The following is a 72,089-nucleotide window of genomic DNA, read 5'->3' on the forward strand; positions in this document are numbered from 1 at the left end:
GCTTGCTCGTTCTGGCAGATTCGGTGTTTTTCGTTCCGGATCTTTTGTGCAGTCTTTTATAAAAGTAAACCCCTCAAACCAAGGTCCTAAATGATGATCAATGAAAGCAAGATTTTTATGATAAAGAGGCAAGTATTAAGCATGATAGTAAGGCAAGGCATGCGAGAGAATTATGTCATGATTCGGGTAGCAAGACAATCTTTAAGGAAAGGGAAGAACTAGAGCCTCGGTATAGTTATCGAGAACTAGAATAGTTAGATAAAATAGAATGCTTTGCATTAGTAATATGCTTGATAGACGCGAGGTAATAAGAGTATTATCTTCGTATAGAAGCCAAGTGCCATACGAGTATGGTAAGATGTGAATTGATTGATATCTATTCACAAAGTAAGTTAAGCAAGCATATAGTTACCTCTAGATGGATCGTCAAGGGATCCGAGGTAAGAGAGAGAGAGAGAGAGCATGTTTAAGTTTATTTTTCATGCATAAGACTAAGACTTTTAAGAAATAAAGAGTGTTATGTCTCTTGTAATCCTTCCAAGGTTGGATTCAAGGGGTTCCCCAAGGGGGGAATGGTTAAGCCGCAAGGGAGCCGCATTTCACTAAGTTAAGGTGTCGTGTCTTTTGTATTCCTTCCAAGGTTGGGTACAAAAGGTTCTCCAAGGGGAATGGGGTAAGCCGTAAGGGACCCGCACGTTCACTAAGGGAGTCCGGTGCGCTATTGCAAAGCATTTTCACCGGTAGTAAGGGATTAACTTCCGGGGTTACTCCACTCGGGACTAATCCGTAAAATGAACTCAGATAAGTTGTTTGTTACACGCTAACATAATCAATGAAGCTGACTTTGCATAATTATTATACATGTATATGTTATGTCATAGAGCCTTGACATAGATTGTCAAGAACAAGTAGAGACTTGGCGTAGATCGTCAAGAAGTAGCAAGTTAGCAAGAGTCACTTTTGTGATAAGAGATGATATGTTGTTGATACAACATATTAAGCAAGTAGAGTAAGTATAGAAAGATATGCCGATGACGATCTTAGGTTTCCCCTAATCGTCCAGTTTAGAATCGTGTCATGATAGAAGTATAAGAGAGCCTTGATGCATATGGTGTATTCTTGGCATTGCGGTGTTAGGATCTCCTTGACCGCCATGACACGTATAGAAGAGAAGCCTATAACAAGTTAAGAGTATTATGACGGCCCTAGCAAGCACAGCCATCTAAGAAAGCAAGTCCCCACACACGTATAATCAACCGGCAGGTTGTATTGTAGACACGTGGTGACCGTAGGTTTCCCCCGTGGTTGCCTATAGCCTAGGGTTAGGTGGAACTCACTGAGACATTATGTCTCATCCCAATCCTTATTTGTTTCAGATATCAGGATGGTTTGCAAGCTAGTAGCCGAATGGATGCTGCGACAAGTGTTGGTTCGTACCCGATGCCGGATGTTGTGGATCTTCAAGGATGTATACATTATGTATTAGGAAAGTTTAAGATGTAATCTCTTGTACGAACGCATGTTGTTGTATAAACATTCATTTGAAGTTTTATTGTTGTAAATTTTCAATGTATCCAGTACTAAAGATAACGCACGTGCTAGACTTTCTAGATACGTCTAGTATGGGTGTTACAATTGGTATCAGAGCAGGTCGATTCAGACCGTGCCTTGGGTCATTAAGTTACGACAAAGGTAGTGGGACCATTGGGTTCCAGGTAAATGTTCTAGTTGTTGATGTTAGTTGAACCTGATCAACTCAATTTAACATTCGACGATTAGAACTGATGCCTGAGAGCTGAATAGGACCCAGGAGGAATGAAGTAAGAGATGAAGTTGCATCGAAAAGTAAGAACTCGGGATGAGTATTAGTAAGAGTTTGTCGTGCCAGAAAGTGGCCGGTGAACTAAGAAGTGGAAGTATAGATCCTCTGGGAAGGTAAAATTAAGAAGGAACGTTCCGACGATGTTGGGAAAGATGTGGAAGGTACTCGTATACCCGTAAGTAAGAGTTTGGAAATGATTAAGTATGATCTGAAGTTTCAGTAAGAGTTGTTTTTTTTGAACAGATTTATTACAGGAAGGAAATGTATTCCGGAACGTAAGCGCAAGGCTACAAGTTAGAAAGAAGTAGACGTTGTTGACGGAATTAGTAGGCTCTCAGGGATATCGTTATGTGAATGAGGTTATGGATTTGTAAGCTCAGAGTGGACAAGGTTCTAGTGTTCTGAAAGTGCGTTAAGTCGCAACGTAGCGAGGCAAGTTACTCGTAGAAGAAGAAGTTAAGGGTTTAAGTGAAAGTTTATGTCGTTAGGATTAAGGTGTCGATTTCCGACGAGTCGAGAACTGTATTGAAATAGGTTGATGGTTGCCGTGCATATATTGTAGAATATTTTACGATGATAGGAATGAATGATATGCATTGGACTACTTGAGAAATAAGAATTTTCATGCAAAGTATATTTATAAGGAAATTTAATTGAAGAAACTCGCCAACAGCGAACCTGAGGCGAAATTCCCAGCTTTTCGAAAACCGTTAGTTCGTCTCTAGGATTTGCAGTAATTATTGGAGAGTTATCTTCACAATCTTTAAAGCAATGAAAACCTTTTTTTTTTACATCAAGTAATGAATGCATATCACATCCTAAGATTTTCAAAGGAAAAGGCATGAGCAACTATTAACGAAAATCGATACGGTTAAGGTGGCTTTAGAGTTATTGTGTCAAGGGTCGAGAAGGAGTTCATACCAAGAGTTTAGAGGTTCTGGTAATGAGAATGGACGTCACGGAAGTGAAGACATGAGTAAGAATTCAAGTGGTGCGGAGTTATAAGAAATTAGAAGGTTCATGGATTTTATGAAAATATGACATATTCCCCGAACCTATGTTTTGCTTAATTAACTTCCTAAAGCTCGTTAGGATATTGAATCATAAAATTTACAAGATTTTAGAAAGACATAAGCATATGGGTGGTTGAAGTTGATATTTGGAAATTCAAAAGAATTTTTTTGCAGGTACCGATTGTTACGACTCGCGTAGAGTATACTAAGCTCACTAGGACTATGATTTGATGGCACGTATGTGTTGTCAACTTGTCCTGTGAATTTAGAGTAACAACTGGGGCTTAGGTTCAGTATATTTTATAAATGTATACAGTGGAAAGTCATCAACGTCAATAACCCATGTGCCAATTTACAAAGTTCCATTTGAAAGAAAAAAAAATCAACGAGCAAGCATAGGTCCGATTAAGCAAAATGTAGTAACAGAGAATACGAAGATACCGTGTTAGATGCATAAGGCAGATACGTTCAATGCGAGATGAGTTTGCCATGGGAAGTCGGAAGGACAAATCATGGAAATAGTAAGTATGTAGTAACAAAGATGTACTCTATGAGTTGAGATTTCTCGAGAATAAGTGTAAGTAGGGCATTTATATGTCAAGAGAAAAGTCTATCTTGAGATATCTTACGAGCAAAGGGTAGAGCAAGGTTGCAGTGTTGGTCGCAACATAGAAAGTTTTGAGAACAGTTCAAGAAGATAGTATTGAAATGATAGAAAGAGTGTGAAGTTCACTCGTCTCAACGGATTAGAGAACTAGTCAAAGCCAACCGGTGGGAATCAGAGTAGCGCCGCAGACATTAATCGGTAAAAGATTTGAACGGTGACCATGGAACATGGAACTTTGGTTGTAAGAATCTTCACGAAGAATGTTTGGGAAAGTAATACAAGTTTTAATAAGAAGTACTATGAGACGAACGGGGAATTCTCGATGTAGCAAGAAGGTGTTGATGTTTATGCGGTCAGTGATGATTAAAGTAAAAGAATGAGAAATGTATCTTCACTTAAGCAAGACAAAGAAGATTAGAGTTACCACAGATGAAGTAGTCAGGTTGTTTAATCGATGTTGTCGAATGTGTAGAAGAGCATATGCTATAATATTGGAATAAGGTACACAAGATTTATACGATGAAGTGCATACCCTCCTATACCAAACTTGTTAGATGATAACGACACTTCCTAGAATAGCGACAAGCTATGTTTGCAATTTTCTCAAAGTTAAGATTGGTATCAAGGAACTGGTGAACGAAATTGTTTTAAAAGTATGATATTAAACATTGAAGGAACCGATGAGGTGCACCGTAAGTGAGCAAGCTCACTTAAGATGTACGAGCTTCAGGGCCAACTTGTTATAGACAAGTTTGGGGCGAGTTGTAAAACCTTTTTAATAAAATTTAGAGACTCGTCCTGCGGATCTGAGTACCATTACAAACTCGGTTTCAAAATGAGATTTTCTTTATTCAAGAAAATGTTCGTTCCAAGAACCTATGTACCAAAGTTTAGAAATTTCTTGAAGTAAAGTACTAGTTTGGGTATCGTTATTAACTAACAAGAAGCGATATTCAGAAGTATGCAAGTATTATGGAGATAAAGTTTTAAAAGGAGATGGCAATATTTGTGTGATATTAATATCGTACGGGATGCACAGATTTTTTTTTTGCTAAGAGTATTCAAGTGCAAGTGTAAGCAGACATATTAGAAGTTTCAAGAGCAAGGGAACCATAAATTGGTTAATAGATTTTCTGGAGGATCGACGTAATGGATTTCGCTTCTTCGTGTCAAGTTAGAAAGGTTTTTGAAGAGCTTGAAAGAGTTAAGAGATTTATATAATTATCAAGATAAGTAACATGAGTAAGAGATATAAATCGCAAGATGCGGTAAGAAAGATTATGTATGCATAGTAAGATGTATGCATGATAAGATGTTTCAGATGCGAGAAAGAACTGCAGGGCAAACCTGGATTTCGGTAGGACCCCAGTATAAAGGCAAATCCTGAGTGTTTTAGTTAGTGAGAAGTTACTTAACTGAATAGTTATGTTAAGCGGTTGAGATATGGAATAGAGGCAACTAGTCCACATGTAGCAAAAGTGTGTTTCAAACACAATGTTCTATGATAGTTCTGGGACTTTAAGGAAAAGAAAAAGACTAAGGAGACTATATACGTTTATGCGAATTAAGATAGAGGATGAGTTATATACTTCGAACCCTTTGGAGTGAGTACGAACATATTTTGTTTAATTGGGAATCAAAGAAGACGAGTTTAGTTTCAGAGATTTGTAGATGGTTTCTAAATTTCGAGGACGAAATTTATTTAAGGGGGGTAGAATGTAACATCCCGCCTGTCAGTATCGGTATATTACCTGTTAAATGTGCCAGAGGAAATAATTCATGGTAAGTGGGTTAATATTTAATATTTTATAACATGTCAGCATAACACGGGAAAAGTATCGGTGTCGTATTTAACACGCTTAAGGCAAGGGCAATTTGGTAATTGCATGTGAAAGGATATTTATTTGGTTGTGGTCACAAATATCTCATAATCTTTTCCCTTTCTCTTTCCAAGAGTTGACCAAGTCTTCCTTCTCTCTTTTTCTTCTTCTCCCATCGCCCTTCCTCTCCTCTCCACCAAATATTGCAAAATCTTCTTCCCTCCATGGTAAGCTTCTAGACTTTGTTCCTTCATGATCCATTAAGCTTAAAGAAGTTTGGGTTTTGTTTGATTTCTCTTTTCTTCCTCTCAAGAGATGGATTCAAAGTTAGGGTTTTTGGGTGTTAAGTGAAGATTATGTTGGAATCTTGAACTTGTACATGATAAAGTTTCTTCAAGATCAAAGAAGCAATATTGGACTTGGATTGCAAGAAAAACAACTAGTTTGATATGGTATGATCAAAGGGAGCATGTAGATCAAGAGCTAGGGTTTTGATTGCTTGAGCTTAGGGCTTGAAGGATTGTCAAGTTTATGTTAAGGTGAGTTCCTTAGATAGCTATCCTCCCTTTGGGATCATGTGTTTATCTTGTAAGGATAATATGCATTTTAGGGTTTATAAGTTTAAGTTTAGTTGCCCTTTTCTTGCCATGCTTTCTAATCATGCTAATACTTGCCATATGAGTGTTTTACAAGTATCCTATGATCAAATATGTACCAATATGCTTAGAGACACTTGGTTTGAGGTTTTTGGGCTTAAAATACCATTTTTACAAGTTCTGGACTGTCATAACTCGCCACAGCAAGCTATTACTCGCCATGGCGAGCAAAATGGCAGTTCTGGAGGTTTGGTCGCAACCAACTCGCAGTGGCGAGTAAGTGGTGCCTTCTGGTACTGCTTGCTCGTTCTGGCAGATTCGGTGTTTTTCGTTCCGGATCTTTTGTGCAGTCTTTTATAAAAGTAAACCCCTCAAACCAAGGTCCTAAATGATGATCAATGAAAGCAAGATTTTTATGATAAAGAGGCAAGTATTAAGCATGATAGTAAGGCAAGGCATGCGAGAGAATTATGTCATGATTCGGGTAGCAAGACAATCTTTAAGGAAAGGGAAGAACTAGAGCCTCGGTATAGTTATCGAGAACTAGAATAGTTAGATAAAATAGAATGCTTTGCATTAGTAATATGCTTGATAGACGCGAGGTAATAAGAGTATTATCTTCGTATAGAAGCCAAGTGCCATACGAGTATGGTAAGATGTGAATTGATTGATATCTATTCACAAAGTAAGTTAAGCAAGCATATAGTTACCTCTAGATGGATCGTCAAGGGATCCGAGGTAAGAGAGAGAGAGAGAGAGCATGTTTAAGTTTATTTTTCATGCATAAGACTAAGACTTTTAAGAAATAAAGAGTGTTATGTCTCTTGTAATCCTTCCAAGGTTGGATTCAAGGGGTTCCCCAAGGGGGGAATGGTTAAGCCGCAAGGGAGCCGCATTTCACTAAGTTAAGGTGTCGTGTCTTTTGTATTCCTTCCAAGGTTGGGTACAAAAGGTTCTCCAAGGGGAATGGGGTAAGCCGTAAGGGACCCGCACGTTCACTAAGGGAGTCCGGTGCGCTATTGCAAAGCATTTTCACCGGTAGTAAGGGATTAACTTCCGGGGTTACTCCACTCGGGACTAATCCGTAAAATGAACTCAGATAAGTTGTTTGTTACACGCTAACATAATCAATGAAGCTGACTTTGCATAATTATTATACATGTATATGTTATGTCATAGAGCCTTGACATAGATTGTCAAGAACAAGTAGAGACTTGGCGTAGATCGTCAAGAAGTAGCAAGTTAGCAAGAGTCACTTTTGTGATAAGAGATGATATGTTGTTGATACAACATATTAAGCAAGTAGAGTAAGTATAGAAAGATATGCCGATGACGATCTTAGGTTTCCCCTAATCGTCCAGTTTAGAATCGTGTCATGATAGAAGTATAAGAGAGCCTTGATGCATATGGTGTATTCTTGGCATTGCGGTGTTAGGATCTCCTTGACCGCCATGACACGTATAGAAGAGAAGCCTATAACAAGTTAAGAGTATTATGACGGCCCTAGCAAGCACAACCATCTAAGAAAGCAAGTCCCCACACACGTATAATCAACCGGCAGGTTGTATTGTAGACACGTGGTGACCGTAGGTTTCCCCCGTGGTTGCCTATAGCCTAGGGTTAGGTGGAACTCACTGAGACATTATGTCTCATCCCAATCCTTATTTGTTTCAGATATCAGGATGGTTTGCAAGCTAGTAGCCGAATGGATGCTGCGACAAGTGTTGGTTCGTACCCGATGCCGGATGTTGTGGATCTTCAAGGATGTATACATTATGTATTAGGAAAGTTTAAGATGTAATCTCTTGTACGAACGCATGTTGTTGTATAAACATTCATTTGAAGTTTTATTGTTGTAAATTTTCAATGTATCCAGTACTAAAGATAACGCACGTGCTAGACTTTCTAGATACGTCTAGTATGGGTGTTACAATTGGTATCAGAGCAGGTCGATTCAGACCGTGCCTTGGGTCATTAAGTTACGACAAAGGTAGTGGGACCATTGGGTTCCGGGTAAATGTTCTAGTTGTTGATGTTAGTTGAACCTGATCAACTCAATTTAACATTCGACGATTAGAACTGATGCCTGAGAGCTGAATAGGACCCAGGAGGAATGAAGTAAGAGATGAAGTTGCATCGAAAAGTAAGAACTCGGGATGAGTATTAGTAAGAGTTTGTCGTGCCAGAAAGTGGCCGGTGAACTAAGAAGTGGAAGTATAGATCCTCTGGGAAGGTAAAATTAAGAAGGAACGTTCCGACGATGTTGGGAAAGATGTGGAAGGTACTCGTATACCCGTAAGTAAGAGTTTGGAAATGATTAAGTATGATCTGAAGTTTCAGTAAGAGTTGTTTTTTTTGAACAGATTTATTACAGGAAGGAAATGTATTCCGGAACGTAAGCGCAAGGCTACAAGTTAGAAAGAAGTAGACGTTGTTGACGGAATTAGTAGGCTCTCAGGGATATCGTTATGTGAATGAGGTTATGGATTTGTAAGCTCAGAGTGGACAAGGTTCTAGTGTTCTGAAAGTGCGTTAAGTCGCAACGTAGCGAGGCAAGTTACTCGTAGAAGAAGAAGTTAAGGGTTTAAGTGAAAGTTTATGTCGTTAGGATTAAGGTGTCGATTTCCGACGAGTCGAGAACTGTATTGAAATAGGTTGATGGTTGCCGTGCATATATTGTAGAATATTTTACGATGATAGGAATGAATGATATGCATTGGACTACTTGAGAAATAAGAATTTTCATGCAAAGTATATTTATAAGGAAATTTAATTGAAGAAACTCGCCAACAGCGAACCTGAGGCGAAATTCCCAGCTTTTCGAAAACCGTTAGTTCGTCTCTAGGATTTGCAGTAATTATTGGAGAGTTATCTTCACAATCTTTAAAGCAATGAAAACCTTTTTTTTTTACATCAAGTAATGAATGCATATCACATCCTAAGATTTTCAAAGGAAAAGGCATGAGCAACTATTAACGAAAATCGATACGGTTAAGGTGGCTTTAGAGTTATTGTGTCAAGGGTCGAGAAGGAGTTCATACCAAGAGTTTAGAGGTTCTGGTAATGAGAATGGGCGTCACGGAAGTGAAGACATGAGTAAGAATTCAAGTGGTGCGGAGTTATAAGAAATTAGAAGGTTCATGGATTTTATGAAAATATGACATATTCCCCGAACCTATGTTTTGCTTAATTAACTTCCTAAAGCTCGTTAGGATATTGAATCATAAAATTTACAAGATTTTAGAAAGACATAAGCATATGGGTGGTTGAAGTTGATATTTGGAAATTCAAAAGAATTTTTTTGCAGGTACCGATTGTTACGACTCGCGTAGAGTATACTAAGCTCACTAGGACTATGATTTGATGGCACGTATGTGTTGTCAACTTGTCCTGTGAATTTAGAGTAACAACTGGGGCTTAGGTTCAGTATATTTTATAAATGTATACAGTGGAAAGTCATCAACGTCAATAACCCATGTGCCAATTTACAAAGTTCCATTTGAAAGAAAAAAAAATCAACGAGCAAGCATAGGTCCGATTAAGCAAAATGTAGTAACAGAGAATACGAAGATACCGTGTTAGATGCATAAGGCAGATACGTTCAATGCGAGATGAGTTTGCCATGGGAAGTCGGAAGGACAAATCATGGAAATAGTAAGTATGTAGTAACAAAGATGTAATCTATGAGTTGAGATTTCTCGAGAATAAGTGTAAGTAGGGCATTTATATGTCAAGAGAAAAGTCTATCTTGAGATATCTTACGAGCAAAGGGTAGAGCAAGGTTGCAGTGTTGGTCGCAACATAGAAAGTTTTGAGAACAGTTCAAGAAGATAGTATTGAAATGATAGAAAGAGTGTGAAGTTCACTCGTCTCAACGGATTAGAGAACTAGTCAAAGCCAACCGGTGGGAATCAGAGTAGCGCCGCAGACATTAATCGGTAAAAGATTTGAACGGTGACCATGGAACATGGAACTTTGGTTGTAAGAATCTTCACGAAGAATGTTTGGGAAAGTAATACAAGTTTTAATAAGAAGTACTATGAGACGAACGGGGAATTCTCGATGTAGCAAGAAGGTGTTGATGTTTATGCGGTCAGTGATGATTAAAGTAAAAGAATGAGAAATGTATCTTCACTTAAGCAAGACAAAGAAGATTAGAGTTACCACAGATGAAGTAGTCAGGTTGTTTAATCGATGTTGTCGAATGTGTAGAAGAGCATATGCTATAATATTGGAATAAGGTACACAAGATTTATACGATGAAGTGCATACCCTCCTATACCAAACTTGTTAGATGATAACGACACTTCCTAGAATAGCGACAAGCTATGTTTGCAATTTTCTCAAAGTTAAGATTGGTATCAAGGAACTGGTGAACGAAATTGTTTTAAAAGTATGATATTAAACATTGAAGGAACCGATGAGGTGCACCGTAAGTGAGCAAGCTCACTTAAGATGTACGAGCTTCAGGGCCAACTTGTTATAGACAAGTTTGGGGCGAGTTGTAAAACCTTTTTAATAAAATTTAGAGACTCGTCCTGCGGATCTGAGTACCATTACAAACTCGGTTTCAAAATGAGATTTTCTTTATTCAAGAAAATGTTCGTTCCAAGAACCTATGTACCAAAGTTTAGAAATTTCTTGAAGTAAAGTACTAGTTTGGGTATCGTTATTAACTAACAAGAAGCGATATTCAGAAGTATGCAAGTATTATGGAGATAAAGTTTTAAAAGGAGATGGCAATATTTGTGTGATATTAATATCGTACGGGATGCACAGATTTTTTTTTTGCTAAGAGTATTCAAGTGCAAGTGTAAGCAGACATATTAGAAGTTTCAAGAGCAAGGGAACCATAAATTGGTTAATAGATTTTCTGGAGGATCGGCGTAATGGATTTCGCTTCTTCGTGTCAAGTTAGAAAGGTTTTTGAAGAGCTTGAAAGAGTTAAGAGATTTATATAATTATCAAGATAAGTAACATGAGTAAGAGATATAAATCGCAAGATGCGGTAAGAAAGATTATGTATGCATAGTAAGATGTATGCATGATAAGATGTTTCAGATGCGAGAAAGAACTGCAGGGCAAACCTGGATTTCGGTAGGACCCCAGTATAAAGGCAAATCCTGAGTGTTTTAGTTAGTGAGAAGTTACTTAACTGAATAGTTATGTTAAGCGGTTGAGATATGGAATAGAGGCAACTAGTCCACATGTAGCAAAAGTGTGTTTCAAACACAATGTTCTATGATAGTTCTGGGACTTTAAGGAAAAGAAAAAGACTAAGGAGACTATATACGTTTATGCGAATTAAGATAGAGGATGAGTTATATACTTCGAACCCTTTAGAGTGAGTACGAACATATTTTGTTTAATTGGGAATCAAAGAAGACGAGTTTAGTTTCAGAGATTTGTAGATGGTTTCTAAATTTCGAGGACGAAATTTATTTAAGGGGGGTAGAATGTAACATCCCGCCTGTCAGTATCGGTATATTACCTGTTAAATGTGCCAGAGGAAATAATTCATGGTAAGTGGGTTAATATTTAATATTTTATAACATGTCAGCATAACACGGGAAAAGTATCGGTGTCGTATTTAACACGCTTAAGGCAAGGGCAATTTGGTAATTGCATGTGAAAGGATATTTATTTGGTTGTGGTCACAAATATCTCATAATCTTTTCCCTTTCTCTTTCCAAGAGTTGACCAAGTCTTCCTTCTCTCTTTTTCTTCTTCTCCCATCGCCCTTCCTCTCCTCTCCACCAAATCTTGCAAAATCTTCTTCCCACCATGGTAAGCTTCTAGACTTTGTTCCTTCATGATCCATTAAGCTTAAAGAAGTTTGGGTTTTGTTTGATTTCTCTTTTCTTCCTCTCAAGAGATGGATTCAAAGTTAGGGTTTTTGGGTGTTAAGTGAAAATTATGTTGGAAGCTTGAACTTGTACATGATAAAGTTTCTTCAAGATCAAAGAAGCAATATTGGACTTGGATTGCAAGAAAAACAACTAGTTTGATATGGTATGATCAAAGGGAGCATGTAGATCAAGAGCTAGGGTTTTGATTGCTTGAGCTTAGGGCTTGAAGGATTGTCAAGTTTATGTTAAGGTGAGTTCCTTAGATAGCTATCCTCCCTTTGGGATCATGTGTTAATCTTGTAAGGATAATATGCATTTTAGGGTTTATAAGTTTAAGTTTAGTTGCCCTTTTCTTGCCATGCTTTCTAATCATGCTAATACTTGCCATATGAGTGTTTTACAAGTATCCTATGATCAAATATGTACCAATATGCTTAGAGACACTTGGTTTGAGGTTTTTGGGCTTAAAATACCATTTTTACAAGTTCTGGACTGTCATAACTCGCCACAGCAAGCTATTACTCGCCATGGCGAGCAAAATGGCAGTTCTGGAGGTTTGCTCGCAACCAACTCGCAGTGGCGAGTAATGTACTCGCAAGGGTGAGTAAGGCAACTCGCAGTGGCGAGTAAGTGGTGCCTTCTGGTACTGCTTGCTCGTTCTGGCAGATTCGGTGTTTTTCGTTCCGGATCTTTTGTGCAGTCTTTTATAAAAGTAAACCCCTCAAACCAAGGTCCTAAATGATGATCAATGAAAGCAAGATTTTTATGATAAAGAGGCAAGTATTAAGCATGATAGTAAGGCAAGGCATGCGAGAGAATTATGTCATGATTCGGGTAGCAAGACAATCTTTAAGGAAAGGGAAGAACTAGAGCCTCGGTATAGTTATCGAGAACTAGAATAGTTAGATAAAATAGAATGCTTTGCATTAGTAATATGCTTGATAGACGCGAGGTAATAAGAGTATTATCTTCGTATAGAAGCCAAGTGCCATACGAGTATGGTAAGATGTGAATTGATTGATATCTATTCACAAAGTAAGTTAAGCAAGCATATAGTTACCTCTAGATGGATCGTCAAGGGATCCGAGGTAAGAGAGAGAGAGAGAGAGCATGTTTAAGTTTATTTTTCATGCATAAGACTAAGACTTTTAAGAAATAAAGAGTGTTATGTCTCTTGTAATCCTTCCAAGGTTGGATTCAAGGGGTTCCCCAAGGGAGGAATGGTTAAGCCGCAAGGGAGCCGCATTTCACTAAGTTAAGGTGTCGTGTCTTTTGTATTCCTTCCAAGGTTGGGTACAAAAGGTTCTCCAAGGGGAATGGGGTAAGCCGTAAGGGACCCGCACGTTCACTAAGGGAGTCCGATGCGCTATTGCAAAGCATTTTCACCGGTAGTAAGGGATTAACTTCCGGGGTTACTCCACTCGGGACTAATCCGTAAAATGAACTCAGATAAGTTGTTTGTTACACGCTAACATAATCAATGAAGCTGACTTTGCATAATTATTATACATGTATATGTTATGTCATAGAGCCTTGACATAGATTGTCAAGAACAAGTAGAGACTTGGCGTAGATCGTCAAGAAGTAGCAAGTTAGCAAGAGTCACTTTTGTGATAAGAGATGATATGTTGTTGATACAACATATTAAGCAAGTAGAGTAAGTATAGAAAGATATGCCGATGACGATCTTAGGTTTCCCCTAATCGTCCAGTTTAGAATCGTGTCATGATAGAAGTATAAGAGAGCCTTGATGCATATGGTGTATTCTTGGCATTGCGGTGTTAGGATCTCCTTGACCGCCATGACACGTATAGAAGAGAAGCCTATAACAAGTTAAGAGTATTATGACGGCCCTAGCAAGCACAGCCATCTAAGAAAGCAAGTCCCCACACACGTATAATCAACCGGCAGGTTGTATTGTAGACACGTGGTGACCGTAGGTTTCCCCCGTGGTTGCCTATAGCCTAGGGTTAGGTGGAACTCACTGAGACATTATGTCTCATCCCAATCCTTATTTGTTTCAGATATCAGGATGGTTTGCAAGCTAGTAGCCGAATGGATGCTGCGACAAGTGTTGGTTCGTACCCGATGCCGGATGTTGTGGATCTTCAAGGATGTATACATTATGTATTAGGAAAGTTTAAGATGTAATCTCTTGTACGAACGCATGTTGTTGTATAAACATTCATTTGAAGTTTTAATGTTGTAAATTTTCAATGTATCCAGTACTAAAGATAACGCACGTGCTAGACTTTCTAGATACGTCTAGTATGGGTGTTACAATAAACTCTTGGAAGAAAATAAATTATTGTAAATGTATGTGATTGAAAATAATAATAAAAATTGTAAAAATAAAATTTATTAGTAAAATAATATTAAAATTTATAAAAAAGACGATTGATCAAAATACTTTTAAATCTTTTATTAATTATATAATTTATAGGATTAAGAAAGTCAAATAACATATATATTAAAAATAAAAAAGTAGATTAAAGTATTCAAACATTCAACTTAAATTTTATTAACATATTATTATGCAAGTTTATTTATAATAATATTAATATATAAAATAATTAATTTCAATCTTGCCTCTTTTCAAAATCTCATTACTTTTTGATTTGACTAAATTTATAATATAATATTAAAATTATTCTAAGCACTAAGCCTATAAATTCACTCTTTTGAACACTTCCAAGATATCAATATTACTCCATCACCTCTCTATAGGCTATTTTGTCTTGCATTTAGCCATGGCCAAAGTCATAGTCTTGGTGTTAGCTTTACTTCAAGTGAGCTCTTTGGCAGTTTTTGCTATTGAGGCCAGTACTCACCACCACCATCATCCTCATCACCCACCTACCTCAACCCCTGCTCCTGTTCAACCACCATCATCTTATGACTTTCATTCTCTTCGTCTAGATCATCACAAGAAACATCCTCCCCATCACCCATCTACCCCAAGAAAGGCCCCTGTTCAGCCACCGTCTCCATCCCCCATTCCATCAAATAGTTTAGATAATCCACAAATTGAACGCCACAAACCTCATCCTCACCACCCACCAACCCATGCTCCTGTTCAACCACCATCTTCTTATGGTATTCATTCTCTTCATCTAGATCATCACAAGAAACATCCTCCCCATCACCCATCTACCCCAAGAAAGGCCCCTATTCAGCCACCGTCTCCGTCCCCCATTCCATCAAATAATCTAGATAATCTACAAATTGAACGCCACATACCTCATCCTCACCACCCACCAACCCCAACCCATGCTCCTGTTCAACCACCATCTTCCTATGGTATTCATTCTCTTCGTCTAGATCATCACAAAAAACATCCTCCCCATCACCCATCTACCCCAAGAAAGGCCCTTGTTCGGCCACCGTCTCCATCCCCCATTCCATACAATAGTCTAGATCAACCACACATTGAACGCCACATACCTCATCCTCATCACCCACCAACCCCAACCCATGCTCCTGTTCAACCGCCATCTTCCTCCTTTTCTAAGTAAAAACTTTGTTGTGTTTTAAATAATGAGTGATATTAATAAATAAATGATTCTTGTAATATAAAAATTTAAATAATATTGTGCTTCTTGGTTTTACTATTATTTTGTTGTCATTAATAGCCTTGGTATTTTTTGTTTTGATTTATTTAAAGTTTTTTTTTTTTGATAAGCAAGGAGAGAGGACAGGCATCAAGCGGCATCATCGACATCCCAACTAGGTTGGCACCCCGAGACACCGCCATCCTATGCCGCCAAACTCTAAAATTTTATTAAAAAAAAGGGGGAAAAATAATTACAAAAGGAGGGGGGACTAGGCCAAAACCCTCCAAAGAAACCAAAAAGACAAAACAAAACAGAAACAAAAACAGCCAAAAAAAACAGACTAAGGAAATCTGTAGTTTGGCAAACCACATCTGTCTCTAAAGAAATCAAACCGTAAAGCACTCGGAAGAGTATCAAGCCAATTCGAGTCCACCAAAGAATGTCCCATATTTGCCAAAGAGTACGCACAACAATTTCCTTCACGGAAAATATGAGAAGAGATCACTTGAATACCCAGATGACGAACATTATGCCACCTATTACGTAACAAAATAGGCACTAACAGAGGATTTGAAAAAATCAACAAAGCACTGGTGGAGTCACTCTCCAACCAAATATTCCTCCAACCCTTCTTGGCAGCAAATTCAAGTGCAAAAATAATAGCCATAACCTCCGCATAGAAAACAGACTGTAACCCAATATTACAAGCAAAAGCACCACGAAATGTTCCAAGATGATCGCGGAACAGCCCCCCACAAGCAGCTAAACCACCAACAACAGACCCATCCGTATTCACCTTCAACCACGGGGCCGTTGGAGGCTTCCACAACACTAACATAATATCCTTAATCATACGGCGATGCGGAGAGACCGCAAAAGAATCAAGAAAAATCGAGTCAGAGGGTAAACATTTACCCTTAGAAACATTGCCAGACATTGCAATCATGGAATGTATACAGACTTTAGCCGAGTGTAAAGAAGGAGTACCTGAAGAATACCACAAAGAGTTCCTTGCCCACCAAATAGTATGCAGAGTATGTAAAATTGATGCTAAAAATATATCTGATACTTGAGATGAGCATCTAGCCGGCCGACAGGAGAGGAGAGAGGTGGCTGTAGAAAGATCAATAGTGCAACCGAGCTTAGAACCAATCCAGCCCCAAAGATTCATGGCAAAATGACACCGGAGAAAAAGATGATCAGAAGACTCCTCCGATGGGCATTTTCGCATGTTGCAACCTCCAAAAGATACAAGAATGAGAAGGAGGAATAGATGTGCTCCAGATAAAATCAGCCCAAGGCAAATTCGATGACCTCGGTCGAAGGAACTCAAAGGCTTGTTTCGACGTAAGCTGCCCATCCGAAGTATGACTCCATACCAACTTGTCTGGAAGAGGACTAGAAGGTATAATAATTCCATTAATACGATTTTGGATATCCCCAAAATCTGTTAGGACCGCTGGCAGCCTCCATGAACCGTTCTCAATCACTTCCGACATCGTTCCTTTCATATGAACATGATAAATAAAATTAAGATGAATAATATCCACGAGAGGTTCACCAAGCCAATTATCTATCCAAAATTGAATCTTTTCCCCCGTTCCAACTAGCCAAACCGAATTGGCCATCACCGTACCAATGTGCGCCTTAATTCCCGACCAAACGGAAGATTTACAATACCGCATGATTGGCTGCCCTTGTCGAAGATAACGCTTCTGGAACATTACCGACCATTGGGTGTCCTTATCTCTAAAATCCCAAGCCAACTTCAGAATTAACGCTTCATTAATCAAACGTGTAGGCTTAATGTCCAACCCTCCTTCAGCCCACGAACGACACATAATGCGCCAAGAAACCGTACAAATTTTCCTCGTAAGAACATCCCCACTCCAAATAAATTTTTTTATCCAGGAGTCCAGCAAACGCAGCAATCTTTTAGGCCACAAATACACGTGGAAAGAATAGACAAGCATCCCATGAATAATAGATTTTACCAACTGAACCCTGCCCATTAAAGATAGGACGGTTCCCTTCCAAGTAGCCAACTTCGATTTGACTTTATCCGTAATCGTTCTGAAATGAATAACCTTCGGCTTCCCTTGGAAAATAGGACTGCCAAGATACATGAAAGGAACAACACCAACATTGAAGCCTAACATATTAGCAATCATGTTCGACCTAGCAACAGACATAGATCCAATAAAGAAGCGGCTTTTTGCATTGTTAACCATTTGGCCAGACACCTCCGAATATTTTTTAAAAATATTAAGAAGTTCCCGTATATTACTCTTTAGACCTGTGCAAAAAATCATTATGTCATCAGCATATAACACATGAGTAGGGAAATAAGTACCACGACAGTAAGTCATAGGAATGAGTCGCCCTCTGTCTCTAGAAGCCGTAAGCGCCTTGCTGAGAACTTCTTCCGCCAAACAAAATAAAAGTGGGGAAAGTGGGTCACCCTGACGAACCCCACGGGAACAAGGAAAGAAACCAACAGCCTTGCCATTCACCAAAATAGATAACCTCACCGACTGAAGGATAGCAAGGATCCAATTAATAAATGTTGCGGAGAAACCAAAATTATTAAGCACCATAATTAAAAAATTCCAATCCAACGTATCGAAGGCCTTGGAAATGTCGACCTTAAGGGCAATATTCCCCCCATATTGTCGTTGATCAATTGCATTAATAGCCTCGGAAGCAAGAATGACACAATCAGAAATGTTATGGTCACGAACAAACCCACGTTGCTCAATAGAAATAATACGTGAAGTGATGCAAGCCAACCCATCCGCAAGAATTTTGGTAACAATTTTAAATTGAAAGTTTGCAAGCGCGATAGGACGGAAGTCTCCCATCGAACCAGCACCTTGAATCTTTGGAATAAGCACAATCAAATTAGAATTAAAGTTAGAGGGCAGCGAGCCACCTAGAAAAAATTCCTGAACATATTGCACAACATCCGTGCCAATAATATCCCAAAAAGTTTGGTAAAAGTGACCACCAAAACCATCCGGACCTGGTGCCCCATCACCATTAAGGGCGAAAACCGCTTCTTTAATCTCCGCAGCCAAAGGAAGGCACACAAGATTTTGATTATCCACATCCGAAACTAACAAAGGAATATTTTCATCAACCAAAGTGTTTTGAGAACAATTATTCTCCATGCTGAAAATTGCCTGAAAATACGAAACAATATGCTGCTCAATCTCTGTTGGATCGGTCAAAGTATTGTCCCCATCTTGTAAAAAAGAAATAGTCTTCGTTGCTGCCCGAATTTTGGAAACCTTGTGGAAATATGAAGTATTGCGGTCACCACTGATAAAACTCTGATCTCTAGCCTTTTCTTTCCAAAATTGCTCCTGAAAATTCAAAGCTTTGGTTAGTAACAATTGTGCTTCAAGGTCCTGCGCATATAACTGATCCGAAAACCCTTCTGAATCAATCAAAAGCTGAATACGGTTTACTTCATCCATAGCAAGTTTTACTTGCGCATCAACATCACCAAAGACTGAACGATTCCACCGCTTAAAAGCATTTTTCAGATTACGAAGCTTAGCTTGAAACCTAGACATCCCATGGCCGCGAACTTGCTTAGCCCAATTATCAATCACTACTTGACGGCAATCTTCATGATCCGTCCAAACCTTAAAAAATTTAAAAGGAGTAGCATGCTTCACAGTTGAAAAAATAAGAGAAAGTAACAGTGGCTTATGGTCCGATTGATGTCGCACCAAAGCCGTGCAAGATGAGACTCGCCAAAAATTCAACCAATCATCATTACAAACTGCCCTATCAAGACGGAGAGCCACATTTTCATTTCCAAATCTGCCGTTAGTCCAAGTGAAAAAGGAACCCAAGGTAGGCAAGTGTTGTAAAATATTAGCATTCGACCAATTCAAAAAATCCTCGCAAGACAATGAGGGAGGAGGGCGCTTTCCTCTTTTCTCATGAGCACCAAGAATAGCATTAAAATCACCTATAAACAGCCATGGCCCTTGAAAACATCCTTGAAGATGAGTAAGCTCCGCCCAAAGTTGGCGACGTTTCATATAATAATTACTAGCATAGATTGCAGCAATATAAACAGTAGACTGAAAGCATGAAATTTCCAAAGCCATACACTGATATTTCATTGATATTAAGTTTATGTGTGTGGTATTTAACATTCCCTCTCAAGTCTACAATTACTTTTTCAAATATATATTTGATCTTATAGTAATGTTTAATTTCAGTTATTATAATTATACTCCTTACACGTTTTTAAAAAATAATTCCTCCTTACAATCCATTAAATGAAGTAAAAATTAGAGATTTCAATACAACAACTTTTTTTCACAGTAGTTTTTCACTAAACAAATATTTTTAAACATAATACATAGAACAAGTCATTAAATAATACAGATTATTCATTTTTTTTATAAGCCAAGAGCAAAGTGACATAAAAAAGAATAGTGTCCAACTAAGATGGTATGCTACTCTAATCTATTGCCAATTTCTCATATATATTATTAAAAAAAGGAAAAAATTACATAGAAACTGGGGGACATAAAACTTGACCCAGTCAACAACCCAAACAAGCAAAACATAAAAAATAAAAAAATAAAAAATCTACAAAGTGGATCCAACCTTAAACAATCCTAACAAACGATTAATACCAAGCGGGTCTAAAATTTGAGGAATGAAACGAACAAAGCCACTGATAGATGCTTGAAAGTGGAGTGGATTCGACCGACAACACGTTAATTAGCGAATCCACGCTCACCAACCATTAACTGCGATGACCAACAACAATTTAATCAACCATTTCTGGCCGACAACAAGCGATCATACAAACGATTATTAACTTGGAAATAACTTCAATTCAGAATAACTCACATAAAATTTAAATTATAATAATTAAATATTTGTAATATCCATTATTGATTTAAGTTATTTTATTATAAATTTATCTTTTGCAACAAAAAAAAAACAAATATATTCACATAGAATAAAGATTGCATCTTGGCAAACAAAGTTTTACCTTAAGGACGAAATTTGTATCTCCATAACCATGAGCTCAATCTATTCTACTCGTACCCAATGGAAATACTTTAGATATTCTTCATAAGGTCTTGCTCCTTTTGTCCGGTAAACTAAGAGAACGGACATGCATTAGGTGGAAATTCAGACATCCCAACTAGGTTGGCACCTCCGAGAGACCCCCATATACCTCCACACTCATAAATAATATATAGAAGGGAGGGGGGGACCAAATCGAAACATTCGAACGAGCATAGGAAAGCTTAAAAAGATTAGTATCTAAGGGTAGCAAATACTCAGAAAACGATAACGTCCTAAAAAAACTACACTAGTAATAGAGGGCATAGCATGGAATCAAACTTATCCTGAAAAGAATTACTCGTATTGGCAATTTGTCGGCATAGCCATTAATTTCAAGATAGACGTAGGATGATACAAGTTGTAGGCCTAAATGATGGCAATTGTTCCATCAGTTCTGAAGGTTGATAGGGACAATAACAAGATTCTAGAATGTCAATAAAGCACTACATGAGCCACTCTCACAATAAACTCCACCAACCATGTCGACTTGTACTCCATAGCCCAAATGTACCCGTTTATTTCAGAATATAAAATAGATAGGCTGCCCAATTTCTAAGCAAATCAACCCAAAAAAAGTACCCAAATGATCTCAAAAAAGTCACTTACAAGAAGCATGCGTGCTAATGACCGAGCCTTATGAATTAATCTTGACCCAAGGTGCCGTAGGGGGTTTCCCAATTAATCGTGATAGTATTCTTGTAGCTCCTATGATGGAGAGACATCGAGAAAGAATCCAGAAAGAAAGAACCAGAAGGTAAACAATTTTCTATTGATTTGTTGGCACTCATGGTCATGAAATAATCATTTGGTACTAAGTTGTTGATCCTTAATACCAATGGAATTCATTATAATTTTGTAAAGCTAATTTATCATTTGAAAAGTTATTTTAGTTATATGGGTAACAAAATTTTATATGGTTTTGTTTTTCGTTTGACATGAGAATTTAAACTTTATTCATGTTATGCTTTGAAAAAAATGTTGGAATTTTATAACTATGTCACCTGCACGTGCTACAAGGCTCTTTTTTGGGATAAACAAATGTGATTTTTCTTTATGGAAAATATGAAGCACCTCTCGTATGCTCGGAAGAGCTTATGTTATTCTATATCTTTCGTCTTAAAATTGGAAAGACATGGACAATTAGAACAAAATGATATAAGACTAGTTTGATACCATATTTGATTTATAACTACAATAATGAAGTTTGACTTTAGTAATACTTTATTTTAAAACATAGTTTTATTTTAATTTGCAAGATGTGTTATCTTAGTGGTAAGAGTTTGACGTTGTAATCACAAGGGATATGTTTAAAATCCCACTTGTGACAATCTAAAAATAGTCAAACTTTACCTTTTTTTTTAACACAATAAACTATTTTGATTAAAAACTAAAAACTAACCACATTTTAATTTGTTGGATCTTGAATTCCTAATTCAATTTATCTGGATAATATATGTTATTTTTGTATAAAAAGAAAGGTTATTTTAGACACACCATATATTATATGCACTAATAGACCTCGGAAAAAACAAACTTTTGACGCATAGTTGAATAGGATATACTTGCCACAACTAATAATAATTTTATGTTCTTTATTGAAAAAAATATTATCCTCAATTAATAATACAAAAATAAAATAATACTTATATATTATACATAGACATAAAAATATTGCTTTAATATGCATATACTATTTAACTATATTACAATTAATTTTTTTTTTCTTCGGCAAAACGTTTTATTAATCATCATAAACTCTTGGAAGAAAATAAATTATTGTAAATGTATGTGATTGAAAATAATAATAAAAATTGTAAAAATAAAATTTATTAGTAAAATAATATTAAAATTTATAAAAAAGACGATTGATCAAAATACTTTTAAATCTTTTATTAATTATATAATTTATAGGATTAAGAAAGTTAAATAACATATATATTAAAAAAAAAAAGTAGATTAAAGTATTCAAACATTCAACTTAAATTTTATTAACATATTATTATGCAAGTTTATTTATAATAATATTAATATATAAAATAATTAATTTCAATCTTGCCTCTTTTAAAAATCTCATTACTTTTTGATTTGACTAAATTTATAATAAAATATTAAAATTATTCTAAGCACCAAGCCTATAAATTCACTCTTTTGAACACTTCCAAGATATCAACATTACTCCATCACCTCTTTTTAGGCTATTTTGTCTTGCATTTAGACATGGCCAAAGTCATAGTCTTGGTGTTAGCTTTACTTCAAGTGAGTTCTTTGGCAGTTTTTGCTATTGAGGCCAGTACTGACCACCACCATCATCCTCATCACACACCTATCTCAACCCCTGCTCCTGTTCAACCACCATCTTCTTATGACTTTCATTCTCTTCGTCTAGATCATCACAAGAAACATCCTCCCCATCACCCATCTACCCCAAGAAAGGCCCCTGTTCAGCCACCGTCTCCATCCCCCATTCCATCAAATAGTTTAGATAATCCACAAATTGAACGCCACAAACCTCATCCTCACCACCCACCACCCCATGCTCCTGTTCAACCACCATCTTCTTATGGTATTCATTCTCTTCATCTAGATCATCACAAAAAACATCCTCCTCATCACCCTTCTACCCCAAGAAAGGCCCCTATTCAGCCACCGTATCCGTCCCCCATTCCATCAAATAGTCTAGATAATCTACAAATTGAACGCCACATACCTCATCCTCACCACCCACCAACCCCAACCCATGCTCCTGTTCAACCACCATCTTCCTATGGTATTCGTTCTCTTCGTCTAGATGATCACAAAAAACATCCTCCCCATCACCCATCTACCCCAAGAAAGGCCCCTTTCCAGCCACCGTCTCCATCCCCCATTCCATATAATAGTCTAGATCAACCACACATTGAACGCCACATACCTCATCCTCATCACCCACCAACCCCAACCCATGCTCCTGTTCAACCGCCATCTTCCTCATTTTCCTAGTAAAAACTTTGTTGTGTTTTAAATAATGAGTGATATTAATAAATAAATGGTTCTTGTAATATAAAAATTAAAATAATATTGTGCTTCTTGGTTTTACTATTATTTTATTGTCATTAATAGCCTTGGTATTTTTTGTTTTGATTTATTTAAAGTTCTATTTCATTGATATTAAGTTTATGTGTGTGGTATTATAATTACACTCCTCCTTACACGTTTTTAAAAAATAATTCCTCCTTACAATCCATTAAATGAAGTAAAAATTAGAGATTTCAATACAAAAACTTTTTTTGACAGTAGTTTTCACTAAAAAAATATTTTTAAACATAATACATAGAACAAGTCATTAAATAATACAGATTATTCATTTTTTTTATAAGCCAAGAGCAAAGTGACATAAAAAAGAATAGTGTCCAACTAAGTGGGTATGCTACTCTAATCTATTGCCAATTGCTCATATATATTATTAAAAAAAGGAAAAAATTACTTAAAAACTGGGGGACATAAAACTTGACCCAATCAACAACCCAAACACGCAAAACATAAAAAATAAAAAAATAAAAAATCTACAAAGTGGATCCAACCTTAAACAATCCTAACAAACGATTAATACCAAGCGGGTCTAAAGTTTGAGGAATGAAACGAACAAAGCCACTGATAGATGCTTGAAAGTGGAGTGGATTCGACCGACAACACGTTAATTAGCGAATCCACGCTCACCAACCATTAACTGCGATGACCAACAACAATTTAATCAATCATTTCTGGCCGACAACAAGCGATCATACAAACGATTATTAACTTGGAAATAATTTCAATTCAGAATAACTCACATAAAATTTAAATTATAATAATTAAATATTTGTAATATCCATTATTGATTTAAGTTATTTTATTATAAATTTATCTTTTGCAACAAAAAAAAAACAAATATATTCACATAGAATAAAGATTGCATCTTGGCAAACAAAGTTTTACCTTAAGGACGAAATTTGTATCTCCATAACCATGAGCTCAATCTATTCTACTCGTACCCAATGGAAATACTTTAGATATTCTTCATAAGGTCTTGCTCCTTTTGTCCGGTAAACTAAGAGAACGGACATGCATTAGGTGGAAATTCAGACATCCCAACTAGGTTGGCACCTCCGAGAAACCCCCATATACCTCAACACTCATAAATAATATATAGAAGGGAGGGGGGACCAAATCGAAACATTCGAACGAGCATAGGAAAGCTTAAAAAGATTAGTATCTAAGGGTAGCAAATACTCAGAAAACGATAACGTCCTAAAAAAACAACACTAGTAATAGAGGGCATAGCATGGAATCAAACTTATCCTGAAAAGAATTACTCGTATTGGTAATTTGTCGGCATAGCCATTAATTTCAAGCTAGACGTATGATGATACAAGTTGTAGGCCTAAATGATGGCAATTGTTCCATCAGTTCTGAAGGTTGATAGGGACGATAACAAGATTCTAGAATGTCAATAAAGCACTACATGAGCCACTCTCACAATAAACTCCACCAACCATGTCGACTTGTACTCCATAGCCCAAATGTACCCGTTTATTTCAGAATATAAAATAGATAGGCTGCCCAATTTCTAAGCAAATCAACCCAAAAAAAGTACCCAAATGATCTCAAAAAAGTCACTTACAAGAAGCATGCGTGCTAATGACCGAGCCTTATGAATTAATCTTGACCCAAGGTGCCGTAGGGGGTTTCCCAATTAACCGTGATAGTATTCTTGTAGCTCCTATGATGGAGAGACATCGAGAAAGAATCCAGAAAGAAAGAACCAGAAGGTAAACAATTTTCTATCGATTTGTTGGCACTCATGGTCATGAAATAATCATTTGGTACTAAGTTGTTGATCCTTAATACCAATTGAATTCATTATAATTTTGTAAAGCTAATTTATCATTTTAAAAGTTATTTTAGTTATATGGGTAACAAAATTTTATATGGTTTTGTTTTTCGTTTGAGATGAGAATTTAAACTTTATTCATGTTATGCTTTGAAAAAAATGTTGGAATTTTATAACTATGTCACCTGCACGTGCTACTAGGCTCTTTTTTGGGATAAACAAATGTGATTTTTCTTTATGGAAAATATGAAGCACCTCTCGTATGCTCGGAAGAGCTTATGTTATTCTATATCTTTCGTCTTAAAATTGGAAAGACATGGACAATAGGAACAAAATGATATAAGACTAGTTTGATACCATATTTGATTTATAACTACAATAATGAAGTTTGACTTTAGTAATACTTTATTTTAAAACATAGTTTTATTTTATTTTGCAAGATGTGTTATCTTAATGGTAAGAGTTTGACATTGTAATCACAAGGGACATGTTTAAAATCCCACTTGTGACAGTCTAAAAATAGTCAAACTTTACCTTTTTTTTAACACAATAAACTATTTTGATTAAAAACTAAAAACTAACCACATTTTAATTTGTTGGATCTTGAATTCCTAATTCAATTTATCTGGATAATACATGTTATTTTTGTATAAAAAGAAAGGTTATTTTAGACACACCATATATTATATGCACTAATAGACCTCGGAAAAAACAAACTTTTGACGCATAGTTGAATAGGATATACTTGCCACAACTAATAATAATTTTATGTCCTTTATTGAAAAAAATATTATCCTCAATTAATAATACAAAAATAAAATAATACTTATATATTATACATAGACATAAAAATATTGCTTTAATATGCATATACTATTTAACTATATTACAATTAATTATTTTTTTTCTTCGGCAAAACGTTTTATTAATCATCATAAACTCTTGGAAGAAAATAAATTATTGTAAATGTATGTGATTGAAAATAATAATAAAAATTGTAAAAATAAAATTTATTAGTAAAATAATATTAAAATTTATAAAAAAGACGATTGATCAAAATACTTTTAAATCTTTTATTAATTATATAATTTATAGGATTAAGAAAGTTAAATAACATATATATTAAAAAAAAAAGTAGATTAAAGTATTCAAACATTCAACTTAAATTTTATTAACATATTATTATGCAAGTTTATTTATAATAATATTAATATATAAAATAATTAATTTCAATCTTGCCTCTTTTAAAAATCTCATTACTTTTTGATTTGACTAAATTTATAATAAAATATTAAAATTATTCTAAGCACCAAGCCTATAAATTCACTCTTTTGAACACTTCCAAGATATCAACATTACTCCATCACCTCTTTTTAGGCTATTTTGTCTTGCATTTAGACATGGCCAAAGTCATAGTCTTGGTGTTAGCTTTACTTCAAGTGAGTTCTTTGGCAGTTTTTGCTATTGAGGCCAGTAATGCCCACCACCATCATCCTCATCACACACCTACCTCAACCCCTGCTCTTGTTCAACCACCATCTTCTTATGACTTTCATTCTCTTCGTCTAGATCATCACAAGAAACATCCTCCCCATCACCCATCTACCCCAAGAAAGGCCCCTGTTCAGCCACAGTCTCCATCCCCATTCCATCAAATAGTTTAGATAATCCACAAATTGAACGCCACAAACCTCATCCTCATCACCCACCACCCCATGCTCCTGTTCAACCACCATCTTCTTATGGTATTCATTCTCTTCATCTAGATCATCACAAAAAACATCCTCATCATCACCCTTCTACCCCAAGAAAGGCCCCTATTCAGCCACCGTCTCCGTCCCCCATTCCATCAAATAGTCTAGATAATCTACAAATTGAACGCCACATACCTCATCCTCACCACCCACCAACCCCAACCCATGCTCCTGTTCAACCACCATCTTCCTATGGTATTCGTTCTCTTCGTCTAGATGATCACAAAAAACATCCTCCCCATCATCCATCTACCCCAAGAAAGGCCCCTTTCCAGCCACCGTCTCCATCCCCCATTCCATATAATAGTCTAGATCAACCACACATTGAACGCCACATACCTCATCCTCTTCACCCACCAACCCCAACCCATGCTCCTGTTCAACCGCCATCTTCCTCATTTTCCTAGTAAAAACTTTGTTGTGTTTTAAATAATGAGTGATATTAATAAATAAATGGTTCTTGTAATATAAAAATTAAAATAATATTGTGCTTCTTGGTTTTACTATTATTTTATTGTCATTAATAGCCTTGGTATTTTTTGTTTTGATTTATTTAAAGTTCTATTTCATTGATATTAAGTTTATGTGTGTGGTATTATAATTACACTCCTCCTTACACGTTTTTAAAAAATAATTCCTCCTTACAATCCATTAAATGAAGTAAAAATTAGAGATTTCAATACAAAAACTTTTTTTGACAGTAGTTTTCACTAAAAAAATATTTTTAAACATAATACATAGAACAAGTCATTAAATAATACAGATTATTCATTTTTTTTATAAGCCAAGAGCAAAGTGACATAAAAAAGAATAGTGTCCAACTAAGTGGGTATGCTACTCTAATCTATTGCCAATTGCTCATATATATTATTAAAAAAAGGAAAAAATTACTTAAAAACTGGGGGACATAAAACTTGACCCAATCAACAACCCAAACACGCAAAACATAAAAAATAAAAAAATAAAAAATCTACAATGTGGATCCAACCTTAAACAATCCTAACAAACGATTAATACCAAGCGGGTCTAAAGTTTGAGGAATGAAACGAACAAAGCCACTGATAGATGCTTGAAAGTGGAGTGGATTCGACCGACAACACGTTAATTAGCGAATCCACGCTCACCAACCATTAACTGCGATGACCAACAACAATTTAATCAACCATTTATGGCCGACAACAAGCGATCATACAAACGATTATTAACTTGGAAATAACTCCAATTCAGAATAACTCACATAAAATTTAAATTATAATAATTAAATATTTGTAATATCCATTATTGATTTAAGTTATTTTATTATAAATTTATCTTTTGCAACAAAAAAAAAAACAAATATATTCACATAGAATAAAGATTGCATCTTGGCAAACAAAGTTTTACCTTAAGGACGAAATTTGTATCTCCATAACCATGAGCTCAATCTATTCTACTCGTACCCAATGGAAATACTTTAGATATTCTTCATAAGGTCTTGCTCCTTTTGTCCGGTAAACTAAGAGAACGGACATGCATTAGGTGGAAATTCAGACATCCCAACTAGGTTGGCACCTCCGAGAAACCCCCATATACCTCAACACTCATAAATAATATATAGAAGGGAGGGGGGACCAAATCGAAACATTCGAACGAGCATAGGAAAGCTTAAAAAGATTAGTATCTAAGGGTAGCAAATACTCAGAAAACGATAACGTCCTAAAAAAACAACACTAGTAATAGAGGGCATAGCATGGAATCAAACTTATCCTGAAAAGAATTACTCGTATTGGTAATTTGTCGGCATAGCCATTAATTTCAAGATAGACGTAGGATGATACAAGTTGTAGGCCTAAATGATGGCAATTGTTCCATCAGTTCTGAAGGTTGATAGGGACGATAACAAGATTCTAGAATGTCAATAAAGCACTACATGAGCCACTCTCACAATAAACTCCACCAACCATGTCGACTTGTACTCCATAGCCCAAATGTACCCGTTTATTTCAGAATATAAAATAGATAGGCTGCCCAATTTCTAAGCAAATCAACCCAAAAAAAGTACCCAAATGATCTCAAAAAAGTCACTTACAAGAAGCATGCGTGCTAATGACCGAGCCTTATGAATTAATCTTGACCCAAGGTGCCGTAGGGGGTTTCCCAATTAACCGTGATAGTATTCTTGTAGCTCTTATGATGGAGAGACATCGAGAAAGAATCCAGAAAGAAAGAACCAGAAGGTAAACAATTTTCTATCGATTTGTTGGCACTCATGGTCATGAAATAATCATTTGGTACTAAGTTGTTGATCCTTAAAACCAATTGAATTCATTATAATTTTGTAAAGCTAATTTATCATTTTAAAAGTTATTTTAGTTATATGGGTAACAAAATTTTATATGGTTTTGTTTTTCGTTTGAGATGAGAATTTAAACTTTATTCATGTTATGCTTTGAAAAAAATGTTGGAATTTTATAACTATGTCACCTGCACGTGCTACTAGGCTCTTTTTTGGGATAAACAAATGCGATTTTTCTTTATGGAAAATATGAAGCACCTCTCGTATGCTCGGAAGAGCTTATGTTATTCTATATCTTTCGTCTTAAAATTGGAAAGACATGGACAATAGGAACAAAATGATATAAGACTAGTTTGATACCATATTTGATTTATAACTACAATAATGAAGTTTGACTTTAGTAATACTTTATTTTAAAACATAGTTTTATTTTATTTTGCAAGATGTGTTATCTTAGTGGTAAGAGTTTGACATTGTAATCACAAGGGACATGTTTAAAATCCCACTTGTGACAGTCTAAAAATAGTCAAACTTTACCTTTTTTTTTAACACAATAAACTATTTTGATTAAAAACTAAAAACTAACCACATTTTAATTTGTGGGATCTTGAATTCCTAATTCAATTTATCTGGATAATACATGTTATTTTTGTATAAAAAGAAAGGTTATTTTAGACACACCATATATTATATGCACTAATAGACCTCGGAAAAAACAAACTTTTGACGCATAGTTGAATAGGATATACTTGCCACAACTAATAATAATTTTATGTTCTTTATTGAAAAAAATATTATCCTCAATTAATAATACAAAAATAAAATAATACTTATATATTATACATAGACATAAAAATATTGCTTTAATATGCATATACTATTTAACTATATTACAATTAATTATTTTTTTTCTTCGGCAAAACGTTTTATTAATCATCATAAACTCTTGGAAGAAAATAAATTATTGTAAATGTATGTGATTGAAAATAATAATAAAAATTGTAAAAATAAAATTTATTAGTAAAATAATATTAAAATTTATAAAAAAGACGATTGATCAAAATACTTTTAAATCTTTTATTAATTATATAATTTATAGGATTAAGAAAGTTAAATAACATATATATTAAAAAAAAAGTAGATTAAAGTATTCAAACATTCAACTTAAATTTTATTAACATATTATTATGCAAGTTTATTTATAATAATATTAATATATAAAATAATTAATTTCTATCTTGCCTCTTTTAAAAATCTCATTACTTTTTGATTTGACTAAATTTATAATAAAATATTAAAATTATTCTAAGCACCAAGCCTATAAATTCACTCTTTTGAACACTTCCAAGATATCAACATTACTCCATCACCTCTTTTTAGGCTATTTTGTCTTGCATTTAGACATGGCCAAAGTCATAGTCTTGGTGTTAGCTTTACTTCAAGTGAGTTCTTTGGCAGTTTTTGCTATTGAGACCAGTACTGACCACCACCATCATCCTCATCACACACCTACCTCAACCCCTGCTCCTGTTCAACCACCATCTTCTTATGACTTTCATTCTCTTCGTCTAGATCATCACAAGAAACATCCTCCCCATCACCCATCTACCCCAAGAAAGGCCCCTGTTCAGCCACCGTCTCCATCCCCCATTCCATCAAATAGTTTAGATAATCCACAAATTGAACACCACAAACCTCATCCTCACCACCCACCACCCCATGCTCCTGTTCAACCACCATCTTCTTATGGTATTCATTCTCTTCATCTAGATCATCACAAAAAACATCCTCCTCATCACCCTTCTACCCCAAGAAAGGCCCCTATTCAGCCACCGTCTCCGTCCCCCATTCCATCAAATAGTCTAGATAATCTACAAATTGAACGCTACATACCTCATCCTCACCACCCACCAACCCCAACCCATGCTCCTGTTCAACCACCATCTTCCTATGGTATTCATTCTCTTCGTCTAGATGATCACAAAAAACATCCTCCCCATCATCCATCTACCCCAAGATAGGCCCCTTTCCAGCCACCGTCTCCATCCCCCATTCCATATAATAGTCTAGATCAACCACACATTGAACGCCACATACCTCATCCTCTTCACCCACCAACCCCAACCCATGCTCCTGTTCAACCGCCATCTTCCTCATTTTCCTAGTAAAAACTTTGTTGTGTTTTAAATAATGAGTGATATTAATAAATAAATGATTCTTGTAATATAAAAATTAAAATAATATTGTGCTTCTTGGTTTTACTATTATTTTATTGTCATTAATAGCCTTGGTATTTTTTGTTTTGATTTATTTAAAGTTCTATTTCATTGATATTAAGTTTATGTGTGTGGTATTATAATTACACTCCTCCTTACACGTTTTTAAAAAATAATTCCTCCTTACAATCCATTAAATGAAGTAAAAATTAGAGATTTCAATACAAAAACTTTTTTTGACAGTAGTTTTCACTAAAAAAATATTTTTAAACATAATACATAGAACAAGTCATTAAATAATACATATTACTCATTTTTTTTATAAGCCAAGAGCAAAGTGACATAAAAAAGAATAGTATCCAACTAAGTGGGTATGCTACTCTAATCTATTGCCAATTGCTCATATATATTATTAAAAAAAGGAAAAAATTACATAAAAACTGGGGGACATAAAACTTGACCCAATCAACAACCCAAACACGCAAAACATAAAAAATAAAAAATCTACAAAGTGGATCCAACCTTAAACAATCCTAACAAACGATTAATACCAAGCGGGTCTAAAGTTTGAGGAATGAAACGAACAAAGCCACTGATAGATGCTTGAAATTGGAGTGGATTTGACCGACAACACGTTAATTAGCGAATCCACGCGCACCAACCATTAACTGCGATGACCAACAACAATTTAATCAACCATTTCTGGCCGACAACAAGCGATCATACGAACAATTATTAACTTGAAAATAACTTCAATTCAGAATAACTTACATAAAATTTAAATTATAATAATTAAATATTTGTAATATCCATTATTGATTTAAGTTATTTTATTATAAACTTATCTTTTGCAACAAAAAAAAAACAAATATATTCACATAGAATAAAGATTGCATCTTGGCAAACAAAGTTTTACCTAAAGGACGAAATTTGTATCTCCATAACCATGAGCTCAATCTGTTCTACTCGTACCCAATGGAAATACTTTAGATATTCTTCATAAGGTCTTGCTCCATTTGTACGGTAAACTAAGAGAACGGACATGCATTAGGTGAAAATTCAGACATCCCAACTAGGTTGGTGTAATGCCTTGTTTCTTATTTTAATTATTTTATTAAATTAGAGTTGAGTTATATATTTAAATTGATATATATGATTATGTGTGATATGTGATATTTACTTAAGTGGCTTTATTTTGTTTATTTAGTAAATATGACAAAAATGTAGTAAGAGGTCTTGAGGGGCTGAAACTGAAATTAGAAAAGTTTAGTGGGCATAAGTAGAAATAATAGAAGTGGTTAGAAATAAAAAAAGAGAGAAACAAGTCAGAATACGTTTTCACGTAGAAACAAGATTTGGAGAAACCTAGAGGGAGGAGAAGAACCAGAGAAGGAGAAACCTGAGCCTTGCTATCCGTCGAATTAAGGTAAGGGTGTGTAACACCCATAATAGACGTATCTAGAAAGTCTAGCATGTGTATTAGTTTAGTACTGGATACATCAAAATTTACAACGATAAAACTTCGAGTGAATAATTTATACAACAACATGCGTTCGTACAATGATAATACAACTCGTCTTTTCTAAAGTATAACAAATACGTCCTTGAAATCCATGATATCCTGCTGCGGGTATGAACGATCACTTGTTGAAACATCCATTCGGCTACTAGCTCGCCATCCAACCTGTTTATCTGAAACAAATAATGATTGGGATGAGACATAATGTCTCAGTGAATTCCCCTAAATCCTAGTCTATAGGCAACCTCAAGGGAAACCTACGGTCACCACGTGTCTACAATACAACCTGACGGTTGATTATACGTGTGTGGTCATGCTTCCCTAGATGGTAGTGCATGCTAGACCCGTCATAGGTTCACCTTAACTTGTTATAGGCTTCGCTTCCTATACGCGTCATGGCGGTCAAGGGTAATCTAAAACCGCATTACCAAGGATACGCTCTACGTATCGAGGCCTAGCATAACATAATCATGACACGATTCTAAACCGGACGATTAGGGGAAACCTAAGATCGTCATCGGTATTACATTCTTTACTTTCTCTATACATAGCTTACTTGCCTACTAGCATCTTGTGCTCTTGTTCTTAACATAGTCGTACACGAGTTAATTCGTGATCATAATCATAGTCGTGCGTGGAATCATAATCATAACATACATGGTCGTGCATAAGTTCATTCATTATGTTAGCGTTGAACAAACAGTCATTATCTTGATTCATTTTATGGAGAGCCCCGGGTGGAGTAACCCCGAGAACAATCCCATACATGACCGATGAAACCTAGCAAGGGTACATCGGACTCCCTCGGTGTCGTGCGGGTCCCTTACGTCGTTCCCCTTGGGTCGAGAACCTCTCGTATCCCCCTGACGTGGATAATAAGAGACACGAACACCTTGTATCGTTCATCTTGATTATTCAGTGACATGCGGGTCCCTTGCGGCTTGAATCGTTCCCATCATGAGAACCCCTTGTATCCCCCTGGCATGGATAGCAAGAGACATGCAACCTACATTATAATAGTCATGGTCTTGTCGTTCATGAAGGTTAAACCTATTCATGCGTGCTTGTTTATCTCGGAACCTTGATCGATCCGATTAGCGGTAAACTCATACTTGTACATACTTAATCTTAGTGGAGAGATTAACTAATCAATCCATGACTTAACATGCTTGCTATATCATTCTAAATCATATGCAAAGAGAATATACTTCGCGTCTTATCCTTCATAGGATTCTTGCTTAACTTTCTAGTTCTCGACAAGCTATGTCGAGGCTCTATAATCTTCCCCATGCTTAATGAATAACTTGCTACCCCAAATCGTATCGTATCATGTCATTCTCTCATGTACCAAGCATCACTAAGCATATTAAATACTTGCTTCATTCATAAGAAATCTCCTTTAAAAAAATTCATCATATAGGACCTTAGTTTGAGGGGTTTACTTTTTATAAAAGATCATACAAAGAAAACCGCTCGAAAAATGCCAATGCCTGCCTGAAGCGAGCAAACCATGTGTGACCACACAGTCTGCTCGCCATGGCGAGCAACTTTACTGGGGAGGCGAGTAAACACTCGCTGTGGCAAGTTGGGGGCGAGCAGGACCCCCTGTTCTAACTTCTAGCTCGCCTCGCAAGCTGCCAGCTCGCTGTGGCGAGTTAGGACAGTCCAGCACTTGTAAAAATGGTGTTTTTGGCTCAAAAACCTCAAAACCAAGTGTCCCTAAGCATATTTGATCATAGAATACTTGTAAAACACTCATATAGCAAGTATTAATATGTTTAGTAAGTATGACAAGAAAAGGGGCAATTAACTCATACATAAACCCTAGAATTTCCATAGTTTTCATATTTCCATATAAGACATAAACATGATCCCAAAGGGTAGGAAAACTATCTATGGAACTCAACTAATCATGATTTTCACTTGAATCCTTAGCCTTCAAGCATCAACATCACTTCACAACCTCAAGCTCTAATTCTTTATCTTGTTTACCAACTCCGTGATACATGCTTCAACATAAGCTTCCATGCTCAACAACCAAGCCCTAGCCTCTTAATCAATAACCAAACCCTAGCTTCCATGTTCACATCTCTTAAGAAATAAAATGATAAGAGAGTTTATTCCAAACCCTAGAGCATGTGATTCCTTTCAAAGAGTATCCAATCTTGGTAGAGGTTGGAGCTAATCCCTTCTTGAAGAAACTTTATGCATAATCCTTCAATTGATCCACTACCAATCCAAAACCTAACCCTTGATTCTATTCTTTAGGGAGAAGTAGAGATATCAACAAAATCCAAGCTTCTAAAAGTTTAAGAGATCAAGAGGGAACAAGATTGATTCACTTGCCATGGAAGGAAGAAGAATTTGGAAGATTTGGTGGAGAGGGAAAGAGATGGGGCGTGTGGGAGAAGAGAGAAAGAAGAGAGAATTGCTTTCTTCAACTTGGAGAGAGAAAGAAGATTGAATAATGAGATATTTTGGTGTCTTAACCAAATAAATATCCCTTCCCGTGCAATTACCAAATTGCCCTTGCCTTAAACGTGTTTAATACGACACTGATACTTTTTCCGTATTAAGCTGACATCTCATGATAAATATTTTCGTCAAACTTTCTTTCCATAACATATCCTCTGGCACGATCGACTGGTAATATTCCGATACTGACAGGCGGGATATTACATTCTACCCCCTTAAAGAAATTTTGTCCTCGAAATTTAGAAATCATCTACCAATCACCGCGACTAAAATCCGTCTCCTTTGGTTCCATACATAAAGTCTGATCATGCCCACTCCGAAGAGTTAGAAGCATACTTCTTATCAAAATGTGTAATTCCTCCTCTTTCTTTAAAATCCTAGAACTATCTTAGAACATCGTGTTTGAAACAGACCTTTGCTACATGTGGACTGGTTGTCTCGGATCCATAATTCACCCGCTTGACATTTGCCATTCATATAAGTAACCTTTCCTTAACTAAACACTCAGGATTTTCCTTTCTACTGGAGTCTTAATGGAATCCAGGTTTGCCCTGCAGTGTTTACTTGCATCTTAACATCTTATCATGTAAACACATAGTTCATACATCATCTTACTTACTATACCTTGAGACACATGCCTCTTACTTACATTACTCATCTAGACGATTCCACGAATTTCTTATCTCTTTTCAAAGCCTTAGGAAATCTTCCGATCTCATTGCGATTTCATTGCACCCGAATTAATGGGTAACTCATATAGCTTGACATGGAGAAGTGAAATTAAAAATTGTCGATTCATCTGACAATCTAATAACCAGTGTCATGGTTCTCATGCTCTTGAAACTTTCTACTAAGCTCATTTGCACTAGTATTGCAAAATCTTAACATAAATTCGTGCATCCCGTATGATATTGGTATCATACGGACATTGTCGTTTTCCCTTAAAACCTTATCTTCCATTGTATTCACATACTTGCAAGTACCACTTCTTGTTAGTTAATAACGATACTCGTTCTAGCATTTTGCTTCGAGAAATTTCTGAACATTGGTGCATAGATTCTTGGAATGAGTAGATACATGTTTAAAACAAGGAAACATTTTAATATCGAGGTTGTAATGGTACTGCAGAACCACAGGACGAGTCTCTATATTTTGAAAAAGGTTTTACAACTCACCTCAAACTTGCTCAAACTTGTCTATAACAAGTTGGTCCTGTAGTATGTACGTCTTAAGTGAACTTACTTACTTACGACGTATCTCCTCAGTTTCAACAATGAAAAATTTCATGTTTTTAAAATAAACATCGTTTCCAAGTTCCTTAATACCAATTTTAGCTTTGAAAGTTATAAAATCATGGCTTGACATTATTCTAGCAAGTATCGTTATCATGTAACAAGTATGGCATACGAGGGTATGAATCTCATTGCACAAAACTCAAGAGTTGCATCTACTTTCGTGATAACATGCTTAAACTTCGAAGGTGGATTTCTTCCCTTCTTAACTGATATACATACTTTAGACACACAAAAATACATAGCATAATCCATAAAATATCCTTGCCCCACTTGACGTTAACTTGTTCCTCTTCTCTAGGAACACTAAACTTGAATCTTCAAGATATCTTACTCGAATATTGCTCGAGTGTTACTACTTTTTTCAAAAACCGGTCATCATACTTGATGCTTCGATCATTACTTTGAGTCATAAGAAGAATCCTTCTGAATCTTACATGCATTCATTATCACCAATTTAAGTAACCTAATTACTTCATAAGTGGCGACTCTAATCTTTCTCATCTTACCTAAGTAAAGATACATCCTTTATACTTTTACCTTAACCAACACTGACTATATAAGCATCAATACTTACTTATCACATCGAGGACTCCTCGTTCGTCTTATGATGCTTCTTGCTAAATTCGTGTTACCAACTGAACATTCTTCACGAAGATTCATACATACCAAAAATTCCATGTTCCGTGATTACCGATTAACTTCCGTGGCGCTACTCTGATTCCCACCGGTTGGCTTAAACTAATACTCTAAACCGTTGAGACGAGTGAAACTTCACATTCTTGTCCCCCACTTATTTACTACCTTCTTGAAATATTCTCAAGATCTTCCATGTTGCAACCAATGTCACAACCTTACACTTATCACTACTTGTAAGATTAAAACTCACGATAAACCTATCGTATACTCATATTACTTTACTTGGGGATAGACCTTACATTCTTGCTGGTTGGGTTTACCTGCTGAGGTATACATATCATACTTAAACTTGTTTTCGAGCAATCTCGAATTCTTATAAAAGACTCTTCTTGCACTTGGACATACCTTCGCATCCTCGCATACTAGGTTTTGCTTAACCATTCCTATGCTTGCTCGTTAATTTTTCTTTCTAAGAAAATTTCGTAAATTAGCACACGGGTCATTGACGTTGATGATTTCACACTATAAATATATATATATATATATATATATATATTTATATATATATACTGAATCTAGGCCCCAGTCGTTACTCTAAAGGCATAGAAAGAGTTGATAACACATTAGTGTCTTCAATTCTTGGTTCTAGTGAGTTTAGTCCACTCTACGCGAATTGTAACAAACCGGTACCTACAAAATTTCTTTTTAATTCCAAAAAAAAATGTCAACTTCAATCACCCATATGCGTACATCTTTCTAAACTCGGGTAAACTTTATGATTCAACATCATAACGAGCCTTAGTAAGTCAATCAAGCAAAACATAGGTTCGAGAGATACTCATAATTCCTCAAAATCCAAAAACCTTGTGATCTCATATAACTCTGCACCGCTTAACTTCTTACTTCATGTCTTCACATCTATGACTTCCACTTAAATACCGGAACTTCTAAACTCTAGGTCTGAGCTCCTTCTTGACTCTTGACATATTAACTTCCAAAGTTACCTTAAATCGTATCGATTTCATTAGTGCTTGTCCATGCCTTTTCCTTTGGAAACCTTAGGATGTGATATGCATTCTTTAAGACCCATAATTTAGTTGCGACTAAATTTAGGGCTTTGTATTTTGTTTTGATGTTTTCTTTGTTAATAAATGACATTTTGTCGAAAAATTATTTTGATTCCAAAACTATTATTTTGAATGGAAACTTGAAGAGCAAGTTAGTTATGTGAGATCTAGGAATGACTCACATATATTGTTTTTCTATTCTGGGTGATTGAGTATGATTTTCATGATGTTTGTTAAGAATGACTATGTTTTTGTGACTTGAGTTAAGGGGAATGCATGAGTATGTGTTTTCTTAATCTTGTTGAGCATTTTTGCGAGTTTGGGGATTCGGGTAGAATCAAATATGAATTCGCCTGCAAATGAAATATTAATGGACCTTGAGAGTCATTATATTCATCTAGGGAATTTACTATTCGTTTTGGGAATTTAGCAACATCATATCTGCTGGTTGAGAAAAATTTCAAAAAGAAAATATTAGAGAATGAATAGTGGTTTTTGAGTAAGGAGACAATTCTAAGATGTTTGAGACTGGTTAGAAGTTCATCAGAGTTAGGATAGAACTTTGTCAGTTACGTGTACCTTGAACCGCGAGAACCGGGTCTGGTTTATTTCCAAAACCAAAACTCTATAAATAGAGCTTCATGCCACTTTTTATCAAAAAAATCAAGACTTTCTCTCTCTTCTCTCTCTCATTTCCGCAACTTTTCTTTCCTCCACCGTTCCGGGGCCGTAACTTCTTCGTTCCTTGTCCGAATCGCGCAAACGAGATATCAAAACGAAGCCCTTGACGATTCCTATCTTCTCACGCGTAATTAACAGTCAATAGATGAGGTATTCCTCCCTGTTTTCCTCTTTTAAATCTAGGTTTTGAGCATTTGTGGGTGTAAGGTGTCGAGTTTCGATTTTCTTGCGTGATGTTATGTATTAATGTTGTTGGGTAAGTTCGTATGAGTATAGATCTGAAATAAAATTTACGATCCGTTCATTTTAAAATTTTAGTGTTCTTGGAAAAGTGTTGAAATGTAAATTTTATTTGATATATATGCTTTAGACGAGAAAACAAGTTGATTCAACCGATTAGTTTTTGAAAGATGTTGTCTGGACGAAAGGGCAGAACCGTGTAAGGGTATTTTCGTCATTTTAAAACTGTTAAATTGTGAAAATGAGTTTAGAAGTGGGTTCCCGTCGTCGAGACGGTCGAAATGGACCTATGGTTTGCAACGTTCCGACGACGAATGAATTTATTATGATTTTCTGAAAATAATGTGTCTGAGCTGACGCTGGAAGTGATTGCTGACACTATCAGAGTTCGAATATTTTTATGTTTGAACTGTTGAGTGGTGAAAATATTTTGTCTGTGAATTTGTGTTAGTTTGACTGAGCCAGAGGCTCTGGTATGCGATGTAAACACAAAGGAGACTCTGTCGAAAATTCGTCAAATTCATTTTATCTTATTTTTTAGTGGTTTTGAAAAGAGGTTTCAAAACGGATAATATTTTGGGATTCACCTAAACATGAAAAGTATTTGTCAAATTGTGCGGAAATCTTTAAGGTCTCTCAGAAGACTTTGAGTATTTGAGAAAATATTTTCTTGGGTGATTTCAAGGAAGGATACTATTTAAATTAGTCTCGTCGAAGTGTTTGAGAATATTTTAGAAACACTGTTATTTTGAGATTTTTTTTTAGAGAATAAAAGTTTTGAGTAGTCAAAGGTTTGAAAGAAAAGTTTTGATGAGAAAAAGTTCTTTAGACTCACTTTTGACAAGTTTATGGTCGTTAAGTGTTTTGAAGGATTTTGAGACGAATGACGTGTTGGAAAATATTTTATTCAAGTTTTTGAAAGTATCGATGTTGATCGTATTTGTTAGTGTTGAAATTTCACATAGAATGGGTAGAAAGCTTTAGAGCCGATATTTACCTAAATTATTGTATCTGTTAGGATACTTAGCTAGAGGGTTTAGAGACGTTCCTGAAGTAGATGCTTACGAGTTGTAGAGCTGTACATTATAAGGAATGCTTTGCTCAGGTAAGGGGCACTTTCTTAAACACCATAGTTACTTAAATGCCTTGATGGTTTATGTGCTATTGTGTGAATATGTGATTATGATATGTTGATATGTTAAAAGTTGTAATCGTCATTGTTTAGCCTGTGTGGCATTTTCTAGCCTTTGTGGTGTACATGCCTTCGTGGTGTAGCCTTTGTGGCGTTATTCAGCCTGTATGGCTTGATCTATTCTGGAGTCATTTGAATGTAACACCTCTATGGTGGCCTTTGTGGTGATAACACCTTAGTGGTGGCCTTTGTGGTGATATTCAAAGTTCAGAGTCATTTGAATGTAACACCTCTATGGTGGCCTTTGTGGTGATAACACCTTAGTGGTGGCCTTTGTGGTGATATTCAAAGTCCAGAGTCATTTGAATGAAACACCTCTACGGTGGCCTTTGTGGTGATAACACCTTAGTGGTGGCCTTTGTGGTGATATTCAAAGTCCAGAGTCATTTGAATGAAACACCTTTATGGTGGCCTTTGTGGTGATAACACCTTAGTGGTGGCCTTTGTGGTGATATTCAAAGTCTAGAGTCATTTGAATGTAACACTCACGTGGTGGCCTATGTGGCGATATTCAATTCCGGAATCAGTTTCATGTGACGACCCCTGATAGGTGTCACACTCATATTGAGTCTGCATTTGCTAAGCTAATTGTGCATCATTATATTTTAATTGAGGAATGTTTATGTTGATGCTATTTACCATGCTAGTATGTTATGCCTTTAGTATTTTTGTAATTATGTTGTTTTTAGATCGTGACCCTTTACATTAATCCGTGGATCGGGCTTTGCCCCATATCCAAATAGGGAGTGTGCTTTGCGGGAATAGCAAAGGCTTTGGAGGTGTAGCAGTTTGACAGTCAGGCTTGATGCCATTGGTGGGATCTTGTACCATGTCATCCCAGTTCAGAGTTAAGGATCAGCTTAGATGTTTTACTGGTGGTGTCTTATGTTTATGTAATTTTACTTCTTTTGTTTGGGCACCGTTGTAAATGATACTACCATGAGAAATGAATACTCGAACAATATTTTATGTAGTGCATGATTTGATAGTAAAAGCTCATTGCATAATATTGTTTTATAAAATGTGACATTTGATTCAGATTGTATTGTTGGCAATGCTTTCAAAATGTTTTACTTACTCTGATTTTAAATTAAAGACAATCCTGAAACCTTTAGTGCATGGCAATTAGTTGTTTTAAAAAAAAAATGCATTCCTGTTTTGAAAATCGGGCTGTTACACATTCATTACTTGATATCATAAAAGGTTTTCGTCTCATAAAAGATTATTGTGAAGACAACTCCCAATAGTCACTGCAGACCCTTGAGACGAACTGACAGTTTTCTGAAAAACAGAAAATTTTGCCCCAGGTTCGCTATTGGTGAGCTTCTTCAATTCAATTTTCCAGAAAACATTCTTTGCATGAAATTTTTTATTCTCAAGTATCCAATGCACATCATTCATTCCTATCATCGTGAATTATTCTATAACGTATGCATGGAAAACATCAACCTATTCGATACGACCCTCGACACATCAGAAATTAATGCTTTAATCCTGATAACATAAAAATTTCACTTGAATAATTAACTCCTACCACTATGAATAGCTTATCTCATTACGTTGCCGTTTAACACAACTTCTCGAACACTAGAACCTTGACCACTCTGATCGTACAAGTTCTTAGCTTCAATCACATAACACCTTTCCTGAGAGTCCACTAATTCTGTCAACATATGTCGACTTCTCACTATCTTGTAGCCTTGTACTAACGTTCCAGAATACCATTCCTTTCCTAACATTACCTTACATACCTGGAGGATCCACACTTCTACTTGCTTAGTTCACCGGCCACCATCTGGCACGATCAACTTCTTTCTAATACTCATTCTGAGTTCTTACTTCTGAGTTCACACTTTCCAGTGCATCTTCATCATATACTTCGTTCCTCCAAGGTCCTATTCAGCTCTCAGGCATCCGTTCTAATCGTCGAATGCTAAATTGAGTTGATCAGGCTCAACTAACAACAACAACTAGAACATTTACCCGGAACCCAATGGCCCCACTACCTTAGTTGTTACTTAATGACCCAAGGCACGATCTGAATCGACCTGCTCTGATACCAAATGTAACACCCATACTAGATGTATCTAGAAAGTCTAGCATGTGTATTAGTTTAGTACTGGATACATTAAAATTTACAACAATAAAACTTCGAATGAATAAAGTATAACAAATATGTCCTTGAAATCCATGATATCCTGCTGCGGGTACGAACGATCACTTGTTGAAACATCCATTCGGCTACTAGCTCGCCATCCAGCCTGTTTATCTGAAACAAATAATGATTGGGATGAGACATAATGTCCTAGTTAGTTCCCCTAAATCCTAGGCTATAGGCAACCTCAAGGGAAACCTACGGTCACCACGTGTCTACAATACAACCTGACGGTTGATTATACATGTGTAGTCATGCTTCCCTAGACTGTAGTGCATGCTAGACCCGTCATAGGTTCATCTTAACTTGTTATAGGCTTCGCTTCCTATACGCGTCATGGCGGTCAAGGGGAATCTAAAACAACATTGCCAAGGATACGCTCTACGTATCGAGGCCTAGCATAACATAATCATGACACGATTCTAAACCAGACGATTAGGGGAAACCTAAGATCGTCATCGATATTACATTCTTTACTTGCTCTATACATAACTTGCACTTGCCTAGTAGCATCTTGTGCTCTTGTTCTTAACATAGTCGTACACGAGTTAATTCGTGATCATAATCATAGTCGTGCATGGAATCTGATGAGTCACAGAATAGTCTATTTTATTGCATTATTTAGTTTAGTTTTATTTAAGATTTGATTTTATTTTATTGCATTTTATTTCCTTTTAGAATGTTTTACTTTAAATTGCTTTTTATTATATTTTAGGAACGAATATATGGTGGAAGGTGTCTTGGAGCAAAAGAAAGAGGACTGGAGCAAATACAGTGCGAAAATACGAAGATACGGGACAAAAATATATTCCCACCAAGGCAGAAGCTTGGCACGGCCCGTGCCAACATGTGGCACGGCCGTGCTCGATCCAGAACCCTCTTTTGCTGCTTTTTCTTCGGGCCCAAGTTACCCTGTTGCAGCTTTACTGTTTTACCCTTTTAGTTGCTTAGTTTCTAAGTCAATTGTAAAGCTATAAATAGAGTAGCACTCCATCATAAACATTCATCTTTTGTTCTTGGAATAAAAGTTCACTTTTATATTATTGTTCTTTTACTTTATTGCTTTCTCTCTTCTTCCCCCATGTCTACGATGAACTTGAGTGAGTAGACTTCTTCGTCTTAGGATTGTTGGGGAGTCTAAATGACATAATCCTAAACAAACCAAGCTTAAACCCTAATTTTATGTAACCCTAATTTCTAATCTAGATTCACCGTCTTAACGTGGATTAACAATTATCAAACTGTGGAAGCGAAAGCGGAGGGTTTGATAATCGTTAATCCATCATCCCAAACATCAATTCATAAAGCGAGAGCGGAGTTTTGATGTTGGAACAAGTGAATCTAGACAATAATTGCAAAACAGTGAAATAGTCTTTGCAATTATTGAGACAAGAGTAGTTTCAATCCTCTATGCATCTTCTAGTAATCAAGTCAGCGAAATAGGCTTGGTTGCTAGAAGTAAACTCTCACCGGACTTTCATCGGAAAGGTGAGGGGCTAAGGGAAACCGGTCTTTAGAAATTAGTGTGTAAACCATGAAATTAGATGTTTAAGTCTTGTCTAGTGAAGGGTTTGTTATTATGACAAACCAATAATCCTAAGGCTCTTTTATATTATTGTTATTTACTTTCAGCAATTAAACCCCCTTTTTATAAACTTTTCTCTCTTCTAATCATTCTCTGAAAGTTAATTGAATTCACAACTCCCTAGCAGAACGATACTCTTCTTACTACTATTACTTCGATAGGCCGTGCACTTGCGGTTTGGCCCTATCAAGTTTTTGGCGCCGTTGCCGGGGAGTTGTTGTAATTTGACTAACTTTTTAATAGTGGTTAGACCAAAAAAAAAAAAATCTTTATTTTATTCTATTTTATTTTCGTTTTATATTTGTTTAAATATATATATATATATATATATATATATATATATATATTTATAAAAAGTAAAAAAATATCTTTCTCTCTCTCTCTCTCTCTCTCTCTCTCTCTCTCTCTCTCTCTCTCTTTCTCTTTTTCTATTCTATCTCTAACTGTTTTGATTTCAGGCATGGCTCAAAACCTTTATCAATGGACCTTTTCCCCCCTTTCACCACCTTGTAAAGCTTATGAAATTTTTGGTCACACTGGTGTTGAATGTCAACCAGGTAGTGTTGTTAGAAGTCCCGAGCAGGTAAACTATGGGTTTAGGAAAAGTCAAATTTTTTTTCAAACCCCTCAAAATCTTTTTGGACAACAAACATCACCACCCGGTTTTGCAAACAACCAAAGAGTCTCTCAAAAATCCGACTTGGAACTTTTGATAGAAAATTTTGAATTAGATAACATTAGGCATAACCAAGAGTTTAAAGTCAAAGCTGGAATTTTGAATGACTCTCTCAATAGGCTTTCCGCAAAAGTGGATTCTCTTTCTACTCACAACAAAATGCTTGAGACTCAAATCCCTCAAGTAGCCCAACAAGTAACCTCTTCCCCACAACCCTCCGGAGTCTTCCCGAGTCAAACTGAAACCAACCCCAAAAGCCTAATAAATGCTATTACACCTAGGGATGGTAAGCAATTAGAAGACCCCGTTGTGGAAACCAAGAAAATTGAGGTTGAGGTAGAGAGTGAAAAACCACAAAGTGAGAAAGTTGTAGTAGAAAGTGGAGAGCCTCACATATCACCACCATATGATCCAAAAATTCATTTCCAACAAGGGTTTGATGAGTCCAAGTTAGATGAGCAGTTTAGGAAATCCATTGCAATCATTCAAAGCAAATTGTCATCTAAACTTAGGGATCCAGAGAGTTTTTCCATACCATATGTCATAGGATCCAAGACTATAGAAAGAACCACATGTGATTTGGGGGAGAATATTAGTTTGATGTCATTGTCCCTTAGTGAGAGATTAGGTATCGGATAGAGAAACCTTTTGATCGTCAAGCTAATGACATTAAACGAGCGCTTCGTGGGAGGCAACCCACGCATTTAATTGCTTTCGTTTTGTTTGTTTTTCTTTGTTTTAAGTTGTTTTGTAGGTAATTGTCCAAGTATGATTCAAGAAAAACTGAAAATTTTGAAGCCCCCGTGACCAGAATGTTGGCACGGCCCGTGCTAAGGTTGGCACGGCCGTGCCAACCCAAAACCACCCAAAACTAAAAAACTGGCAGAATGTTGGCACTGCCCGTGCCAAGCTTCTGCACCACATACCTTCATAAAAATTTCTTCTCTTCCCCCATTCACTCACTTCTCTCTAAAAACTCCATTAACCCCCAACCTCCAAACCTCCATAACTCCACCAAAGCCAACAAATTCTTAACCAAATTATCCCAATTCATCATTCCAAACTTAACCACCAATCAAAACCAACCTTCATCCAACCAAACACCAAATTCATACTCCATTAACCCCCAACCCTTAACCAATCCTTTCCACCAAATATCTTCCCAAACCCTAAACCTTCAAAACCAATCCACACCCAAGGTCATATGGCTTCAAGAAGAAGTGGTAAGGAACCAACAAGCTCTTTCGGAGATCCTCCCTCAAAGAAGCAAGCACAAGCAAAGAATCATGGAATCCAATTCCGAGACAACAAGCAACGGGACAGGTCCTTAGTGAGCAAGATGATGATGAGGGAGACGATGCTAACTTGCACTATGATGTGGGAGAAGGTGCTAACTTGCACCAAGAGGAAGAATATCATGGCCATGAAGCCGGTGAGTTTAATGAAAACCAAAGATGGGCATGGATGCATAATAGAGTAGGAAAGAGGTAGGAATGATGAGGATTAATGAGTTTTTTATGTTGTGGACTATGCTTTATAACCATCATATTAACATTTGCTATTATTTGCTTGATTATCTTGTTTCAATTGTTAAAAAGAAACCGAATGATAAGGGTGATATAATGGTAGGTGGAATCATCACTTTTCTTGCTAGGATGTTTGGGGTGAGTGTGAATCAAGGGATCAAGAGGATAGAGGGGAACTATTATCTAGACTTATATACTATTTTGTCCTTCCTTAGAACCCATGGCCTTACTCACAATTACCAATATGAATGGAGAATTTGTTTGACTATTCTATCTAATTCGGAAATAACTAATCCGGAGGTGGTGGAAAATTTGTTTTATGTTGGTACTAACCCACAGGTACATAATGATGGAGATGATGGTGGTAATGAAGAGGAGGGAGGTGCAAACTTGCATCATAAACAAGAAGCCGGTGGAAGCTATAATGATGAACGGCGGGCATAGATGCAAACCAAAGTTCAAAGAATAAGCACTGAGAAACAAGGACAAGGTGTTGAAAGGAACAATGTCCAAAGGAGCAATTGAATAAATAAAGAAAATAATCACATGCTCCGAAACATGACGCAACACCTTCACCCTCCAAAGTCCACCTTATGAACCTCAATGAACAAATGTGAGCTTTCCTCTTCCTCTCTTCCCTTATCTCTTCTCTCTTTCTACTACTCTCTCTCTTCTACTCCTTCTTCTTTCCTATTCTTCTACTTCTTCTCTTTTAATTTCTTTTTCTTTGAATCATTGAGGACAATGCTTCCCCTAAGTGTGGGGGGGCCTAATAAAGTGTCTAGAGTCGTAGTGTTCCCAAACTCCCTTGAACTTTATTCTTTTGTTTTGTTTTTATAGCAAGAGGCATGATTAGTAGCTTGTTTTTAATGCAAAATATGTCATAAAATTTTTTGTTTTGTCTCTTCTTTAAAGGTTGTTTCTTGTACATGAAAGTAGTTTCTTGTGTTTCTTGTGTTCTTGCTATACCCACATCTTGTTTTATTGTGAAAAATCTCCAATGAGATAAGCACCCAGTTGCAATCTTTGAGCAAGTGTATGAATAGGTATTTTAAGGAGCACGTTCTATCTTTAGTGTTAACTTAGACCCTTTAAAGTCTTCAGAGTAAAAGTAATATAAGTTTGTGTGGGAAAATCAAATATTCTTAATTGTTATATGCTTAATTGTTAAAGTTATAATGGGGCGGGAGAATGGCACCAACATGTGGGGGAAAGGATAATCCCTAACTTCCTAATTGTGGTGGTGACTCCCTAATTTGAACTTAAATTGAAACAAATTCATCAATGCTAGGGGGAAAGGACAATTACATTCGAGAAGACTTCCTACGCAGAGATGAAATAAATAAATAATTTTGCAGCACTGCTTAGGGTGATTTTGAATCTAGGGGGAAAGGACAATTACATCCGAGAAGACTTCCTACGAGGATAGATAGCCCCTAAGCATCTGCAGCCCCTTTGTGCTTAATTGTTAATTTAATTTAATTTTAACTTAAATTCCCATCACTCTTATATGAAATGAAGAAAGGACTTTTCTCGGTTACTTTAGCATTAAGGATAGAACTTGTTCCTCATAATATCTGTCTTATACAGGAGCAAGAAAAGGGTTGAACTGCACACACACACTCACTTGAGACTTGATGTTGGGTTGAATAGGTTCACGAGGAATGTTTGAAATTGTGATTAGTGTACTTGAAACAAAATCTTCAAAGAGACTTGTGTTTTCAATTGCATTGCCATAATTAATCGTTTTATTGCTGCTATGTCCATTGCCTTTTGCTTGAGGACAAGCAAAGATTCAAGTGTGGGGGAGTTTGATGAGTCACAGAATAGTCTATTTTATTGCATTATTTAGTTTAGTTTTATTTAAGATTTGATTTGATTTTATTGCATTTTATTTCCTTTTAGAATGTTTTACTTTAGATTGCTTTTTATTATATTTTAGGAACGAATATATGGTGGAAGGTGTCTTGGAGCAAAAGAAAGAGGACTGGAGCAAATACAGTGCGAAAATACGAAGATACGGGACAAAAATATATTCCCACCAAGGCAGAAGCTTGGCACGGCCCGTGCCAACATGTGGCACGGCCGTGCTCGATCCAGAACCCTCTTTTGCTGCTTTTTCTTCGGGCCCAAGTTACCCTGTTGCAGCTTTACTGTTTTACCCTTTTAGTTGCTTAGTTTCTAAGTCAATTGTAAAGCTATAAATAGAGTAGCACTCCATCATAAACATTCATCTTTTGTTCTTGGAATAAAAGTTCACTTTTATATTATTGTTCTTTTACTTTATTGCTTTCTCTCTTCTTCCCCCATGTCTACGATGAACATGAGTGAGTAGACTTCTTCGTCTTAGGATTGTTGGGGAGTCTAAATGACATAATCCTAAACAAACCAAGCTTAAACCCTAATTTTATGTTACCCTAATTTCTAATCTAGATTCACCGTCTTAACGTGGATTAACAATTATCAAACTGTGGAAGCGAAAGCGGAGGGTTTGATAATCGTTAATCCATCATCCCAAACATCAATTCATAAAGCGAGAGTGGAGTTTTGATGTTGGAACAAGTGAATCTAGACAATAATTGCAAAACAGTGAAATAGTCTTTGCAATTATTGAGACAAGAGTAGTTTCAATCCTCTATGCATCTTCTAGTAATCAAGTCAGCGAAATAGGCTTGGTTGCTAGAAGTAAACTATCACCGGACTTTCATCGGAAAGGTGAGGGGCTAAGGGAAACCGGTCTTTAGAAATTAGTGTGTAAACCATGAAATTAGATGTTTAAGTCTTGTCTAGTGAAGGGTTTGTTATTATGACAAACCAATAATCCTAAGGCTCTTTTATATTATTGTTATTTACTTTCAGCAATTAAACCCCCTTTTTATAAACTTTTCTCTCTTCTAATCATTCTCTGAAAGTTAATTGAATTCACAACTCCCTAGCGGAACGATACTCTTCTTACTACTATTACTTCGATAGGCCGTGCACTTGCGGTTTGGCCCTATCAGAATCATAATCATAACATACATGGTCGTGCATAAGTTCATTCATTATGTTAGCGTTGAACAAACAGTCATTATCTTAATTCATTTTACGGAGAGCCCCGGGTGGAGTAACCCCGAGAACAATCCCATACATGATCGATGAAACCTAGCAAGGGTACATCGAACTCCCTCGGTGTCGTACGGGTCCCTTACGGCTTGAATCGTTCCCCTTGGGTCGAGAACCTCTCGTATCCCCCTGACGTGGATAACAAGAGACACAAACACCTACATCTTGATTATTCGGTGACATGCAGGTCCCTTGCGGCTTGAACCGTTCCCATCATGAGAACCCCTTGTATCCCCCTAGCGTGGATAGCAAGAGACATGCCACCTACATTATAATAGTCATGGTCTTGTCGTTCATGAAGGTTAAACCTATTCATGCTTGCTTGTTTATCTCAGAACCTTGATCGATCCGATTAGCGGTATACTCATAGTTGTACATACTTAATCTTAGTGGAGAGATTAACTAATCAATCCGTGACTTAACATGCTTGCTATATCATTCTAAATCATATGCAAAGGGAATATACTTCGCGTCTTATCCTTCATAGGATTCTTGCTTAACTTTCTAGTTCTCGACAAACTATGTCGAGGCTCTATAACCTTTCCCATGCTTAATGAATAACTTGCTACCCAAAATTGTATCGTATCATGTCATTCTCTCATGTACCAAGCATCACTAAGCATATTAAATACTTGCTTCATCCTTAAGAAAACTCCTTTAAAAAATTCATCATATAGGACCTTAGTTTGAGGGGTTTACTTTTATAAAAGATCATACAAAGAAAACCGCTCGAAAAATGCCAATGCCTGCCTGAAGCGAGCAAACCATGTGTGACCACACAGTCTGCTCGCCATGGCGAGCAACTTTACTGGGGAGGCGAGTAAACACTCGCTGTGGCGAGTTGGGGGCGAGCAGGACCCTCTGTTCTGACTTCTAGCTCGCCTCGCGAGCTACCAGCTCGCTGTGGCGAGTTAGGACAGTCCAGCACTTGTAAAAATGGTGTTTTGGCTCAAAAACCTTAAAACCAAGTGTCCCTAAGCATATTTGATCATAGAATACTTGTAAAACACTCATATAGCAAGTATTAATATGTTTAGTAAGTATGGCAAGAAAAGGGGCAACTAACTCATACATAAACCCTAGAATTTCCATAGTTTTCATATTTCCATACAAGACATAAACATGATTCCAAAGGGTAGGAAAACTATCTATGGAACTCACCTAATCATGATTTGCACTTGATTCCTTAGCCCTCAAGCATCAACATCACTTCATAACCTCAAGCTCTGATTCTTTATCTTGTTTACCAACTCCATGATACATGCTTCAACATAAGCTTCCATGCTCAACAACCAAGCCCTAGCCTCTTAATCAATAACCAAACCCTAGCTTCCATGATCACATCTCTTAAGAAACAAAGTGATGAGAGAGTTTATTCCAAACCATAGAGCATGTGATTCCTTTCAAAGAGTATCCAATCTTGGTAGAGGTTGGAGCTAATCTCTTCTTGAAGAAACTTCATGCATAATCCTTCAATTGATCCACTACCAATCCAAACCCTAACCCTTGATTCTCTTCTTTAGGGAGAAGTAGAGAAATTAACAAAATCCAAACTTTTAAAAGTTTAAGAGATCAAGAGGGAACAAGATTGATTCACTTGCCATGGAAGGAAGAAGAACTTGGAAGATTTGGTGCAGAGGGAAATAGATGGGGCGCGTGGGAGAAGAGAGAAAGAAGAGAGAATTGCTTTCTTCAACTTGGAGAGAGAAAGAAGATTGAATAATGAGATATTTTGGTGTCTTAACCAAATAAATATCCCTTCCCGTGCAATTACCAAATTGCCCTTGCCTTAAACGTGTTTAATACGACACTGATACTTTTTCCGTATTAAGCTGACATCTCATGATAAATATTTTCGTCAAACTTTCTTTCCATAACATATCCTCTGGCACGATCGACTGGTAATATTTCGATACTGACAGGCGGGATATTACAGGGTGGGATTCATATTCTCTAATCTTAAGTATGTTCTTCTGAAATTGGGTTTGACAAAAGTTGTAGGTTGTGAGTTTTGGGGATTAGGGTTAATCTTATGTTGTTGTTCAGAACTTTGTTGTTTGAGAAATTAGGTCTTTGAATTATGAATTTAATTGTTGAAAGTGCATGATTTTCCCATGAATTGCTATGTTGAATTGATGTTCAGGTCTTAGAATGATCATAGGCAATGTTCCCTATCAAATTTGGGGTTTGGGTGATTGAAAATTGGGTTATTGGGGTGAAAAATGGTGTAAAAATCGTAACAGTTTGTGCCAAATCGTGCTCCGATTTTGTCAAATCGTGCTCCGATTATTTACGAATGAAAATGCTAATTTTGACCCAGAAAATCGTGCTCCGATTTTCCAAATCGTGCTCCGATTTTCCAAATCGTACTCTGATTTGACAGCATCCCCTGTTTGACGTTCTTGCGTCTTTTTCACCCATTTCTGTTCCGAACTGGCTTTTGGTGTTAACATGAAAGTTGTAGATAATTGAGTTAGCTTTCTAGTGGCTTTGGCTTGAAAATGATTTTTAGATCTTAAGATATGATGAAAATACTCTAAAGAGGTCTTAGTGAAATTTTATGAAAACTAACCCAAAACTTATAAATTGTCTCCAAACTTCAAAGCTTGAGTACTATGAGTTTAATTAAGATGTTTATAAGTATTTAATCTATGTTGTGATGAATCTAACTTGGTTTTATATGTAAGTAATTGATTAATGTATATGTTGCTATTGTTGTTGATAGGTTGGAATATATTATGTGATTATTGTATGTTGTATAATGTCATGTTGCTTATGTCATTCAAGTTTTTATGCCTAAGTTGTGTTAATGCGTATGTTGTCATGGTTGTCCTTGTGGTTAATGTTGCTGTCATCCAAGATTGTTAAGTGATTGGTCATTAGGTCCATGCATACTAAAGTTGAGGGCTTATGCCTTGAGAGTTTATACTCTACTAAAGTTGAGGGCTCATGCCCTGGGAGCTTATGCTCAATTAAAGTTGAGGGCTTATGCCCTGGTGAGCCCTTTTGTGCTCTATATGTTGGGGCCTTATTGCCCTGATTGGTACCACATGCATTTTGCATTCTATTGAGTTGTTAAGTTGATGATGTTGCATAGTCGAGTTGGTGTCGTCGATGTCTATGTTGTTGTTGTTGCTGTTGTTGTTAAATTGATTGCTATCAATGAGTTGTTAATGAAGAGTTATGTGAAGTAATAAGTTGCTAAATGTTGTAGTTACGTTGTTAAATTCCATTGATGAATTACATGCTTATTATTATTGATTATGTATCTCACCCCTTCTGCTTGGAAATGTTACTCTTCGTATGAGTAACTTGCAGGTGACCAAGATTAGTGCAGTTATGAGTAATCTCTGTCGTGTCGTCTAGGATGCTCTGATACGTAACGAGATGGGGATTGTTTTTGTCGCATGTTTCCTTGTTACGCATTTCCTTTTAAGCATTGTTGAACTATTTTTCATGAGAACTACTTAAGATGTTGATGTTGTGGCCTTAAGAGCCAAATATTATTATAATATGTTGAAAACTATTTCCGCTGCATGATTGTTGGATTTTTTATAAAAGCAGATTGTTTTTAATAAGTGCCATTTTGTCCTATTTATATTTGTGGAAAAATTTGTAAGTTGAATGTGATGCTCCGTTTATGATGAAAAAAAAAACTCTGATATTCTTTATATTTATTTATGCTGGGAAAACGGGGTGTTACAATTGGTATCAGAGCAGGTCGGTCCGTCCGGCCAAGTAGTTGAGTCGCGTTGTGTCAGGTGACAGTTTTTGTACTGTCTTTATGTTGTACTTATTACTGTTTGTTGTGTAGAGAACTAGGATATAATACTTGGTATGAACTGGTTGGAGTATAACCATGTTCATATTAATTGTTTTAGTAAGTCGGTGTATTTTTCTTCTGCTGAAGAAGAAAGTGGAGCGGAGTTTTTGACTACTAAGCAGCTGAAGCAGTTAGAACGTGATGGAATTTTGATGTTTTCCTTGATGGCGTCCTTATCTGTTGAGAATCAAGCAATAATTGATAAGTTACAAGTCATGTGTGAATTTCCAGAAGTTTTTCCCGATGAGATTCCTGATGTGCCACCGGAGAGAGAAGTAGAATTTGCTATTAATCTTGTTCCAGGTACGAAGCCGGTGTCTATGGCACCTAACCGTATGTCAGCTTCCGAGTTAGCTGAGTTGAAGAAACAGTTAGAGGATTTGCTAGATAAGAAGTTTGTAAGACCGAGTGTTTCACCTTGGGGAGCACCGGTATTGTTAGTGAAGAAGAAGGATGGTAGCATGATATTGCGTATTGATTATAGACAATTGAACAAAGTGACGATAAAGAATATGTATCCACTTCCAAGAATTGATGATCTGATGGATCAGTTGGTGGGTGCACGTGTGTTTAGCAAGATTGATTTAAGGTCAGGTTACTATCAGATTAAGGTGAAAGATGAAGATATGCAGAAGACGGCCTTTAGAACACGTTATGGACATTATGAGTATAGAGTGATGCCTTTCGGTGTTATAAATGCACCTGGTCTGTTTATGGAGTACATGAATCGCATCCTTCATGCATTTTTAGCTCGCTTCGTGGTTGTATTCATTGATGATATTTTGATATACTCCAAGTCTGAAGAAGAACATGTTGAACATCTGAAAATCATTTTGCAAGTGCTGAAAGAGAAGAAGCTATATGCTAAATTGTCAAAGTGTGAATTCTGGTTGAAGGAGGTAAGTTTTCTGGGCCATGTTATTTTGGTAGTGGTATTGTAGTTGATCCGTCTAAAGTTGAAGCGGTATCACAATGGGAGACTCCTAAGTCGGTTACAGAGATTAGAAGCTTTTTGGGATTGGCTGGTAATTACAGAATATTTATAGAAGGATTTTCTAAGTTAGCACTACCATTAACACAATTGACTTGTAAAGGAAAAGCTTTTGTGTGGGATGTCCAGTGTGAGAACAGTTTTAATGAATTGAAGAAGCGTTTGACGACGGCCCCAGTTTTGATTTTGCCAAAGTCCGATAAACCTTTTGTTGTATATTGTGATGCGTCTAAGTTAGGCTTAGGTGGTGTGCTTATGCAAGATGGTAAAGTGGTTGCTTATGCATCAAGACAGTTGAGAACTCATGAACGAAATTATCCTACTCATGATCTTGAATTAGCTGTAGTTGTATTTGTGCTTAAGATTTGGAGACATTACTTGTATGGTTCGAGATTTGAGGTGTTTAATGATCACAAGAGCTTGAGGTATTTGTTTGATCAGAAGGAATTGAATATGAGACAGCGAAGGTGGCTCGAATTATTGAAAGATTATGACTTTGGTTTGAATTATCATCAGGGTAAAGCTAATGTTGTTGCAGATGCCTTAAGTAGGAAGACTTTACATATGTCCGTTATGATGGCTAAAGAGTTTGAGTTGCTGGAACAATTTAGAGACCTGAGTTTGGTTTGTGAAGTGTCACCTCAGAGTGTTAAGCTAGGAATGCTGAAGATTGATAGTGATTTCTTGAGAAGTATTAAAGAAGCGTAGAAAGTGGATGTTAAGTTTGTAGACTTATTGGTTGCTAGTAATCAGACTGAAGATAGTGACTTTAAGGTCGATGGTCAAGGTGTGTTGAAATTTCGAGGTAGGATTTGCATTCCTGACAATGATGAGATAAAGAAGATGATTCTTGAAGAGAGTCATAGAAGTAGCTTAAGTATTCATCCGGAAGCTACTAAAATGTATCACGATTTGAAGAAATTGTTTTGGTGGTCTGGTTTGAAACGTGATGTGGCACAATTTGTGTATGCATGCTTGACTTGTCAAAAGTCAAAAGTTGAGCATCAGAAACCCGCTGGGTTGATGACACCTTTAGATGTGCCAGAGTGGAAGTGGGATAGTATATCCATGGATTTTGTGACAAGTTTGCCGAACACTCCAAGAGGGCATGACGCGATATGGGTGATTGTGGACAGATTGACGAAGTCGGCTCATTTCATTCCAATTAACATTAGTTTTCCCGTGTCTCAGTTGGCAGAGATTTATATTCGTGAGATAGTGAAGCTACGTGGTGTTCCGTCGAGCATTGTGTCGGATAGAGATCCAAAGTTTACTTCTAGATTTTGGAAGAGTTTGCAAGAGGCTTTGGGTTCTAGATTGTGGTTGAGTTCGGCGTATCATCCGCAAACAGATGGTCAGTCGGAGAGAACGATTCAGTCGTTACAAGACTTACTGAGGGTCTGTGTACTTGAGCAAGGAGGAACTTGGGATAGTCATCTTCCATTGATAGAGTTCACGTACAATAACAGTTACCATTCTAGCATTGGAATGGCACCATTCGAAGCTTTGTATGGCCGGAGGTGCAGAACTCCGTTGTGTTGGTTCGAGTCAGGTGAAAGTGTAGTTTTGGGACCAGATGTCGTTCAACAAACTACTGAGAAGGTTAAGTTAATCCAAGAGAAGATGAAAGCGTCGCAGAGTCGACAAAAGAGTTATCATGATAAGCGCATGAAAGACCTTGAGTTTCAGGAAGGAGATCATGTATTTCTGAGAGTCACTCCTGTAACTGGTGTTGAACGTGCATTGAAGTCGAAGAAGTTGACTCCGAGGTTTATTGGTCCGTATCAGATTTTAGAGAGGATTGGAACGGTTGCTTATAGGGTGGGTTTGCCACCGCATCTTTCGAATTTGCATGATGTGTTTCATGTGTCGCACCTTCAGAAGTATGTTCCGGACCCATCTCATGTGATTCCTAGAGACGATGTGCAAGTTAGAGATAACCTCACGGTCGAGACCTTACCAGTGAGAATTGAAGGTCACGAAGTGAAGAAGCTTAGAGGCAAAGAGATATCCCTTGTGAAGGTCGTTTGGGGAGGAGCGACCGGTGAAAGTTTGACGTGGGAATTGGAAAGTAAGATGTTGGAGTCTTATCCAGAATTATTTGTATAAGATACATTTTGGAGGACGAAAATTTTATAAGTTGGGGAGAGTTGTAATGCCTTGTTTCTTATTTTAATTATTTTATTAAATTAGAGTTGAGTTATATATTTTAGTTGATATATATATGATTATGTGTGATATGTGATATTTACTTAAGTGGCTTTATTTTGTTTATTTAGTAAATATGACAAAAATGTAGTAAAAGGTCTTGAGGGGCTGAAACTGAAATTAGAAAAGTTTAGTGGGCATAAGTAGAAATAATAGAAGTGGTTAGAAATAAAAAAAAAGAGAGAAACAAGTCAGAATACGTTTTCACGTAGAAACAAGTTTTGGAGAACCCTAGAGGGAGGAGAAGAACCAGAGAAGGAGAAACCTGAACCTTGCTATCCGTTGAATTAAGGTAAGGGTGGGATTCATATTCTCTAATCTTAAGTATGTTCTTCTGAAATTGGGTTTGACAAAAGTTGTTGTTGTGAGTTTTGGGGATTAGGGTTAATCTTATGAGTTTTGGGGATTAGGGTTAATCTTATGTTGTTGTTCATAACTTTGTTGATTGAGAAATTAGGTCTTTGAATTATGAATTTAATTGTTGAAAGTGCATGACTTTCCCATGAATTGCTGTGTTGAATTGATGTTCAGGTCTTAGAATGATCATAGGCAATGTTCCCTATCAAATTTGGGGTTTGGGTGATTGAAAATTGGGTTTTTGGGGTGAAAAATGGTGTAAAAATCGTAACAGTCTGTGCCAAATCGTGCTCCGATTTTGTCAAATCGTGCTCCGATTATTTACGAATGAAAATGCTAATTTTGACCCAGAAAATCGTGCTCCGATTTTCCAAATCGTACTCCGATTTGACAGCATCCCATGTTTTGCGTTCTTGCGTCTTTTTCACCCATTTCTGTTCCGAACTGGCTTTTGGTGTAAACATGAAAGTTGTAGATAATTGAGTTAGCTTTCTAGTGGATTTGGTTTGGCTTGAAAATGATTTTTAGATCTTAAGATATGATGAAAATACTCTAAGGAGGTCTTAGTGAAATTTTATGAAAACTAACCCAAATCTTATAGATTGTCTGCAAACTTCAAAGCTTGAGTACTATGAGTTTAATTAAGATGTTTATAAGTATTTAATCTATGTTGTGATGAATCTAACTTGGTTTGATATGTAAGTAATTGATTAATGTATATGTTGCTATTGTTGTTGATAGGTTGGAATATATTATGTGATTATTGTATGTTGTATAATGTCATGTTGCTTATGTCATTCAAGTTGTTATGCCTAAGTTGTGTTAATGTGTATGTTGTCATGGTTGTCCTTGTGGTTAATGTTGCTATCATCCAAGATTGTTAAGTGGTTGAGGGCTTATGCCTTGAGAGTTTATACTCTACTAAAGTTGAGGGCTCATGCCCTGGGAGCTTATGCTCAATTAAAGTTGAGGGCTTATGCCCTGGTGAGCCCTTTTGTGCTCTATATGTTGGGGGACTTATTGCCCTGATTGGTACCACATGCATTTTGCATTCTATTGAGTTGTTAAGTTGATGATGTTGCATAGTCGAGTTGGTGTCGTCGATGTCTATGTTGTTGTTGTTGCTGTTGTTGTTAAATTGATTGCTATCAATGAGTTGTTAATGAAGAGTTATGTGAAGTAATAAGTTGCTAAATGTTGTAGTTACGTTGTTAAATTTCATTGATGAATTACATGCTTATTATTATTGATTATGTATCTCACCCCTTCTGCTTGGAAATGTTGCTCTTCGTATGAGTAACATGCAGGTTACCAAGATTAGTGCAGTTATGAGTAATCTCCGCCGTGTCGTCTAGGATGCTCTAATACGTAACGGGATGGAGATTGTTTTTGTCGCATGTTTCCTTGTTACGTATTTCCTTTTAAGCATTGTTGAACTATTTTTCATGAGAACTACTAAAGATGTTGATGTTGTGGCCTCAAGAGCCAAAGATTATTATAATATGTTGAAAACTATTTCCGCTGCATGATTGTTGGATTTTTTATAAAAGCAGATTGTTTTTAATAAGTGGCATTTTGTCCTATTTATATTTGTGGAAAATTTTGTAAGTTGAATGTGATGCTCCGTTTATGATGAAAAAAAAACTCTGATATTCTTTAAATTTATTTATGCTGGGAAAACGGGGTGTTACAGTTGGCACCTCCGAGAGACCCCCATCTTATACCTCCAAACTCATGAATGATATATAGAGGGGGGGGGGGGGGGGGGGGGGTGGGGGAGGGGGACCAAATCGAAACATTCGAACGAGCATCGGAAAGCTTAAAAAGATTAGTATCTAAGGGTAGCAAATACTCAGAAAACCACAACGTCCTAAAAAAAACAACACTAGTAATAGAGGGCATAGCATGGAATCAAACTTATCCTGAAAATAATTACTCGTATTGGTAATTTGTCGGCATAGCCATTAACTTCAAGATAGACGTAGGATGATACAAGTTGTAGGCCTAAATGATGGCAATTGTTCCATCAGTTCTGAAGGTTGATAGGGACGATACAAGATTCTAGAATGTCAATAAAGCACTACATGAGCCACTCTCACAATAAACTCCACCAACCATGTCGACCTGTACTCCATAGCCCAAATGTACCCGTTTATTTCAGAATATAAAATAGATAGGCTGCCCAATTTCTAAGCAAATCAACCCAAAAAAAGGCCCAAATGATCTCAAAAAAGTCACTTACAAGAAGCATGCGTGCTAATGACCGAGCCTTATGAATTAAGCTTTACCCAAGGCGCCGTAGGGGGTTTCCCAATTAACCGTGATAGTATTCTTGTAGCTCCTATGATGGAGAGACACCGAGAAAGAATCCAGAAAGAAAGTGTAACACCCATACTAGAAATTACCTAGGATATCTAGTATGCTCGTTAAACTTGGCATTGGATACATTAAAATTACAATAATAAAAATTTCTTCTGAACATATTATAAAACAACTTGTCTATACATTTCAAATAGTACCACTGACGTGTACAACATACATGCAATGACAAGTAAACATAATTGTCCAGCTTCTTTTGCTACTTCATCACGAACAGCCCTGCTTGCGAACCACCTGTGTATCTGAAATAAAATAAAATAAAATTGATTGGGATGAGACGGGATGTCTCAGTGAGTTCCACCTATCCTAGGCTGTAGGCAATCTCAGGGAACCTAGGATTGCCATCTGTCTCTAAACTCAACCCATTTTTGGTTTATACAGTTGTGTCATGCATAACTGAGCGATCGAGGGATAACTAGGATCGCTGTCTAAAATACTAATATATTTCTGATACTAATACTAAAATCATAGCCATAATTATAATCTTAATGTCTGTCATATTATGTTAGAAATGTTAGCGTTGAACAAACAATATTATCTGAGTTAATTTTACGGAATAAACCCAGGTGGAGTAACCCCGGAATTTATTCCACTCTGACCGGTAATAATTTCCAACTGGCGGGAACCCAACTGACGGGGATACCGGACTCCTCTGATTATCGTGGGGTCATCCTCACGGATAGTGCCCGTTCCAACTGGCGGGAACCTTTCGTATCCAACTGGCGGGATAGCGAAAGCCACGGCTTAAACATGTTTTAATACTATAAACTGATTGATCTCTGATAACTGAAATAACCCTCAACTCCACTACTAACGGGGAGTTAGAGAGACATTTTATCTTAACTGATTTCCTTATAATAATATTTCTAAATCTGTTAATAAAGACGTGGTAATTCCGTCTTTATCCTGAAATAATAATAGGATGCTCATAGCTATGTCATAATAAATTTTCTCGGGTTTGTGACCTACCCATCACTGATATTCATGGCTAATTTATTCTAAACATTTTCTTGCTTTCTCAAACATAGGCATTATGGTAGGATATAAATTGGAGAATTCCAAAACATGTTCGGCTACATATCCGGAGAAATGAGAATTTAAGTCCTTAGCTGAACAATGACCATTCATTTTCTTAAAAGTTTCATTTACATTATCTAAGGATTGAATTAAAGTCATAAAAATCCAATAATCTCAACTTCCGGAATTTTAGCCGAAATCATGTATTTATTCACAAATGCATTAAAACTTGTCTAACAATCTTTCCTCCAATTCCTACACTACCATAAGCATGTTTATTAATATAAGAGCTATTTTAGAATACACTAGCATAGGTATTTAATTTAAGTCATAATGTCACTAATTATGTTCTAATGCACAATATCATAAACCATCATTTTAGTGGCATAATATAACTACCCAAAGGGAAGTTTTTCTATCTAAAGGAACTCACCTCATCCTATTCTGAACCCTTGAACAAATAAGCATCAGCCATTGCTCTTCACTTCTGCCTTTATTTCAATTCTCCAAAGAAAAACCAAAGTTGCACTAGCTTAAACATCAACAACTTAATCTTTGGTTCAGCACAAGTCCTACATCAGTCCCCATACTTCAAAGTAGTCTCTAAACTTCAATAATGGGTCCAAATTCGTAAAACTGGTACCGAAACGTCGGAAATTTCGTTAGCTATCCATAGCATTAAAAATCACTTGATTCCAAGTTATAGAGAGAAAGTTATTACCATTTTAGTGGAGCCCTGTCCCAAAACCCGTAGCAATTTTCCAGCAGAAATTCACAACTTCAAACGCACTTTCTAAGTTCGTCACTAATCCAAATCACACAAAATTTATATCCGATTTGAAGGGAAATAAGTGTAGAATCCGAAACTTCAACAATTACTTAATTCCAGATTACACAGAAAGAGATATGATGAATATACTACCAATATGCCATACGAATTTTTACCCAATTTTCATAAGGTTCAAGTACAATCACCTTTAACAACAATACACCATTTTGATCACCAACTCATCTTTCTTACATCAACAACAAACCATCAACAATGATCTTCAACAACAATTCTCTAATTATCTCATTTCATGAACCAAGCTACTATACCATGAAAATTTATCATAGAAATTCAAACTTTCTCACACAATTCACATACCCATTAAACTTAATCAACAATTCAATCTATAACAATTCAAATTCAAGTTTTAATTTAAGATTCTCACCTTGTATCAACTTTTGCATCAAACCCCTAACTCCTTTATTCTTGTATCTTGCTCCTAACCATCTTCATAACCCACCATGAGTACACACCAAGTCCAAAATTAGAATCAAATTCCCAAAAACTTGATTTTGGAACACTTCTCAAAAGAGAGATGGAGGGAAGGTTTTGATTAAGATGGAGAAGGGAAATTTTTGGTGCTTATAAGCTAACCAAAGTGGTCTAAGGATCCCATGCTTGTAATTTGTGTGTTGATTACATGAAGAAATTGAAGAAAAGGGGAGATAAGCATGAAGAGAGGTGAGGGGCGGTTGGGAGAAGAAAGAGAAGGGTGGAAAAAAAATCTGATTTTGGTAGGAAGAGAAATGAGTGGAGAAAATGAAGAAATTTTGTATGGTTATCCTTTAATAGCCCTTAGATTGTAATGATCAAAATACCCTTTTCTACACTCTTCCTCAACTAAAATATCCGATAAAATGTCGTGAAAGTTTTAAGCGGAATATTACATTCACCGTGATCCGTTGGAATAATTTGATTCGGTCCAGAAAGTCTTATGCGAAATTACCATTTTGCCCTTCTCTAAAAAAACAAAGATCAAATAATTGATACTGAATTTTTATATGCGGGGTATTACAGAAAGAATCAGAAGGTAAACAATTTCCTATCGATTTGTTGGCACTCATGGTCATGAAATAATCATTTGGTACTAAGTTGTTGATCTTTAATACCAATTGAATTCATTATAATTTTGTAAAGCTAATTTATCATTTGAAAAGTTATTTTAGTTATATGGGTAACAAAATTTTATATGGTTTTGTTTGTCGTTTGACATGAGAATTTAAACTTTATTCATGTTATGCTTTGAAAAAAATGTTGGAATTTTATAACTATGTCACCTGCACGTGCTACTAGGCTCTTTTTTTGGATAAACAAATGTGATTTTTCTTTATGGAAAATATGAAGCACCTCTCGTATGCTCGGAAGAGCTTATGTTATTCTATATCTTTCGTCTTAAAATTGGAAAGACATGGACAATTGGAACAAAATTGTATAATACTAGTTTGATACCATATTTGATTCATAACTACAATAATGAAGTTTGATACCACCGTCTCCGTCTCCGTCCCTCATCCTCACCACCCACCAACCCCAACCCATGCTCCTGTTCAACTACCATCTTCCTATGGTATTCATTCTCTTCGTCTAGATCATCACAAAAAACATCCTTCCCATCACCCATCTACCCCAAGAAAGGCCCCTGTTCAGCCACCGTGTCCATCCCCCATTCCATATAATAGTCTAGATCAACCACACATTGAACGCCACATACCTCATCCTCATCACCCACCAACCCCAACCCATATGCTCCTGTTAAACCGCCATCTTCCTCCTTTTCTTAGTAAAAACTTTGTTGTGTTTTAAATAATGAATGATATTAATAAATAAATGATTCTTGTAATATAAAAATTTAAATAATATTGTGCTTCTTGGTTTTACTATTATTTTGTTGTCATTAATAGCCTTGGTATTTTTTGTTTTGATTTATTTAAAGTTCTATTTCATTGATATTAAGTTTATGTGTGTGGTATTTAACATTCCCTCTCAAGTCTACAATTACTTTTTCAAATATATGTTTGATCTTATAGTAATGTTTAATTTCAGTTATTATAATTATACTCCTTACACGTTTTTAAAAAATAATTCCTCCTTACAATCCATTAAATGAAGTAAAAATTAGAGATTTCAATACAAAAACTTTTTTTGAAAGTAGTTTTCACTAAAAAAATATTTTTAAACATAATACATAGAAAAAGTCATTAAATAATACAGTATATTCTTTTTTTTTATAATCCAAGAGCAAAGTGACATAAAAAAGAATAGTGTCCAACTAAGTTGGTATGCTATTCTAATCTATTGCCAATTGCTCATATATATTATTAAAAAAAGGAAAAAATTACATAAAAACTGGGGGACATAAAACTTGACCCAGTCAACAACCCAAACACGCAAAACATAAAAAATAAAAAAATAAAAAATCTACAAAGTGGATCCAACCTTAGACAATCCTAACAAAAGATTAATACCAAGCGGGTCTAAAGTTTGAGGAATGAAACGAATAAAGGCACTGATAGATGCTTGAAAGTGAAGTGGATTCGACCGCCAACACGTTAATTAGCGAATCCACGCGCACTAACCATTAACTGCGATGACCAACAACAATTTAATCAACCATTTTTGGCCGACAACAAGCGATCATACAAACGATTATTAACTTGAAAATAACTTCAATTCAGAATAACTCACATAAAATTTAAATTATAATAATTAAATATTTGTAATATCCATTATTGATTTAAGTTATTTTATTATAAACTTATCATTTGCAACAAAAAAAAAACAAATATATTCACATAGAATAAAGATTGCATCTTGGCAAACAAAGTTTTACCTTAAGGACGAAATTTGTATCTCTATAACCATGAGCTCAATCTATTCTTCTAGTACCCAATGGAAATACTATAGATATTCTTCATATGGTCTTGCTCCTTTTGTCCGATAAACTAAGAGAACGGACATGCATTAGGTGGAAATTCAGACATCCCAACTAGGTTGGCACCTCCGAGAGACCCCCATCCTATACCTCCACACTCATAAATAATATTAATAAAAGTAGAAAAGTATATAGAAGGGGGGGGGGGGGGGGGGGACCAAATAGAAACATTCGAACGAGCATAGGAAAGCTTAAAAAGATAACGTCCTAAAAAAAGAACGAGCTTAAAAAGAACGAGCATAGGAAAGCTTAAAAAGATAACGTCCTAAGGGTAGCAAATACTCGGAAAACCATAACGTCCTAAAAAAAACAACACTAATAATAGAGGGTATAGCATGGAATCAAACTTATCCTGAAAAGAATTACTCGTATTGGCAATTTGTCGGCATAGCCATTAACTTCAAGATAGACATAGGATGATACAAGTTGTAGGCCTCAGTGATGGCAATTGTTCCATTGATTCTGAAGGTTGATAGGGACGATAACAAGATTCTAGAATGTCAATAAAGCACTACATGAGCCACTCTCTAACAATAAAATCCACCAACCATGTCGACCTGTACTCCATAGCCCAAATGTAATCGTTTATTTCTGAATAGAAAATAGATAGGCTGCCCAATTTCTAAGCAAATCAACCCAAAAAAAGTGCCCAAATGATCTCAAAAAAGTCAATTACAAGAAGCATGTGTGCTAATGACCGAGCCTTATGACTTAATCTTGACCCAAGGCACCGTAGGGGGTTTCCCAATTAACCGTGATAGTATTCTTGTAGCTACTATGATGGAGAGACATCGAGAAAGAATCCAGAAAGAAAGAATTAGAAGGTAAACAATTTTCCATCCATTTTGTTGGCAATCATGGTTATGAAATAATCATTTGGTACTAAGTTGTTGATCCTTAATACCAATTGAATTCATTATAATTTTGTAAAGCTAATTTATCATTTGAAAAGTTATTTTAGTTATATGGGTAACAAAATTTTATATGGTTTTGTTTTTCGTTTGACATGAGAATTTAAACTTTATTCATGTTATGCTTTGAAAAAAATGTTGAAATTTTATAACTATGTCATCTGCACGTGCTACTAGGCTCTTTTATGGGATAAACAAATGTGATTTTTCTTTATGCAAAATATGTCGCACCTCTCGTATGCTCGGAAGAGCATATGTTATTCTATATCTTTCGTCTTAAAATTGGAAAGACATGGACAATTGGAACAAAATGATATAATACTAGTTTGATACCATATTTGATTTATAACTACAATAATGAAGTCTGACTTTAGTAATACTTTATTTTAAAACATAGGTTTATTTTATTTTGCAAGATGTGTTATCTTAGTGGTAAGAGTTTGACATTGTAATCACAAGGGACATGTTTAAAATCCCAGTTGTGACAATCTAAAAATAGTCTAACTTTACCTTTTTTTTTTTAACACAATAAACTATTTTGATTAACAACTAAAAACTAACCACATTTTAATTTGTTGGATCTTGAATAGGATATACTTGCCACAACTAATAATAATTTTATGTTCTTTATTAAAAAAATATTATCCTCAATTAATAATACAAAAATAAAATAATACTTATATATTACATAGACATAAAAAGATTGTTTTAATATGTGTATACTATTTAACTATATTACAATTAATTATTTTTTTCTTCGGCAAAACGTTTTATTAATCATCATAAACACTTGGAAGAAAATAGTTTATTGTAAATGTATGTGATTGAAAATAATAATAAAAATTGTAAAAGTAAAATTTATTAGTAAAATAATATTAAAATTTATAAAAAAGACGATTGATCAAAATACTTTTAAATCTTTTATTAATTATATAATTTATAGGATTAAAAAAGTCAAATAACATATATATTAAAAATAAAAAAGTAGATTAAAGTATTCAAACATTCAACTTAAATTTTATTAACATATTATTATGCAATTTTATTTATAATAATATTAATATATAAAATAATTAATTTCAATCTTGCCTCTTTTCAAAATCTCATTACTTTTTGATTTGACTAAATTTATAATAAAATATTAAAATTATTCTAAGCACCAAGTCTATAAATTCACTCTTTTGAACACTTCCAAGATATCAACATTACTCCATCACCTCTCTTTAGGTTATTTTGTCTTGCATTTAGACATGGCCAAAGTCATAGTCATGGTGTTAGCCTTACTCCAAGTGAGTTCTTTGGTAGTTTTTGCTATTGAGGTCAGTACTCGCCACCACCATCATCCTCATCACCCACCTACCTCAACCCCTGCTCCTGTTCAACCACCATCTTCTTATGACTTTCATTCTCTTCGTCTAGATCATCACAAGAAACATCTTCCCCATCACCCATCTACCCCAAGAAAGGCCCCTGTTCAGCCACCGTCTCCACCCCCCATTCCATCAAATAGTTTAGATAATCCACAAATTGAACGCCACAAACCTCATCCTGGCCACCCACCAACCCATATGCTCCTGTTCAACCACCATCTTCTTGTGGTATTCATTCTCTTCGTCTAGATCATCACAAAAAACATCCTCCTCATCACCCATCTACCCCAAGAAAAGCCCCTATTCAGCCACCGTTTCCGTCCCCCATTCCATCAAATAGTCTAGATAATCTACAAATTGAACGCCACATACCTCATCCTCACCACCCGCCAACCCCAACCCATGCTCCTGTTCAACCACCATCTTTCTATGGTATTCATTCTCTTCGTCTAGATCATCACAAAAAACATCCTCCCCATCACCCATCTACCCCAAGAAAGGCCCCTGTTCAGCCACCGTCTCCATCCCCCATTCCATCTAATAGTCTAGATCAACCACACATTGACCGCCACATACCTCATCTTCATCACCCACCAACCCCAACCCCTGCTCCTGTTCAACCACCATCTTCCTCCTTTTCTTAGTAGATACTTTGTTGTGTTTTAAATAATGAGTGATATTAATAAATTAATGATTCTTGTAATATAAAAATTTAAATAATATTATGCTTTTTGGTTTTACTATTATTTTGTTGCCATTAATAGCCTTGTTATTTTTTGTTTTGATTTATTTAAAGTTCTATTTCATTGATATTAAGTTTATGTGTGTGGTATTTAACATTCCCTCTCAAGTCTACAATTACTTTTTCAAATATATGTTTGATCTTATAGAAATGTTTAATTTCAGTTATTATAATTATACTACTCCTTACACGTTTTTAAAAAATAATTCCTCCTTACAATCCATTAAATGTAGTAAAAATTAGAGATTTCAATACAAAAACTTTTTCTGACATTAGTTTTCACTAAAAAAATATTTTTAAATATAATACATAGAAAAAGTCATTAAATAATACAGATTATTCACTTTTTTTTATAAGCCAAGAGAAAAGTGACATAAAAGAGAATAGTGCCTAACTAACTTGGTATGCTACTTTAATCTATTGCCAATTGCTCATATATATTATTAAAAAATGAAAGAATTACATAAAAACTGGGGGACATAAAACTTGACCCAGTCAGCAACCCAAACAGGCAAAACATAAAAAATAAAAAATCTACAAAGTGGATCCAACCTGAAATGATTCTAACAAACGATGAATATCAAGCGGGTCTAAAGTTTGATGAATGAAAGGAACAAAGCCACTGATAGATGCCTGAAAGTGGAGTGGATTCGACCGCCAACACGGTAATTAGCGAATCCACGCGCACTAACCATTAACTGCGATGATCAACAACAATTTAATCAACCTTTTCTGGCCGACAACAAGCGATTATAGAAACGATTATTAACTTGAAAATAACTTCAATTCAAAATAAGTCACATAAAATTTAAATTATAATAATTAAATATTTGTAATAACCATTATTGAATTAAGTTATTTTATTATAAACTTATCTTTTGCAACAAAAAAACAAATATATTCACAGAGAATAAAGATTGCATCTTGGCAAACAAAGTTTTGTTGGAACAAAATGTGTTTAACAATGAACCTTAAAGAGTTTTGATGATAACAAGGTATTAAACATTGTAAATTGGAATAGCTAATATTTGTTCAAGTGTACAGGACCATAATTAAAAGGTTACATCATTTATTGGTTCTGAATGAGCAAATAAAGAGCAAAAGGAATCAACAAGATTGAAGCTTAGTGCTCTTGAAGGCAACTCGCTCCTGAAGAAAAAAAGCGCTCCTGAAGAAAAGCCGCTCCTGAAGTTAGTATAGTGCTTCTGAAGAATAGTGCTCCTGAAGACAAGAGGTCCAGAAGCCACATTATCAGAAGCTGCGTTATCAGAAGCTGCGTTATCAAAAGCTGCGTTATCAGAAGTTGTATCATCAGAAGCTGCCTCATCAGAAGTCATTTCACCAGAAGCTGAAGATCAACTGGATTTGCAAAAGATTGAAAGATTGAAGAATCAACACTGCAAAAGCTGTCTATTGGATTCGAAAACATAGCAGAAAATTAGTGGAACATTGCAACGGTCATTTCAAAGGTGTTTGAAGGCATGTGCTTGCAATTTGGACGAAAGCGTTGACATTGTATTATTGTACGAACTGTACAACCACCTTCTCCACTACTCTGTTTTGTGTCCACACTACAAGACAAGAAAACAGCTCCAGAATACGGCTTCGCCTGCATAGATGTTCCCTTGGATAAGGAATGGATTTCAAATTGGTTCTTCATAGGACAACAACCAAATCAGGCAAAAGATCATTGGTGAAAGATCAAGCTTCAACAACGACTCTTTGATGTGCTGGCAATTTCACAACGTCTCTTTCACACCTCTATATAAAGGAATGAAGACTTAGAGAATTGGAAATGTAAGAACGTTAATGCTAGAACGCTGAACGAAAGACTCACAACAAGTGCCAAACCTCTGCTGAAATTATTCTGTATTCACTTAGAATTTATGTGTCTCAAAGTTTCATTTTAGAAATTTCTAAGTCATTGAGTCTGTATCTGATTTGTATTGTGAGCACCTCTGATTGTATATCAAGTGTTCAATCTTAAACAATTTTCTGTGTAATTTTGTTTAGTTAGAAGTCTCTTGCAGTTGTGCTTGAGCAGGGAAGTCTCTTGATTGTGTTCTTGAGCAAAGGAAGTCTCTTGCTTGTGTGCTTGAGCAAAGGAAGTCTCTTGCTTGTGTGCTTGAGCAATTGTAATCAGATATTACTCTTAGTGAAATCTCCTTGGAAGTGCAAGGGGGACTGGACTACTTCCGGATTGTGGAAGGAACCAGTATAATTGCTTTGTGTCGTTCTTCTTCTCTCTCTCTGTTTTATTCCGCTGCATTTAGATTCTGATTACCACTTCAGAAGCTGTCTCACTTAGCTTCTGATCAAGTGTGTTCAGTTTTAGGAGAAACGAAGAATTTTTCAAAACACAATTCAACCCCCCCTTCTTGTGTTTTTCTCACCTTCAATTGGTATCTAGAGCCTTGGTCTGTTGTGTATCACTTAACCGTGTAACAGTCAAAGATCTGAGAAAAACATGTCTGGTCCTATTCCAACTCCTAATCCTGATGGAACTAGCTATAATAATGTCTCACATGATTATATGGCTCAGGGACAAAAGGAAAGGTAGAGAAAATAGAGAAACACTCTAATATTCTCAAAGAAAGTTGTTATTACTTGAATGCTTGAATGCTTGATGATTTGAATATGCCTAACACTTGGTGGTGAGCCTTATTTATACTACTCTAGAAAGGCTCTCCATATCAAACTAGAAATATCTAGAAACATTGATTACAAAGAAAAGTCTAGAAACATGGATACCCTAGTTCATATGACTAGAAGGATCAAGAAACATCAAGATTTTCCTATTGCTTAATTCTATTTTTTTAGTAGAGTATCCAGTAGCTTCCTTATTATTCTTTAGTATTCTAGAGACTTCTATATTATTCTTTAGTGTTCTAGAGACTTCCACGTTATTCTCTAGAATTCTAGAGTCTTCCATATTATTCTTCATCATTATAGTGATAGTAAGAGATCCAGCGTTGGAAAAGTTCCAAAGTTCAATGGAGATGCTGAAGAATTTTCTTGGTAGAAAACCAACTTCTATAGTTATATCATGAGCCTAGATGAAGAACTATGGGATATTCTAGAAGATGGTGTTGGTGACCTTGTCCTTGATGAAGAAGAAGCTGCTTTGGATAGAAAGAAACATACTCCAGAACTGAAGAAACTCTACAAGAAGCATCATATTATCAGAGGAGCCCTTGTCACTGCCATACCCAAAGCAGAGTACATGAAGATGAGTGACAAATCCACTGCTAAAACTATGTTTGCTTCTCTCTGTTCAAACTACGAAGGCAGCAAGAAGGTCAAAGAAGCTAAAGCTCTCATGCTTGTACATCAGTACGAGTTATTCAAGATGAAGGATGATGAAACTATTGAGGAGATGTACTCAAGGTTTCAAACCTTAGTCTCTGGGCTACAAATTCTAAAGAAGAGCTATGTTGCTTCTGACCATGTGAGCAAGATACTCAGAAGCTTGCCTGCAAGATGGAGACCAAAGGTGACAGCCATTGAAGAAGCTAAAGATTTAAACACTTTAAGTGTCGAAGATCTTGTTAGTTCTCTCAAAGTTCATGAGTTAAGTCTTAATGAACATGAGTCTACTAAGAAGAGTAAATCAATAGCTCTTCCATCCAAAGGCAAGTCATCAAAAGCTCTCAAAGTGGTTGAATTTGAAGAGGAAGAACAATCAAGTTCAGATTCTGAACCAGATGCTGCTGAAATGGCCATGCTCTCAAACAGACTTCAATATCTGGCCAAGAAGAACAGAAAGTTTCTAACCAAGAGGAGTAACTCCAGAAGCTCAAGGAAAGAAGATCAGAAGGGATGCTTCAACTGTAAGAAGCTGGACATTTCATTGCTGAATGCCCTGATCTTCAAAAAGAAAAGACAAAGAGGAAGCAGATCAAGCAGAGTTTAATGGCAACCTGGGATGATTTGGGAAGTGAATCTGGGTCTGATAAAGAGGAAGCTGATGAAGATGCAAAGATAGCTGTTGGGTTGGTAGCAACAGCAACTTCAGAAGCTGGATCAGATTCAGACTCGGAAGATGAAAATGAGGTATATTCCAAAATTCCCAGAAATGAACTTGTTGAGTCACTTAAAGAACTTCTTACACATTTTGAAGTAAGAACCAATGAGTTGAAGGATTTTAAAAGAAAAATATGTTGAGTTAATGAAACAACAAAAATCAACTCTATTGGATCTGAAAGCTTCTGAAGAAGGACTTAGGGGCTTTGACTTCATTTGTAAAACATACGAAGACAAGCTTAGGTTCTTATGTCAGAAGCTACAAGAAAAGTGTAATGAGAAACCTTTAAGCAACCATGAAATTGCTCTTGAAGATTTTATCATATCTGGCATTGACAGAAGCAGAGTGGCTTCTATGATTTATAGCATTTACAGAAACAATGGCAAAGGGATTGGTTTTTCAGGAGGGAAACCAAATGAAATCAGTCTCAAAGCATGTTGTGAATGCATCAAGGAAGGTCTGAAAACAGTTTTTGTACCTGAAGGTGCTGAGTTGGAAACTGTTGTTCAATCAGAACCTGAAGCTTCTAGTTCTAAGGATAAGATTACTTCAAAGCCAAAGAACTCTAAGCCAAACGCAATGATCAAATCTGATTCCAAGACTTCAAAGATCAGGATCCTGAAAAGATCAGAACCTGTACCTCAGAGTCTGGTAAAACCAAAATCTGAGGTTCTGAAGTCTAAGTTTCAGAAGAAGACAGTTATTGCTTCTGAAGTACCAAAACCAAAGGTAATGGTTAATCAGAAGCAACCCAACTCACAGCACAAGGTACAAGAAGTGAAGAGTAAAGCCTTAAGTACTAACCTTTCAGGACCCATAGGACAATGGGTACCTAAATCTGAAAATGTCAATGATGCAGGTATGTCTAAGAGCAGCACCAAAGCAAAGATCAT

At 36.1% G+C, this 72,089-nt stretch overlaps 1 protein-coding gene, 2 long non-coding RNA genes and 1 pseudogene across 4 annotated transcripts; 3 read left to right on the forward strand and 1 right to left on the reverse strand.

The window, feature by feature from the left end:
• The first annotated feature begins 14,414 nt into the window (after positions 1–14,414).
• Positions 14,415–15,321, forward strand: LOC146928914 (uncharacterized). Its single transcript, XM_085708199.1, has one exon. The coding sequence runs from the start codon at positions 14,458–14,460 to the stop codon at positions 15,220–15,222; it is 765 nt and encodes a 254-aa protein (XP_085564325.1). The 5' UTR covers positions 14,415–14,457; the 3' UTR covers positions 15,223–15,321.
• Positions 15,322–40,387: 25,066 nt separating this feature from the next.
• Positions 40,388–41,517, forward strand: LOC146928915 (uncharacterized). Its single transcript, XR_015008223.1, has 2 exons — positions 40,388–40,479; positions 41,310–41,517. It is a non-coding gene; the product is annotated as an uncharacterized LOC146928915 (long non-coding RNA).
• Positions 41,518–58,893: 17,376 nt separating this feature from the next.
• On the reverse strand, positions 58,894–62,211 carry LOC146928916 (uncharacterized). 2 transcript variants are annotated; one of them, XR_015005898.1, is made up of 3 exons: positions 60,822–62,211; positions 59,235–59,613; positions 58,894–59,116 (listed from the first exon to the last, which is right to left on the reverse strand). It is a non-coding gene; the product is annotated as an uncharacterized LOC146928916 (long non-coding RNA). The 2 variants fall into 2 exon arrangements; XR_015005899.1 differs by lacking the exon at positions 58,894–59,116 and having other exon boundaries at positions 59,413–59,613; positions 60,822–61,024; positions 61,110–62,205.
• A 4,071-nt stretch (positions 62,212–66,282) lies between these two features.
• LOC146928917 (uncharacterized) lies at positions 66,283–67,130 on the forward strand (annotated as a pseudogene).
• The last annotated feature ends 4,959 nt before the right edge of the window (positions 67,131–72,089 follow it).

Source organism: Medicago sativa, chromosome 4, assembly GCF_051527215.1.
Source record: "Medicago sativa cultivar Bolivia chromosome 4, Bolivia_mono, whole genome shotgun sequence".
NCBI classification, from domain to species: Eukaryota; Viridiplantae; Streptophyta; class Magnoliopsida; order Fabales; family Fabaceae; genus Medicago; species Medicago sativa.

Coding starts and splice junctions, on each gene's coding strand:
- LOC146928914 (XM_085708199.1), top strand. CDS start 14,458: ATGGCCAAAGTCATAGTCTTGGTGTTAGCTTTACTTCAAGTGAGCTCT.